General features: G+C 41.6%; 4 protein-coding genes and 1 long non-coding RNA gene across 7 annotated transcripts in view; 3 read left to right on the forward strand and 2 right to left on the reverse strand.

Annotated features, from left to right (window-relative positions):
* LOC145439802 (MAP kinase-interacting serine/threonine-protein kinase 1-like) overlaps positions 1–2,618 on the forward strand; it is a 5,687-nt gene extending 3,069 nt beyond the window's left edge. For both annotated transcript variants that reach the window (XM_080317437.1, XM_080317436.1), the window contains exons 6-8: positions 1–259; positions 322–469; positions 926–2,618. The exon at positions 1–259 is cut by the window's left edge and continues 49 nt beyond it. In XM_080317437.1, the coding sequence (XP_080173563.1) occupies positions 1–259; positions 322–469; positions 926–1,318 (800 nt within the window). In that variant the 3' untranslated portion in view covers positions 1,319–2,618. The remainder of the gene's footprint in view (positions 260–321; positions 470–925) is intronic.
* A 15,716-nt stretch (positions 2,619–18,334) lies between these two features.
* Positions 18,335–20,251, reverse strand: LOC145439261 (uncharacterized). Its single transcript, XR_013915128.1, has 3 exons — positions 20,100–20,251; positions 19,919–20,038; positions 18,335–18,959 (listed from the first exon to the last, which is right to left on the reverse strand). It is a non-coding gene; the product is annotated as an uncharacterized LOC145439261 (long non-coding RNA).
* Positions 20,252–33,479: 13,228 nt separating this feature from the next.
* On the forward strand, positions 33,480–51,786 carry LOC145439262 (solute carrier organic anion transporter family member 4A1-like). Of its 2 annotated transcripts, XM_080316757.1 has the most exons (13): positions 33,497–34,034; positions 34,091–34,222; positions 36,033–36,296; positions 40,310–40,425; positions 40,542–40,632; positions 43,395–43,607; positions 44,083–44,255; positions 44,703–44,864; positions 45,205–45,359; positions 47,097–47,249; positions 47,309–47,362; positions 50,713–50,883; positions 50,950–51,786. In XM_080316757.1, exons 1-13 carry the CDS (start codon positions 33,871–33,873, stop codon positions 51,097–51,099), a joined length of 1,998 nt encoding a protein of 665 aa, XP_080172883.1. In that variant the 5' UTR covers positions 33,497–33,870; the 3' UTR covers positions 51,100–51,786. The 2 variants fall into 2 exon arrangements, with proteins under 2 accessions (XP_080172884.1, XP_080172883.1); XM_080316758.1 differs by lacking the exons at positions 50,713–50,883; positions 50,950–51,786 and adding an exon at positions 49,700–50,706 and having other exon boundaries at positions 33,480–34,034.
* Positions 51,787–51,930: 144 nt separating this feature from the next.
* Positions 51,931–60,662, forward strand: LOC145439264 (uncharacterized). Its single transcript, XM_080316762.1, has 4 exons — positions 51,931–55,066; positions 55,900–56,058; positions 59,487–59,665; positions 60,269–60,662. Exons 1-4 carry the CDS (start codon positions 54,910–54,912, stop codon positions 60,377–60,379), a joined length of 606 nt encoding a protein of 201 aa, XP_080172888.1. The 5' UTR covers positions 51,931–54,909; the 3' UTR covers positions 60,380–60,662.
* Positions 60,663–65,737: 5,075 nt separating this feature from the next.
* LOC145439263 (uncharacterized) lies at positions 65,738–69,531 on the reverse strand. The gene has a single exon (XM_080316759.1). The coding sequence runs from the start codon at positions 69,227–69,229 to the stop codon at positions 67,808–67,810; it is 1,422 nt and encodes a 473-aa protein (XP_080172885.1). The 5' UTR covers positions 69,230–69,531; the 3' UTR covers positions 65,738–67,807.
* Between the last annotated feature and the right edge of the window lie 1,832 nt (positions 69,532–71,363).

The following is a 71,363-nucleotide window of genomic DNA, read 5'->3' on the forward strand; positions in this document are numbered from 1 at the left end:
GTAGCCTGAGGGATCCTGTGCTAACGCCAGAGCTGTCTTCTCCTGTGGGGAGCGCCGAGTATATGGCGCCTGAAGTTGTGGACGCTTTCGTGTTCGAAGATACTATATCGTACGACAAGAGATGTGATATTTGGAGCTTGGGAGTTATCACGTACATCATGCTCAGCGGCAGGCCTCCTTTTGTCGGGTCGTGTGGAGAAGATTGTGGTTGGGACGTCGGAGAAGCGTGTCGCACTTGTCAAGAAACCTTGTTTGCAAGGTTTGTTCGGAAATAGCTCTGCCGATTGTTGCACAGTATTGTGAAAAATGTATTTTCTACAGTATTAAAAGTGGGGAGTACAGTTTCCCAGAAGAACAGTGGGCCGGCGTTTCTGAGGATGCCAAAGACTTGATTACTCACCTTCTTGTCCGCGACAGAATGGCGAGGTACTCGGCCCGCGACATCATGGAGCACCCGTGGATCAAAGGGGTAGGTTTCAAATTCTTTTTATCTTGAACAGGCGTCTGTTAACGCTTTGGTTGTAATATTTGGTTGTATTGGGATTCTAGTCATAAACGGGCATCTATGTTTTCCTTATAGCAACATAAATTTCAACTTGTTACATGTTGTAGTAACGATGTATGTTTAGTATTAAACATCTGTTGGAATGGATGAGAAATCGTCAAATTAGTCATAGTGCATGAGTAAGCAATGGAACCAAATATTCTATGCCAATGTTTTGCTTGTATAACTGAAAACTGCGCCAAGTAGAAGTGTAAGTAGTCTAAAATGAGTAAGCAGTGCACAAGTAGGCAAATCCTACTTGAGTGCTCTGAAAAAGTAGAAGCACTTCGTTACCGACCACCTTCAGGATTACCAAGTGAGGATGAACTATAAGATGGTGAACTATATCCTGTGGTCTTATTCGCAACTGTTCCTTTTTAGGCTGCTCCGGAGACGCCCCTTTCCACCCCTTCACTGTTAGCGCGACGCGACTCGTCTGCCCACGATCTGACCCAGTTCGCCGCACACGCGGTCGCCTTTGAACGCAACATGCGACTAGCTCAGCCTGGAAAATCTCAGCTGGCCGCGAGACGCGACGCGTCCAAGATCAGCAGCAGCAGCGGCGACGAGAGCGAGAGTTCTTCCGCGATTTTCACCATCAGCGGAGGCTCGGAATATGACATGACAGAGTTGTCCGCGGGTTCTGAAGATTCGCCGCCTGTACTGGTGCCCACTACGATGTGTGGCGCTATGGCTCGATTAGTATCGTCGGCGGCAGACGCCGTGTCTACAAAGCTTGGTTTTGGGCTGCCTGGACCGTCTGTAGCGCAGTGAAAAAAGCAGCCTACCCCCCAGTTTGAATCGAATTTATCTTTTATCAACGCTTTCTCTCGTTAAGGGGCATGTATCATAGAGTGGCTGCTACTACTAACTTTGAGGTTAGCGGAGTACTCCGCAAAAGCACATTCCTCGTACGTCATGATATGTGAGTGCGGTGACAATATCTCTCGTGGTGAAATGCATTATATTGAAGTGTGCTGCTAGCGGGCGGCGCTATTTTTTCGTGTTATTGGGCACCATCTCACAGCTATAAAGCTTGCCAGGCTTTCTCCTCTCGGTACTTTGACGTTTTGTAATCATCCTTGTTTGTATCCCGGGGATTTTTTTCCTTGTAGTTTCTACACGCCCTCGGCGTTACGGTTACGGGCGCCGCAGCAACCCAATCCCGCCAAAATCTTGACACTTACTTTTGTTGGATATGGTATTTTTTTCCCTTGTCCGTTTTCTATACCTTTTACGATATAAATATGGCTTCAACGGTTTTGTTTTGTTATTCGCCACTGGTGCTTTGTTTCTTAACGTTTCATCACCCCCTCTCACCTACAAAGACTCGCGCTGTGTTGTAGCACTTTTCGACGGGTTCTGGCTGGGTGTGCCGAGTTACCGGTCCGTGTAATGCGCTTATCAGTTCTGACCGTCGCCCCCCCCCCTCGTTTGCGTTGTTTGTGCACTGTGCCGTCTGAGAGATGATATTCCTACTTTTCAGTATTTTGTTAACGGTGACATTATCGCTTTGGATTGCTTGCGAGCGATTGGTGGTGTTGCGAATTGTACACGGTGGTTATTGGTGTCCTGTTTTTATTGCTAGTGTAAGAGTTTCCCCTGCGATGCACCGAAGAATTTATCTAAGAATGATCATATTTGAGATGCGTAGCATCCGACGTTTTGTCACTGCGACCACCACCTAAGTGCCATTGATACCACCTCGGAAGCATGTCTATTGTTAGGTGACTGGCTTTTTTTCGGTTTGTTTTGTGTGTCGACATTGTTCCTGAATATCTTCCCTGAGAGTTTATTTGAGCGCTTGCTCGCATTAGTTAGATATTTGCAATATATTGTCTTCTCTCGTTGTACACTTGGAGAGAATTCTAACATGCATGGTCGGATAGTTTCGATGTTATATTTCGGGTTGGTTCCAACTCTTGGTAAACGCGATGCTCGGCCGCGGAGTGACGTGGTTGAAAATGCCGTCTCGGGAGGTCAAAGCATCATGATTTCACTTGACTTTGAGCCATTCTGTTTTCGAAAGATATGCCTTAGCGATTCTCGGCTGAATAAACAGACATGATCTATACTTTTGTGTTTTGTTTCTGCGTTGCTGCGCGCGTGGTCGTGAGTGGTACTCGTGAGAGGGTATCCAGATTGATACGTTATGAATTCGATGGGCGCTGTTAGGATTGGGTAAGTGGCGTAGTGATAGCAGTGATTCGTAGCTGCGGCGACTCATTCCGAGGCTTGCGATGCCCGTGAGCTATTAAAGAATGATCTGAGCCATGATTCAGCATCGCAATTATCGGCATTATACATCTGCGCGCTGCAGCTTGCGATTCGCGATGTGTCAGTGCGAACGGGACGAGCAATTGAGTATGCGTCTGTCACCACTGTGTCAGTCGGGAATATTGATTGGTTACTACTTGCAGCAATCGCTGAAGCTCGATGTATGAATAACATGTATTTGCATATGCGTACGAGACGAGAGCAAATTGTAAGGATAACATTCACTTGTTGGTGATATCTAGGGCAAGTTTTTGTTGCTATTAAATCCGTGGAAAGTTGCATTTATTTTCGAAAAAAGTTGAAAAGTTGCAGAAGTTGCATTTTGACCACATTTTGCTCGGTTGACTAAAAAAAGGTCAATTTTCCGGCTCAGCTCCCGAAATACCCGTCAAAGCGTTATTTCGGTGCTGATTTACGGTGTTTCAGTCGAATTTGGCCGTGTATTTCACCAAAATCGAAAATACTTTCATGAAAAATCGAGAAAGTTGCAAAAAGTTGCATGGAAAAAATGGACAAAAGTTGCACTATAAGATTCCTTCAAACTGCTTAAAACAGCATTCTACATATCTTACGAGTATTTAGGAAGCTGTAAAAAAAGTTGCAAAAGTTGCAAGAACTTGCCCTCCAAAATTAGGGCAATTGCATACTAGCGAATGCCTTGGTTATAGCGGATTATTGGAGACATAAGTTTGTTCCATCATTTCAAAACATCGCAAGAATGCGATAAAATGAAACGATGAAATGAGTGGAAACGACTGTGATACCTCCGTTCTCCATACATTCGCGGAGAAACAGTCGATATATCAACGTTTTTGTCTGAACATCAGATAAAATGTGTTCAAACACCCGCCAAACGTTTTGGGAGGCAGTAGCGCCCGTAATTCACGCCGATGTTCCACTGCGCGGTACCGTCGGCTTGGTAATGACGTAAGCCATTTAGGCACCTATGGACAATTAGACATATACATATCGAAGTTTTCGGTCAACAAAGCGCTGTCCTTTTCGGCTCAGGTTTTCGGAAAACTACGTTTCGAAGTCCCGTGTCAGCCCAAACTGAATTATGTGTTATGCGTCGTGGCGCAATAATGGCTGACGCCAAAATGACTATTTCTATACATCATGCGTATTTCTTGAATAAGGGAAAGGAAAGGACGTAGTTTTATTTTTGTCCTTGATGTTGTTTGCGGCATAAATACACCGACTCATGATACAATACACACGATCTGTGCATATGCATAACATGAGTGCATGATGCATATGCCGCTGGACAAGGAAGTGGAGATATAGCCTTTATTTACGGCTCTCTAAATCATGCACCACCCCTCCATACTATCCCAGTAAAGCATGAGCGCCAAGCAGGGAAGTCATGGATACTCGTGTTACTAATCAGGTCTTTGGTCTGACCCGGCCGGGAATCGAACCCACGTCCTACCGAATAAGAAGCCGGACGCTTCACCATTACGCTTTCTTGTCGGTACCCAATGAGCAAGACATTTAGTGACACTAAAGCGCGTAAAGCGCGAAAAGAAATTGAAAAAGGTTGGAAAAGGTTTCAATAAATACTCTATAATTTATGTTCATTTGCGAAATAATTTTGGGCCCCTTTCAAGCTCGATCCCTCTCTAATTGGGGGTGCCCCAGTCACGGTCCTGCACAAAATGAATGAATCGAGCACAATGATCGCACAAACTGCGCGGTTTGGCGAGTCAGCTCGTAGTTGTCGCTCGCATTCGTCAAATGACACGTCTTGAACTTGAAGTCAAATCGAACATGTTTTCAGCCTTAATGTTACCTCACGAAGCTCTGAATCAGTTTAAAATTTGATGCTTTAAATATTTTATCGATGGACAAGTCCTCAACGTATTGCATCTTGAGATTAAAATATAAGTCCTCGCGGACCGGCACCAGTCCACGGACCGGCAGTTGAGAACCACTGTATTATCAGACGATTGGAGTGCCTCGTATCTTTTCATACTATCCCATCTGTACACAACTACTTGAAATATGGGAACGACGCAACCATTTTCAATTATCCACAACATAATCGGCGGTTCCATCATTTTTATCGTCTAAAGCAGTGGTTCTCAAACTTTTCTCGACACGGCCCCTTGGTGATAGTGAAAGATTTCACGCCCCCTAATCAACATATCAAACAACATTAGAAATAGCAACCAGAATGTTTTTAATCGCAACACATTGCTTGATGGCATGGAAGCTGTTATGGCTGTTGAGACACTTCTCAAGTTTGGAATTCGGGCTATACACAGAGCAATAATTGGGAGCTCCAGGTATAATGTGCGGAGCATGAGAAAACTTCCGGTTGAATATTTTGATAAACATAATAATGTGCAAGGGTAGCACGTATAGCACATAGATATTTTAGCGACTTTGGTGCTAATCTGTTTTAATACCCACTTGAGCTTGGCTCACTCGTAGCCTACCTCATCATAAGCTAAATCAAAACATATGGGACAACTACATATATTCACCAGTTACACTTCATTCAGGGACATCTTCTGATTCGTGCAAAGTTCGGTATCAGACAAAATCTAGTATCACTGTGTGTATGGTACGACGTTAGTGACGTTTAAAATCGAAATATGATTAATATTTCTGAGTTTCAGCACAAATTTAAATCATTTCGAGTTCAAGAAACATAATTTCTCTCAGGTGGCTTCGCGCTTACCTTCAGATGCTTTCACGCCCCCAGTTCGAGAACCACTGTTCTAAAGACCGACAGTGTACAATGCGAGCAGAAAGGAGGATGCCGCAACCAGTGTTGCCAACTCCTGAGGGACAAAAATCGCTAAATTTGGTGTTGAAAGTCGCTAGATGTCGCTAAATCTTGAACCAAAATCGCTAGAAAAGTCGCTAAATCTGCATTCATTCCTAAAGTTGCTAAATTGAACCAGAATATACATACAGTCTTGTCAACTGCGCTTTAATCGTCTGTGTCAAATGATACTTATGATATCTCTAGTTCGCAATACGCAAGAGTCATGTCAGTCATCTTAAAAAATGACAAAATATGATGTGTGGTTAGAGCTGGGCATTTTCGAGTACCTGAGTGATTCGATTCTGAATCACGTATTTTACTTCGAGTCGAGTATTTGAGTATCGCTCATTATGACGTCATAACAGAATGTAATAAGTCAAAGTTCAAATTTGTACCTCTTTATGCAACCACAAAGAATATAATGCGTGCTATCCATCACATTAACCATACTTAGTATTTTTCGACCATCCCGATTCCATTGCACTTTGTGACAATGTTGTGGGATGATCATGCGGAAATGTGGTTATTTCCAGTAACGTTCGTAGCTTTGTACTTGTACTTCATACCCTGTTTTCTATGCTGCAATACGGATAATTAAGGTTTCATGGCTTCCACAGTGGAAAAGAGTATAGACGCTATAATTTTTGATGATAAATTAACTTTTAGTGGCGAGAAGCGTATAATTTCAGTACTCGAAAAATTCGTCTTTTACTACTCGACTCGAAATTAATACTCGATTCAGATTCGAGTACTCGAATCATTGTGCCCAGCCCTATGTGTGATGAGCGTCGGCGCCATCTACGCAGGGGGCCCGGGTCCGATTCCCGCTGTAGGAGGATATTCTGGGCTCCTCGTCCCCGTGTCGTTGTTCTTAAGGCGACAAAAAAGCCCAGGAAAAAAGACCCAATCAAGAAAGAAAAAGAGCAAGAAATAGCTTGTAAAAACGCCGACGAAGAAAGAATAAGATCGAAGACTGTGACATTGGGCACCAGGTCGAGGTGGATGCCAGATTAAGAGACCCCAACTGGTTGGTCATTCGGCATCCACCTATCTCTTCATTACATCGCATTGTGTGTCTTATATATCGCATTGTACCTTGTGTGTAGGCCTATGTCTTGGGCAGATGAAAATATAATCTGTCGATTATTATCATTATCATTATTATTAAGGAGATCGCCCTTCGTGACCAGATTTGCAGTCACGAATACTCACTATAGGCGTGACACGAACTTCCGCTGAAAGGGAATTTGAGGGGACATCCAGGTTATACAAGTGCGTTGCTCGGTGCGTACGTGAATAGCCCCTGCGTGATGAAATATACCGATAATTGCAGAAAAGGCACTTGCCGTCCCTTAACTGGGTGGGAATACTTGAACACGACATGACTCGCACCGGGTTTACAGGCCACTATAAGTAGCGACGGGCACTTTAGAAAATGAAGGAGGGTGCCGACACGCTGAGTAGCCTACTACATACCACTACCTAGAGCGCCTGACCATCGAATTATTGCTATTTCCCTATCCACCTATTTGATCAATCGGTATATATCAATTCTTATGTATGACATTTGGCCAAGTAGGATATTAAATCTCAATGAAGCTTAGTGCGAATAAAGTGGTTGTCAAATGTCTGCTCAAGAATATCTTATTCTTTTCTTTTTTTCAATTATCCGGCAGCACGCATAGGAACTCTTGATTTCAGAGTTGCTGTTTTTTTTGGTGGGGGGGGGGGGGGGGGTATTTAAATCCTGTTACAGTCTATTGTTCGTGTCATAATTCCTCGACGTCATCGTTCATTTTTTTCATTTATCCTACGCGAGTCCGATAAAAAACTCGTTTTTCGTGTAGTGTGGGGAAGGGAGATTTGAAGCCCATTCCTTCAGTGGATCTCGATAGAATTTAGTACGAACAGTACTACCACTGTTACGTATCGTTTAGATGTGAAAATTCCGATGCGATATAGAGCTTTTCTAAGTTATCCTGACTCCTGCTACCCCTATAGAAACTTGGGATTTCAGTTTTGGAGGGAGGGGTGGACCCTATATTCGTCCCTCGTGGTCGTTAAGAATTCATATATCGGACCTAGTATAGCTCCTTACAGTGGGCGGGCATGATTGTAATTACTCGTATTTGGTTGGGGGTCAGTAGTTCAGGATCTTGACGAGTTAGTTGAACATGACACATTATAGATTTTCATGACGAGAAAAGTTATGGCCAACTTCGCTTCCATGACCAGGAAACTTACTATAGACGCTCCTATTTATGCACGCTACCTAAACGCAGATCACCGATGCATGCTTACACTGCGGTGGGCGTAAGATATGGTCAACGTCCATGATGTTTGCTTTTCAGAATTGATTGATATCAGATATTTTGGAAAAAAATCGCTAGAAAATCGCCAATTATTTTTCAAAAGTCGCTAGATTTATCGCTAGTCACTAGATCGATATTTTTTGTCGCTAAACCGAATGGAAAATCGCTAGATCTAGCGACAAAATCGCTAAATTGGCAACACTGGCCGCAACGTCAAAGTACGGCAGCTCTATCGACCATCCACGTCGGCCCAATGCCCATGTAACAGCGTTTGATCTTGACTATTCTGCTATCCTCTTTAGACGTTTTTCATCGCTATTTCTATCAGATAAACATACGACTTGTCGAAATGTGCTACCGCGCTTCAAAATGTGTTTCCTGTGTGTTTTCGCGGCGACGGATTCATCAACTATCCCGACGCAAACGACGCTCTTCTGCGACCAAGCGGAACCTATTTTGCCAATGATCCATCACGTAGCGGTGTACAACATCCCTGACGGCATTTAATTCAATTCAATTGATTTATTGCTATAAATTTCATCATTTCAATACACCACAAGACTGCGATGCAATGAAAGGAAGGTGTCGAAATGACTTGGATTAGTCTTCGAAATCAGACACCCATCTTGCCTATAGGCGACGTAAGAAAGGAGGCATGCACACTGAATGAAAAGTGAAAGAATATAATATATAAGGACAGTTGACAAAAAAGGCGAGATCGATATGTCAGGTCGTGGTCCAGTAAACTAGACGGCTAACTAGTATTCATTCAGTAGAAATTATTTGTATTTCGACTTAAATATTGACATGCTCGATGACTGTCAGATAGCCGGCGAGATAGTTTTTTAAATCAGGTCCGGCTATAGCAGTGGTCGGAAACCTATGGCTCGCGAGCCATATATGCCTCTTTGGGGTATAAGATATGGCTCTTTTACAAATTTTTAATTTTGTACACAATTTATCAATATTATAACAACTAGATAGTTAATTTTCATAACGGCCAGAATCATTATTCTCGTGGCAACATATACCTGTTTTTGAGAGGTGAAGACAGTGGTGTATCGCGGGTTAGAGGCTCAGACATGCCTTTTCAAAATTATCAAATTCAAGTTGTTGCCGCGTTAGCGAAAAATATAGCACTCTCGAATTCCATGTACCTAACAACGTAAGCTTCGAAATGTTGATTGACACGATACGTTGATTGATCAAAGAGAATAGCAGACATGCTGACGCCTAATGACAATGCCGTTTCAAATACACATTGTGTTCGTGAACTACGGAGAGGAATTACCTGCCTTGGAAGTGACATTCACGACAACAAATTCAAATTACAACGCTATCCGTGTAGCACCATTAGAACGTAGGTATGTGGCTCAACCTTAAGTTACCCATATGATGCCAGCGGCCTCTTCTGTGCGTGGGTTAATTACATCGACGATGCGGTATAGTGGGCTTCGTTTAGTAATGTAGCAAATCGTATAGTAATTAATATATATGCCAATCGAAGTGCACCACCTATGCACGTCTGTGTACGCCCCTGGATGATCAAGAATAAGAATATCCTACGCATTTTTTTGTCCAGGGAAAGCTAGTTTTTTTAGCACTACTGAGATGCCTAAAAGAAATAAAGATGGTGAGTATCGTACATTTCAGCAAGAATGGACAGAAGAATTTGCATTTGTTGGAAAAACAGATTCTGCAGTGTGTCTTATATGCAATGATAAGATTTCGTCAATGAAACGGTCGAATATAAAACGGCATTTAGAATCGCGCCATGCATCGTTTGCATCCAAATATCCAATGGGAAACAAGAGAAAGAAAGCGTGCCAAGAACTGTTACGCGGAGTGGAAGCACGTAAGCACCAACTGCGTGTATGGGTGCAACAAGGTGACTGCAACTCGGCCAGCTTGGCTGGATCTTTAGCAATAGTGAAGAATGGAAAGCCATTCACAGATGAAGAGTATGTTAAAAGATTTATGCTTGATGTGGCTAATGAGTTATTTGAAGACTTTAGAAATTAAGATCAAATAATCAATAGAATAAAAGAGATGCCTCTTTCCGCCAGAACTGTTCACGACCGTACCATCATGATGGCAAGTCAGGTGGAGGAAATTCAGTTGAAAGATATTGATACAGCGACATACTATTCCCTCGCACTGGACGAGTCGACGGACGTAAGTCATTTATGTCAGTTCAGCGTGATTGCAAGATACGTCACAGGTAACATAGTACGCGAGGAAAGTCTTGCTGTCTTACCAATGAAAGGAAAAGCAAGAAGGGAGGATTTACTCAGGTCTTTCCTAGATTTCGCAAGAGAGAAAAAATTGCGATTGGATAATCTTATTTCTGTATGTACTGATGGTGCTCCATCTATGTTGGGCAAACACAAAGGATTTGTAGCGCTTCTTCGCGAACATGAAAATCGACCCATCCTAAGCTACCATTGTATTCTGCACCAAGAAGCACTTTTTGAGCACAAACGTGTGGCAAACAATTTGGTGAAGTGCTGAGTGTTGTTTTTCGGTGGTCAAATTCATCGTTTCCCGAGCTTCAAATCATCGTCAATTTAAAGCGTTGCTGGATGAAGTTGGCAATAATTATCCCGGACTGGTTTTGCACAGTAATGGGCGTTGGTTATCAAGAGGAAGGGTGCTCAGCCGTTTTGCAGCTTGCTTGGAAGAAATAAGGACTTTTCTCGAAATGAACAACGTTAAGCATCCTGAGCTAACTAATAATGACTGGCTCCGGAAATTTTACTATCTCGTGGACATGACAGGACACTTGAACCAGCTAAATATCAAAATGCAAGGCATTGGTAATACAATATTATCACTTCAACAAGCAGTGTTTGCATTCGAAAGAAAGCGTGAGCTATTCATTGCGGACATTGGAACGGGTCGTCTGTTACATTTTGAAACGTTGAAAGCATTTAGAGATGCTTTCATTACAAGTAACCCTTCCCAACAATTTAATATCCAGCAACTGGTTGCTTTCACAGATAATCTTCTGCAGTCGTTCAAAGAACGCTTCGAAGAATTTCGTGAGCGCTCATCTCTTTTTAAATTTATCACTCATCCGCATGCAGAGAGTATGTACTGCTGTAGTGACCATGTTCGGCTCCACCTACGCATGTAAGCGGTCTTTCTCGCATTTAAAAACATCAAGACAAACCTACGATCTCGTTTAACCGACGAAAGTCTCAACGCTTGTATGAAGCTTAACCTCACCAATTATCAACCAGACTACAAAGCCATCAATGACACCATGCAACACCAGAAGAGTCATTAACTGCAAAATGCGTGCAAATAGCAGATTCACACTTTTACTGTTGTCTACGATTGTTGATTTTGCTTGCAAATCGAAATGTTTCAAAATACCATTGCATAGCTAATTGAAATACAAATAAATGAGCATGATTAGTACGAGTTTTTACAGAGAAAATATGTCGCGCACGATGAATTACATGCAGTGAACTTCGATTTCGTGCCACGATGACGTCACGTATTTTCAATTGTGACGTCACAGTTGATTGATATATATGGCTCTTTTGGAATTGCAATGGCAAATATCGAGCAAATATGGCTCATTAGACGAAAAAGGTTCCCGGCCACTGGGCTATAGGTTGATAGTATAGAGCAGTGGTTCTCAACCTTTTTCGCCTCGCGGACCGGTAAAATTTCAAAAAATGTCTGGCGGACCGGTGAACCGTCAAAATTGAAATGAAGCCAAAATATAAAGTATGCAACCGTTTTTGGCAATTATATGATGCTAGAGAGTGACATTTGGAGGGTTTTGATCGTTTATAATAATATTCATGATGGCATCCATGTGATTTTATGGTAGTGAGTCTGCCAAGTCGAGGTAAAATTGCCTTGTCCAGATAAACGTGCTACCGTTGGAGTCGTTTACAGTCTTTCGCGCCAAAGGCCGTGGGTTTAAACGGCCTCGCCAACTCAATACCGACCGACAATATCAAGAGAAGAAGCGTATCGGAGTCGAACCAAGCACCTTGTCGTGCTACCTTGCTCATTGCCCACTGTCACCAGCAGGGCTTTGGAGCCGGAGCCGGAGCCCGGAGCCGTAGCCCCGGAGCCGTGCATTTTTACCGGAGCTGGAGCCGGAGCCGGAGCTCTATATAAAATTCAGCCGGAGCCGGAGCCGGAGCTGGAGCCAGTTATTTGAGGGGTAGCTCCGGCTCCGACGTATTTCATAAGATGCTATTATATATGCAAAAACCATATCTGCTGAGTTCACCGAATTCAACAGCAGGCCTTCGCGATATTAAGAATCTTTTCCTCTTTGGCGCTACATTTTCCGACTAACCATGTTCCTGGGGGTTTATCAGCAGAGCAGTCATATGTTCAATGTTCAATTTTCATACATGAGTGCCGAACCTCGGTATGCGACATATGCCTGTGAATATTGTGGGTATTCGGCATACCCGCAATTTCATCATCAGCGCAACCTTGTTGGCCAATTGTATACGGTTCGAAAATAATGATCACTATGTATTACGCGAAATGTGAGAGATGTTAAAAACGGGATTTCGTTGCACATGCCGATATGACGAGCACGAGCCGAGAAATTCCGTCTCATCATTGCTATGAATCGGATAAGCAAATACTCGTTTTTTCGTGATAGTTCTTTAGTCGGGCCGCGAAAGTGGACAGTGTTATTGCGAGTATGCAATTATGCATGCTAATTGCAATTCATTACTGCGCATCATTGTCATCTCCAGTAAGGATTTTCGAGCTTAATAGGGGATGGCAGAAGAGTAGGCCAAAACCCCATAGTATTCTATGTTGAAGACAAACTACTGATTTGATGAGCGATTTCCAATTTGTAATCATCTGTTTCGTAAACTTGTAAATGTGCAATGTGCATACTGCATAGTTTAATTCGTTATGGGCATGGCGCAAGTGCACGGCACAGTGTTTATTTCGATTATTCGACTCATTTCAACGGGAAAATATTATTCCGATAAACTTGATCGACAACGGATGGACTGGTAACGAGTGCACCAATATCGAACGTCAAACCATTGGCCATTTGGTACAAATCGAATTTCTATTGACCACGTCGTTATATCCGCCCATTTTGCCCTTACTACAGTTAAAGTTGAATAATAACCGCACATTTAAAGATTGAATTAAGCTGTATGGTAATGGTAATGGCCTAATGGTAATGAGTACAGTGCCAGTGTTAAAACACCGCATCAGAATTTTAATGCTGTGGCACGGAGTAAAGTGCGTTTTTAGTTTATTGTAATATACGACGATTTACTAAGATGTGACTGGACCCTGGATCTGCCAATGCGTCGAAACTGATATTTTAGTCCAGTCATTAATAACATGCCAAGTGCCGCGGCTAGACTAATCCTATTTTTGGTTGGCCTAGCGAGTTCACAATCTGAGCAATTCAATTTCGATATATAACAGAATTTCGATAATATAATGTGAGATTAGCTCGCGGGCTACTCAAAGCCTTCTCGCGGGCCACATATGGCCCGCAGGCCGCGGGTTGCTCACCCCTGATACAGACAGACACCTTCGATGGTTTTCAGAGCCGGAGCCGGAGCTGGAGCCGGAGCCGGAGCTGGAGCCGGAGCAGTGGTAATAATGCTGCTCCGGAGCTGGAGCCGGAGCTGATGTATGATAGAAGGATGCTCCGGAGCCGGAGCTGGAGCAATGCAAATTTACGGCTGCTCCGAAGCCCTGGTCACCAGACGCAGGCTACTCCGGCAACTGCGAATACAGTGCGTGCCGCAAGAAAACACATTACAGCAGCTATACCGGCCAGCATCCGCAAATCCGGCCCGAAAAAGCACTTCGTCAGCCCACCCCCAAAAACGTTGATCTTGGGGCCCCCACAGGGCGATAAGCCAAACTTTCGGGGGCTTCGCCCCAAGACCCTACCCTTGGGTGGATGTTTTCACCTGTACTTGTAATCACATCCATTCTACTCACCGTAAGCAGAGAGTTTACGTAGCTTATCGTGACAATGGCGACAATTTTCGATCATTCACGACTGAAGCGCTTTTCTCGCGGTCGAATTTTAGGCCCAAATTTCGGAGTCCCATATGTTAACCTAAACTTCATTATGTGTGGATACGTCGTGGTGCGGCAATGGCTGACGCCGAAATGCCTATAAATCATGCGTATTTCTTGGAGAAGGGCACCTAATGAGCAAGACATTTAGGGACACTAAATCGTGCAAAGCCCGAAAAGAAAGTGAAAAATGTTGGAAAAAGTTTCAGATAAAACGCTATGATTTATATTCATTTGCGAAATAATTTTGGGCCCCTTTCAAGCTCGGCCCCTCTCCAATTGGGCGGATTGGGGTGCCCCAGTTACGGTCCTGCACAAAATAAATGAATCGAAAACCAATTATGATCAAACTGCGCTGCCTAGCGATGAGTGAGCTCGTATCTGTTCTGTATTTGTCGCTCGCATGTCGGTAAATGAAACGTCTTGTACTTTAAGTCAAATCGAACATGTTTCTAGCCCTAATGTTACCTCAGGAAGTTTTAAATCAGTTTAAAATTAGATGTTATATTGATTTTATCAAAGGACAAGCCTTCAACATTGCATCTTGAAATTAAAGTATAAAATTGTAACATTCCTCGCGGACCGGCAGGAATGTCGTCGCGGACCGGCACCGGTCCGCGGATCGGCGGTTGAGAACCACTGGTATAGAGCGATGATCTAAACTATATCGTAGTTGGACGACGTGGACGCGCGTGTTTCGTACTTATGCAATTTTGATACCGCGGTGAAGACGTTATTGAAGTTTTCGGGGCAGTGGCCGCAGTGGAACTGATACATAAACTTGGCAATTTCTAGTTTCTGCATATCTTTTATTTTTAGGACACCGTTTACAGCAGTGGTTCTCAAACTGAGCGACGCGTCATGGAAGCGTCTGAAGGGGGTCGCGAAGCTGCGGTCCACTGAAAATTCTTTTCGCGATTTACCTCCAGCTCATAGTTGTTTCTCTGTGTATAGTCTGAATTTCATATTTCGGAATTCTCTCAACAGCAGTCATAACCGTCCATCATGCCACCAAACTATCCGTTGGGATTGCCAGCATTTTGGATGCATTTTGTGATATGACGATAAGGGGAGCGAGAAATTTTTCACTAAAAAAGTTTGAAGAACCACGGGTTTGCAGCATCTGCTCATGTTACGACTCCCATAAAGATCCAGCATGTTTGCGCTGATACAATACTTGATCTCTCCGTCTGCCAACCTAGCACGCTTATAATTACAAAGTTAAACTCTTAAAGTAGGGTTACCATATGCCTCTTCGTTTTTGAAGAAATGCCATCCCTACGGCCATGTGTCCTCTTTTTCGACAATCTGTCTGCCTTCCAAGCCTAAAATTCCCCAAAAGACGTAACATTTTGTTCTAACACAGTGGTTCTCAACCTTTTTGACCTCGCGGCACACTTTGGAATTGAAAAATTGTTCGCGGCACACTAGCGCAGTGGTTCTGAACTCTTTTGGCTTACGGCACAGGCAAACTACCAGAATGCGTATAGCAGCAACCATATAGTCTTACAGAGGTGGTCATGGCCACTGACGAAGTACTTCTAGCTTTTTGGAGCACCTAAGTAAGCTTTTCTCTGCTTGAGTTTTCTTTTATCTCTGTGGACATCTCTAATACGTCTACGAATGGTATCATTTGACATGGGAATCGTTTTCGATTCTTCCCAAACATTTCTTTACAATTTTATTGCAGGCCGGAAGAAGAACTTTCTCCGCTTCCGTGTGAGGTTTTGAATTATCAGCTCTTACCTCTGTTACCACCAATGCTCCCTCTAATTGTTGACGAGACTGCACAGTGCGCACACTCACCAACACACTGCGCAGACCCTTGGACAACATTGCGAAGCGACTAAATATGATGTCATCACTTCGGATTTTTTGTGCGCAACTTGCGGTTTCCGTGCACAGAGACCGTGTCAGCACTGCGCGTTTGCGCACTTACGCAGCTTGGAGCGAACATTGGTTACCATAAAACGGGCCTGCTGAGATCTCGTTTATCTTCAGGTTGAGCTTAATTTCATAAGATTGGCTTGACAATAAAGCCTGCCCACTACCGCGTTGTTGATGCAATTATCCGTCGCATCGAAGAGTCCAATCACGATCGCCACTAACAAATGTAGAGGCGTATAGAAGTGTATTATATACATGGATGCCAAACGCATTTCCACCCAGATCGTGTAATAGCACCTGTGATGATAGTATACCTCAACAGTGTTACTGGCAGCCACCCGCAGTTCAATTGTAGTTCCAACAAACCGGGATAATAAACCTCAACGGCGGAGAAATTTGAATCTGATATAATTTGATCAACTTTACTTCTCAATTCTCGAATTTGTCGCTTGCAACGTAACGTTGCGCCCTGAGCCTACATTTTACCTGCAGTGCAAGCACGCTACCTAACAATCGCAATGTGAATGGCTATGTTGGCAAATCTAATTTGTAAACGTGAACATCACTTCCAAATGAGTTCATTTCTCGATGGTGAGAATGCCTTCCCAGGTGTTGGAGGTTTATATAGGCTCCTACTCGTCCTCCGATCTGCAAAAGCGGTGTCTTACAAAAAGTGGGCCGTGCTATGAGTTGGCATCGCAGGAATCAAAATAATAAGTAATATCGGTATGGTGTAAACTGTAAATTGATCATCGATGACGAAGACATGGCAAGAATACGACTACAAATAGAAACAGAAAAAGGTCATCAACCTGCGTCATGTCCCTGTTATGCCTCCGGTTCTGATGGGGGTGACAAGTAAAAGGTGAACACATCGGCCACACCTCAATATCACGGTCCAAATGCCCGAGTTTAGTTATCACCGTCCTAAATACTACTATGTGTGGGCAAACTAGCGTATCACACTATCACACCCATTGACGGCTGAGGCCCCAGTTTGATTCATGGCAGTGCAGTAGCACGTTATGAAGCGAAGCGTCGCAGATTTATTAGATTCTCCACCCCTTTACGTTGCTGTGCTCAGAGCGTTTTTACAATACATAGCCCAGAGAAAGAGCCAATTCATGGCCTAATGCAGAATTACCATCGTCCTCCTTTTTCGGGTTTTGGAAAATGTCCTCCGAGGATGCCTAAATGTCGTCCTTTTTGAGATTTTGTCCTATTTTTTGAGAATTTTGGTTCAACATAGGGCAAAATTCGATCGAGATACCATAAAATAGCACTGAACTAACGCTCAGGCGGGTATTTCGGAAGCTGAGCGAAAGTTGAACTTTTTTTTCTTTAGTCAACCTACCACGAAGTGGAAAACATTTACCATTTTTCAGGATTTTCCACCGGTATTCTAAGTTCGAAAATTTTGAAAAAGTGTCCTACTTTCCCGATTCCAGAATATGGTAACCCTACCTAATAGGGATGCCAGATTGAGATACTAGATTGAGATGCCGTAACTACGGTCGCCTTGACATCCTCATATCTGATCACTGCATCGGATTGTGCATTGCGTGTCTTGATCGGGTAAATCTAATAGAAAAACCAACAATGAAACACTCAAAATTTGGATTTTTGTTATACTTCGACATAGTTTACCACATTTTGCTCGCGGCACACCTGAGCAGTCCAATTGGCACACTAGTGTGCCGCGGCACACCTCCACCGCGCTTTTTTCACCTCCAAATCATGGTTATTGCTCTGTATATAGTCCGAATTTTATATTTTAGAATTCTCTCAACAGTCCTAACTAACTAGGGCAAGTTTTTGCAACTTTTACATTTTTTTTTTACAGATTTCAGCAGTTGCCTTGCCTATATAGTAGTGTTTTAAGCTGTTTGGAGGAATCTTAAATTGCAACTTTCCTCCATTTTCCCAAGCAACTTTTTCGATTTTTCACGAAACTTTTTTCGATGTTCCATGCAACAAACTTTATAGAAAACATTTGGCACTATATGTGAATAGATCACTTCATTATTTCACTGTCGTTTAAATGTCATGTCCTTTCTGATTTGACGTACATTGGGTCCATTTTTTCAGGCTATTGATTTTGTTGAAGTCGCGAACACTAGAGTTTTGCTACAGCGCCTTGGAGGGATCGATTCGAGCATCTCATACTCTAATAATTTCAAGGAACTTGTCCATGAATGCCACTTTGTAGTGCAATTTATGTGAAAAATAAGTGCAACTCTCCATGGATTTGACTGCAACAAAAACTTGCCATACAACACTGCCAACGTTGGGATTGCTAGCATTATGGTTGAATTTTGACACATGACGATAACATGGGCGCGACCAATTTTACTAGTATAAGAGGGTGGAGGGTGTATAACAGTTTTCACAGTCTTAAATTCCGACAGAGACATGACATAAAACATGGCTCAAGTTTACCACCTGCATCCCGTCGAGTAGCTGTGATTGGCAATCCAGTACGCACTCGCATTCGTATCACAATATATATATTTTACAGTTCGTATCATTTCCAACACAACATTGACCTTAGCTGCAATTGATGCAAATCAAGTGTTGCCACGATGAAATTCCATTTCAGCAAAGGCCATTTTTAGAGAAAAAATTTCTCTGGGTACCTCCATTGCAGTTATCAAACTGAATTATTTGTAGGGCACGAAGCTTAGGTCAACTGAAGAGATTTTCCCCCCTTCGCGCGATTTACCCCAATTTCAGAGTTATTGCGCTATGCATAGTCAACAGTCACAACCTTCCATACCATCAAATTATCCGTTGGGATTGCTACCATTCTGGTTTCATTTTGTGATATGACGATAACGGGGACACGAAATTTTTCACCGACATAAATGGGGGCGTGTCTAAAAAAGTTTGAGAACCACACCTCTAGAGTGACAGTAATATGCTCATTGTTCAACGACCTGGAGATCAACCGTTCGCTCTTACACGAGAATTTGCATAGGTAAAAATGAAACGCATGTAGCAGACGCCAGCAATCTTCACACCATCACACGGCACTTGATCCAGAGGATTCTTTTTGCGCTGCCAATTCCGCCTTGGCCCGCCTTATTTCCTTCAGTCTCTCAGCAATTTGTTCTTTCTGGAGAGAAAAGAAAAATACCCTCAACCATCAGTTGTAGTCATACATGTAACTTGCAAATGTATATACACTTATTACTAGGGGTAGCCGATTTGAGGAGTGAGAGACAATCTTTTCGAGTACCGAAATTATAACCTACAATAATCAATGAGAGTGATTGTTTCGATATATTCATGATCTGGAATGTTTCCAAGTTGGACGGGTTGGAACCTCGGTACCTATGATAACAACAGTATTGGATTGCGCGAGGAGAGATGGCACACTGTGCAACAAATTTCGGTCAATTTAAAAACAATCCGTGTGAACCACTAGCAGCCATATAAACTAAAAACTAATCCTTCCTATCTACTACTACTACCAATGTCAATACCGCGGCGAGTGAAACGGGTGATATGAAGGCAAAAGAAATTGTAAGTCTAGGTGTTGAAGAGACCCCAGTTTTGTATCGAAGCAGATACTTGGGCTGAAAATGTTTGGAGATGTTTTAGGGATATATTTTGATCTCTAGAGAGAGAATTCAAGAGACAATGGTCAAAGACAACTCGGACAAATTCATATTCAGCTATTTCATGCAAGATGTAAGCAGGGAACCCGGCACGATCAGCATATAGTGAGAAAGAGAGATAGAGTCTTCATTTAATTCAACCGAAATACAAAAACAGACAGCCTCAATGTTACAGAAGAACAACAACACATATACCGGTACAGTAGACACTATTCACTATCAGATAAGGATGATTGATACAACTATACGATCAGAGGTCAACCAGTCCGATCACAACTCCATCAAACAAGTACACTTTCTCACTCTCTCATCTCAACAAGTGAACATGATACCAAACATGAACATCACACCACAAGTTTTCAAGTATCTGCAGACATTACGTAAATCAACTCCTCCGGCATGCAAATGTACAACAACTAGACTGATAAATATTTCCTGCTTCAATGCCTCTTACCGTAGGGGAGCGCAGAGTCTTCTCTTCCTTGTCAAACAACGCATTCACATTTTTTTCATACAATTCTGGTCGATTGGTGATGTAAAATATCGCCATCGGAAACGTGAGGTACGTACACATCTGTTGGAAACATCACATTTGCTGTCCACATCCAGTTGAATGAGATAATAGCCATACTAACCCGAAAAAGCTCCATTGCAACCCCCATTTTTCGTTCACCTATTCCGCAACAACCGATCGAAACTTGGCTTCTTCAGACTGTCGCAAAAGTCACCTAACCGTCATGGTTGACTAACTTCTACTTGTCACTCGTACCACGGGCCTATATAAATATGGATTACTAATCTATTAAACAGCACAGGGCAGTGCTTTTCAACCTGTGTGACGGTTCGCACCTGTGCGAATGAGAAAATTTGCAGTGCGAACGACGAGCATGGTGCGAACGGTGCGAATGAAAATCCCGGATGAGTGCGAACGACGAAGGTGGTGCGAACGGTGCGAATGAAAATCCCGTATGAGTGCGAATGAAAATCGTGAATAATAATTGTCAATTTTTCTGGCCTGGAATAATTTAAATATACCTTATAGGAAATTCAACGGCAGTGTAACTTTTGTTGTTGCGACGCAATTGTAAAAACTTGTTTAAGTTACGACGCACAACTAGTCGTAGCTCTCACAAGCCGTAGTTTTCGCTCTATAATTATTACGTAACCAAAAGCTTGGTTTGGGCGCTGGTGTAGTGGCAGACATACAGTATATCAGCCCGTCTGAGCCTGCGACAGGCTGGGAAAATGACGTTAAATTGACTTTCTGGTTACTTTCGCTGAATAATCATCAATCATAAATCATACTTCCGTAATACCTGTTCGATTAGTGCGAGGCACGAGAATAGTAGTAAATACTATCATCACAGACTCCCAGTGGCAGGTTACTGTAACTCAAATCTTACCCCTTCAAGGATTATTAAAGTATGGACTGCAAAAGATATAATTTTGGGTCGACACGGTGCCAGAGCTATCTGTTAATATGTATGTAATATTTGTTGAATTTATTGCAAAAACCCTGCGATCGTTTTTACAAATCTAAGGTCACGGTGTTGGGTATACTGGAGCTAATAAGCTTTATCATGAGAATTCAGGATAATATTTGCCCGACCGGTTTTTCTGGAAAACATGGTCGAAGACCGTTGGGATGAACTACTGTAGTTACTAGGGATGTGCAACGAGCGAGTCTATGAGACTCATTTATTTCGAGGCCAACCCTTTCTGCGTCGGGTCACATGAAGACGGAAAGTTTTCGTCAACAAATGGCTGATAAAATGCGGTGCCAAAACATAAGCGTCGACAAAACCTTGGCCTAAAAATGACCGATACTGGATGGCTAATTCATTCGATATGGATATGCTGCATTGTCAGCACGGAATAGTCCCGTTTTGGCAATCTGAGCAGACCAGGGGTGTCAAACTCAACTGACGTCGCGGGCCGGTTTCAACACTTCAGATCGCTCGCGGGCCGCACCTAAATTCCCCATTCCCAAAATACCTCAAAATCCATGCCTTATTTTTCATTTGAATACTCCATTAACCAGCGTATATACACAATAGTGTGACACATTATATTACGGATCATGGGGGTTCTATTCTAGCTGCACCTTTTATTCGCGAACAGTGGAATTGGCAATAGCCTAATACGATGATTGGGCGGATGAGTAAAGTTATAAGCCTATAAAGCAGTGGCTCTAACGATGGTTTAAGTTGGCATATTTCTATGCTCCCTTCGTTTTAGTAATATATTGGCATCAACCCTGCGAATGCATTGTGAGGAATGGAAACACGGTCGTTGGAATTTGCTTGATAGCATTATATCGCGAATCGAGTTTCTCTAGAGGCTGGAGACCTCTGATATATTTTCCATGTAACCTACATATCAGGGTTCTTGGCGTTTCCCTTCTGTGAATAACTAATCTTTCGTCACTGAAATGAGTTCGCACTTTCTTGCCTTCTCGGAAATGGGTGTCAATGTCAGCGACCTGGTACCAATGGTGACTAGAAACCACAACGCAGGAGTCTGGTGGTCATAATGTTGCCCATAAACATGCTCAACATGTGCTATCTTGGGGTACTATATATTGGTTATATTTCTTACCAAAAATCTCAACCTCTTTTAGAAATGTTCTGGATATGACAAGCATGTATTAATCTACTCAAAATTGCTTCGCGGGCCGAATGAAATCACCCGACGGGCCGAATGCGGTCCGCGGGCCGTATGTTTGACACCCCTGGAGTAGACAGTAGTACAACTGCGACACGCAAAGGAATTTGAATCACCCTAATTTGAAATCGCGTGCGTCAGACATATTTTGTAGAGCTGTGTTGGATAGAATTGTTTTGTGCGCGTTCTGTATGTCATGCATGTCCGTCACATCATTGCATACTACTGTAATAATAAAAATTAATTCCATTTCATGGGTGAGGCTCGGGTCGCGAGATGCCACAGAAACTCAGAACTGTCATGAATTCTCAAGTTAGATTGAGCTAAAGAGCAAAACACACAGTATCGTGAGTATATTTGCTCTTACCACGTACTCGCGAGACAGAAAATGGGAAATCGAAAAAAAAAGTTGGAGCAACGTATCATAAGGTTGCGAGGTGCCTACTCTCCTTGATCATTTGGACCTTATATTCAGGGTTGCCATCGACAAGGACCCAAAAATAAGGACAGTCTAAAAATTAGATTAGCAATATAAAAGCGTTTTTGTTCATGCTATGTGTTACTTGAAACAGCGGTATTTCCTATGGCTTCCAGGTAACGTCACAATTACAGATATTGCAATGAGCAAAACAGTTGCCCATTCAAGCTTCGTTTGATACCTTGGAATTCTCTCTCATAATCATCACGAATAACGTTTTTACACTTGCTCATTTTAATTAATCATATTAAGCCTTGTTAGTATAGCTAAAACTATATGTGCAATATAATTTGAGTAAATTTTTATCAATGATTCATAGCTTAACTACTTTTTAATCCAAGTGTCGACTGCACTGCTCTCTTTTTCAGTACACAATAAATGCTGCCTTCGCCACAGCTTATTCTGCTGTAGACCTAAAAGCAGTAATCTGGAACGACTCTTTACTGCTAAAATGACGTCCGCTGCGATAGCTTGGTACAGCCGAAACTACAATACCACTCACTGCCGACCTAGCTATCTCACCACTTAGAAGCCAAATCCTGTGGTATGTAGGCCTACACCACGGGAGCTCCTTTCATTTATGGTTTCATATAATCACGACGCAAAAGCATAATGACAACCCTGCTTATATTCCAAGACATAAGGCAAAAGCCTCAACACAGACAGGTGAGTTATTCACAGTTCCGACATACTGGAGTCTCCTAGACCTTTTTGTCAGCTCTCAAAATCGATTTTGTCCAGCAAGCATTTTTCACTCTTGAAAAATACGCTGTATGTTGGATAGGAGTGCAGAACAGACTTCAAGACCTGGTCATCCAAGCACTAGTAGAAGAATAGCTTAAGATAGATAGTAGCCAATTTGTTGTACATCTGAGCAAATAAATGTTGTCTTTTCATCTTCTTTTTGTATAACAATATTCGGTTAGTTTGTGCGAATGAAATTTATTTTACAAAAAAAGTGCGAATGAAGCTCAAAAAGGTTGAAAAGCACTGGCACAGGGCATATAGTATATGCTGGACCGGAATGATACGGTATGAAACGAAATTTCGGTATGGAATATGGAAATTTCGATGTGTGGTATGGGATTTTTCTATACTTCCATACTTATATTGCCTTGCAATTGTTGGCAAAGCCACGGAAGATATTGATTTTATGGAGTTATTATAGCATTTGATTTCTCCAGTAGATACATTTGGTGAAGGGATAGATAGATACCCCTGATTTTGTGACGTTTAAAAAGTCAGCATGTACTGCAGCATTGTGGCAAAATGTGGCCTGAGCGTCGCGCCATTCAAGCAGGCGGCCCGAAGCCCGAGCTCGATTCCCGACGTTGGATGTTAGTCTGGGCTCCTCGTAGTCCTCGTCCACCGCGCCGTTGTTCTAACGACGAGTAAAAAGAGATAAAAGCCCCGATAAAGAAAGAAGGTAGCTCTAGGTAGCCCGTGAGAACCAGATGAAATGCCAGTGTGCCTGTTCTAAAAATGGATGGAGTAACAGCCATTACCAGCGAGCTTTTACATAATGAGATTTATTTATTTAGCTGTTCACGCGTAAATCATATTAACATGTAACTTAGTTACTCCCTCCACTTACCTGCTTCAATTTTTTTTTGGCTGTAATTCGTTTGTGTTCACAATAGAGAGAACTTTCTTCTTAAGATAGACAGAAACATGATGTTTTGGCAGTGTAGCAGCCCTAGTGCTGCTGTTAATCTTGTTGTTATTGTATCTGTGGTCATGAACTGCGCACGTGGTTTCTTGCGATGGTGGTATCCCTATCCTTCTCTTTCTGGTTTGGACGTCGTGCTGGTCGGTCGTATGACCGCCGGCTTAAGGCCGTGTTATGTTGTGATGTCGATACGTTGCAGTTTGCGTGTGAAGCTCCAAAATAATGCATTACCAATCCGAAGACAGGACCGATACAGCAGCTTTTCAGCTATATATCATGACTCTACGACCAGTGGTTGTCGATATTCGCAATTTTACCCCTCGTACGCAGAATTTTTTTTTGGGGATAGGGGAGTTGCCGGCTGGAAAATGGGGGAAATCTCCTAAAATCATTTTTTCTTGAAGTTTTAGGTCATTTGTCGGGATTTAAGAACCCCCTTTTTTCGATATAAAAAAGTTATTTTCACTCCACCCTAATAGCTATCTATGGCGATTGTTAGGTAGCTTGCCGATACTGCCGATGTAGGCTCGGAGCGCAACGTTATGTTTCAGGCGACGAATTTGAGAATCAAGAAGTAAAGTTGATCAAATTCTATCAGGTAACAAGTTTCCCCGCCGCTGAGGTTATGGCCCCGGTTTGTTCGAAGTATAACAATGGACAACAAAAAAAATCATAGTAGTTGAGAACAATATTAGGGTGAATCGGAGGCGCTGAGCTCGAAAATGGCGTTGGTTTCTGCAGATTGGCTCTAGTTTTCAAGATATCGCCGAATTTGGACGTTTTTATTTTTTATTTTATTCAAACTAGGTTACATTTTATCCTAACAGCCTATAATAAATGTTTTAGTAGGTCCGTCTGTACTCAAACCACGAGAATATGGGAAATGTAAAACACAATTAGATCGGCGGAACGAAACTGCTGCATAAATCTATTCTTTTCCACATATCGAACACAAAAATACCCCGTTGATTCGTATTCTCATCGGATTCTCCTTACCGATAAATGTGCTTGAAGTAAACAACAAATAATAATAATTCGGTAACAACAAACCAAGTATGCCTGAACATATAAAAAGACGACAATCTGTAAACACAGATGAACTAAACAATTGGCCTATAAGCAATATTTTTGTTTACCAATGAGTGTTCAAATCTTCTCGTAGATATAAATAAATATCGGGATGTGCATTCCTGTTAATTAACACAATAGCTGGAAGCAATGATATATTTATCATTGGCTGGAAGTCATCTGCAGGAAAGTCCTCTTGTACGATTTTGATGGAGACGGAATGGCAGCGGGCAGTACATAACATAACATGGTTGGGTTATATTTTTATCTGAACAAGTCACACACAATGATGTACAATGCGACAAGACACAATGCGATGTCATGAACAGATAGGTGGATGTAGAACGACACGCATCAGTAGCGATCCTTTACTTTAACATCCACCTCGGCCTAGAGTGCCCGATGTCACAGTTCTTTTTCGATGTTGATCTCTTTGAAGCCGCGGCCCTTTCTACTAGTTCTTTTCCATTCTTTGCGAGTGCTTTCTTTCGTCGGGTCTTTTTCTGGGCTTTTTTGTCGCCGTAAGAACGGCAACGGCAGGGGAAGAGGAGCCCAGATGAACCTCCGACGGGAATCGAACGCGGTTCGCCTGCGTGCAGGGCGCTTATCGTAACCACTACACTATCTCCCCTGCTAATCAGTCATAATGTGAGCATCCCAACTATCTTGGTATTTCTTTTTCCTCTAATTTGATTTATAGGAAAATCTTCCACCTCGTTCCCCACTCATATTTCTCGGGTTTCCGGAGGAAGCGATGATACCGAACTGTTGTGCTCATGCTTATCGTTGATTGAAGAACGTTCGTGAACACCACTTCCACGTTATCCCCATAGTTTATTTTTTGTCGTCTAAACACAAGTCAGGACCTTCGTTGTTTAGCTGATCTTGAGTAAAAGGCGTTGGTTCTCTCTGCATTCGTAATAATGTTGAGGAGTAGGTGTTAATGCATATTATACAGCAGACACTATGGCCATATTCATCTTCAACTACTTGTATATCGCAACATCATTCGAAATTAGATCTGGCAAGGACGTAAAGCTGCAACTGGAATTTCAGGGTTGTGGGTAATTGGCTGTTGAGTCAATGTTGAGGAAGTGGTGTGAATTCATGTTTTTGTTCCAACCTTACACCTCATTTATGTAAAAATATCAATCGCCATGGTCGCTCTTCTTTAGACTTTACCTTGAGTCCATAAGCGCGAAGTTTCAGCCTAATGCTGGCGGACCGTTTGCGGTCCCCGGCCTTTATCTTGATCTCCCAACGCCAAACCAAAGTACTTGTAAGTGTACTCAGTGGTGACATTACACATATTGGGTCGTTTCATGTTCAACGTGTTCCAGTGTTGGGATCAAGTCACCACCTTCGAGTCACGAGTCATTTCGAGTCATTGCACATTTTGACTCGAATCAAGTCAAGTCAATCGATTTTTGAAGGGGACTCGAGTCAAGTCAAGCCACTAAATTTTTTGAGGTGACTCTAGTCGAGTCGAGTCAATTCAAGTCAAGTTGCCTTTTAGAAGAATAAGGTATGATTACGTCATTGCATTTCGCTATAGCTCTCTGAAATACAGATTGAGTGGTCATTGATTCTGAACCGATAAACGAATATAAAATTAAATATTCACGCAAGAAGGCGCTGTATCGCTCACATATACGCAGAACTGTTAAACTACATATGTATAATTGCGTAGCCTCAGTTTATAGTTACCAGCCAAAATAGAGAATAGAGAAACGAATTGATATAATGCCCATTTACAAATTGATGTGATACAATTCGAGCCTGCGCCAATGGTTGAGGACTATAAAAACTAAATTCGAATTCAAATTCAATAAAACAGGAGGTTTGGTTAAGGTAAGAACAGAGAACAGAAATAGCCTTTTTGCTATTAAATTACTTCACCACTAGTTTACGACAACCTAAGCTGTAAGCTTCGATCACTTCGTTTGCGGTAAATATATTTGTGGGAGAGCAATGACGGCTCAGTAAAACGCACGATCACTGAATGATTGGTCGCTCTCACGGCTTGTCACACCAGCGTTTCGCCTACAATTCGACCATACGCAAGATAATGACTTTTATCCACACCGATTACTTGATGACCTGAAATTGATCGTGAATTTGGCTCCGAGTCTTGAATCAATCCACATTTCTGATACGCCTAGTCAAGTCAAGTCAAGTCATTTTAGCACAGTGACTCGAGTCAAGTCAAGTCATACGAAGAAGGTGAATCGAGTCTGTCTCGAGTCAAGTCATGACTCAAGTCATCCCAACACTGACGTGTTCTCGTAACATATGTAGCAAAGCAAATCTAGATCATTACGACACTTTCTTTGTCTAGCTAGATCACTCGTCACGTCAAACGTTACAATCAGAGAAGGACTTTTGAGATTCGGAATGCCGTGACTTGGTACAACCACGCACGCAACAAACCATGGTGTCATATATGGTGTGGACACAAGCAAATCTCACGGCTCAGTGAAATTGGTGTACGTCACACTTTCCATTTGGTCGAAGGCAATTTGACGGTAATTTTTGTACGGCTTATCCTGTATTAGCCTAGATTTTATAAAACGGGTATCAATCGAAAGCTACCGCGGTACTGATTGTGAAAATATAAATTTATTCTGTTCGTGGTCCTGGAACTCCCCAAAATAAGCCTCGAATGTTGCACTGCATGTGAGTTTGGTATTGTGATGCAGCAATGACGTCTGGGAGCAGGCGAGGAGCACCGCAAGCTGCAAGCGTATTGGCCATTGTTACGCAGGCGATTGAGCAGTGAGCACTCTCACTCTCGTGCGCATTTGCTCCTGAGCTGCTCAGACGGCATCGTTGCGTCATAATACCAAACTCACTAACAATGCAACATTTGAGGCTAATTTTGGCGAGTTCCAGGGTCACGAACAGAATAAAATTTATATTTTCGTAATCAGTACCGTGATAGCTTTCCATTGATCAAAAATTACCGTCAAATTGCCTTTTACCAAATAGAAAGTGTTACAAAGACCAATTTCACTGAGCCGTGAGATTTGCTTGTGTACACACCATATAGGACACTATGAACAAACTATCAAACTAGTAGGAGAAATAGTAAAATATCAAAAGATCGTAGCTTGCGTTTCGTAGCTTATTTAGATATCAAAGCATGTAGGTATGGCAACCGAAATTGGCAATATGTCACCCCTTTGATGTATAGTTGGTTACATCCCGTGTCATCTTGGGTATCTTTATATATGTTATTGTCGCCAATTTAATGTGGCGAGTATTAACTAGTCGTAGCCTACGCTTCACAGCTGACACACCAACGGATTCTTCGGAGATAGCACATTTCTATTGTTATTGCACAGATCCCTTATGTTCAAAGTTGTTATTGATCTGTTCCAACATTCGAAGGTAAAATCAAACGCTGATTCTATTTGACTTCCGTGATTACATGTCAATATAGCCTAGTTATCAGGAGTAGACCTATGCTCGAAACCCCGAAATAAGGCCTACTTTGAAATACATTGAATCCCCCTATTATTGGTGGTGCGGCCCGCGACGCCATCAAAAATAGGAAATTGGCCCGCGAGCACATTTCAGTTTGAGAATTCAGCTCTATATGATAATTTTCAGGATAAAACTAACTATTGATTTATCAGTGCACGACAACGCACATGTTAGGATATTACTAGATGGAAGATGATATAAAGCAGGGGTCACTAAAACGCAGGTCGTATTTACCGACCCGCGACCAGATTTGAAATTTGGGATGAACGCTTAGGAAAGCATTTTAAAATGCTGACATTGATTTTAGTTTAAACATATTGTTGTTGTTGTTCAAAGTAAGCCATTCTCCAGCGCCCAATATCACTAGCTGATACGGCTTTGGCGATGGTAATATCCTCCTATAGAGGAAGAATTTGCTGATATGAATAGGCATGTTGCCTTGACGTGCAATGGCCCACCACTGACAAGACGGAGACGCTTAGAAAACGACGTCGGGCTCCCCAAAAGCTTTCCGACGAGACTGTTTTTCAGCAAAGCTAACCCCAATATCGATCGTTTAGTCCGGGGGTGGACAATCTGCGGCTGCATAGAAGGAAAATTATGCGGACGTCGACAGTTAATTCGATTAGAATGTATTAGGGACCGTCAATATGCAAATTGACGTTTCAATTATTCTAGAAATTGTCTTCGCGCTACGCACGGTTCAATGCGACTCCATTTTCGATTTCAATATATAGTGTCCTTTGTAATCTGAGCCCCGCAGAACAGATGCGAGCAGAGGAAACTTCCCTAAATTTCGAAGACACCCCCTTCATCAACTCTACCGGTGAATGTGGTCATATGGGCTGAGAAAGCATAAATATTTGATAGTAATATGTGAAACTCTACTAACATTGACGACGAAATTCACTCATGTTTATGAAAAAATTCACGCGCTCCGCACTGCCTGTTTCTATCCATAACATGACAACTCACGATTTCCGTGCGCATAGTAAGCCGATATGAGTACATATATTAGTCCGGAGTTCACTGGCAATGGACAACTGGGCGGACAGCTTAACAAGGGTATTTGGCCTCCGCAGTTATTTCATTACGACTATGCACTGAAATGCGGCGGTATAGGCTATACAGAAGTAATCAAAATGCGGCCGTGAATAGCGAAAAGGTTGACCAATGGCTACCCCTTAGTTGCTGAAGCGTGTTGTCGGGTATCGTGCGCACCTCATGGTTCAAAATAGAATGAAAGTGATGATCATGATATTTTCTTGTAATTGTATTTATTCAATTAAATATAATTTATTTTGTGGTAACATGCCCTTCGCCCAAGTAAGAGAGCACAGCGTTGTACTGACGTTGAGTTATCAAAACGTGGTTGGTAAACTGCGTTGCGTATTTTTATCTCGAGATTGAAGTCATGCGGCTCGCGGACTCTACGAATTGCGAAAAGTGGCCCGCGACCCGTTTTGAGTTGGCGACCCCTGATGTAAACGTAATGTAAATGTAATGGCATTTTCGGACTTAGCGCCCCTGATATAGCCCAAAATCGATCTCTCATATCATGATTTTGAAAAAACAATTTTTTTGCTGCCCTGTGTAGGTGGCTGCCAGTAGAACTATTGGTGTGATGCTATCCTCACGCATGCTACACGATCTGCGTGGAAATGCGTTTGGCTATAGGATGTTTTCTGTTCAGTGTTCATACGCCTCTTCGTCGCTGTATTCGTTAGCGGCGATCGAGCTTCGCCTTTACGATGCGATGGTTAATTACATCTAAAGTATCTAAACGCAGACCGAAATTCAACGAGGTCGCAGAAGGCCAGTCATGTGGTAGCAGAGGTAATAGCTAAAAATTCAAAACCTCACACTGAAGCGTAGAAGGTTATTCTTCCGGATTGCACTAGAATTGTAAAAAATGTTTGGGACCAAAGCTGCGGAAGAATTGAAAATGATTCCCATGTCAAATGATACCATTCGTAGATACTAAACATATTTGTGAAATGTCCGGAGATATGGAAGATGCAGTAATTTATTCTTTGAAGCCAACTAAAGCTAACTTCAGTGCTTCGAAAGGGTAGAAGTATTTCGTCAGAGACCAGCTATGTAGGCCTACGACTGTGGGTGCTGCGAAGTATTTTGGTAGTTTGCAGGTCCTGCAAGCCAAAAAAAGTTGAGAAACACTGTGCCAGTGTGCCGCGAACTATATTTTATTTTCAGAGAGCGTCGCGAGGTCAAAAAAGATGAGAACCACTGCCCTATCTGTTCATTACATCGCGTTGTGTGTCTTGTATATCACATTGTCCATTGTGTGTGTGTCTTGGGCAGATGAAAATGTTACCTGGCAATTGATTGATTGATTGATTGATTGATTGATTGATTGAGGTGTCTTGTATAATGTATATCACTTCACTGAAATGTAAGGGGTGGAACTAGCAACATGACGACACGTAATGTCATAGGTTCACGTTCACGTTCATACAGAACCTTTCCAAAATAAGGTTCGCGTTCACACGAACCTGAACCTTTCAGGGGTTGGCACCATTCCTAGCCTCTAATACGTCACTCGTGATAATGTGACTGGAGCGAAATGTACCTTCATCAGAAGTAGTCTGCAAGCTAGTGATAAGCATCAACAAAATGACTTTTCTTGAAAATAATATCATACTATTTAAGTAGAAATTGGGAAGGCCTATTTTATTTCAAAGCGAATTCTGTCGCTGCATTTATTGAAATACGAGATCGTGTGTTGGGAATTTGCGTCGTCGATGGCACATGAAGCCAGAACCTACCTCGGACTTGTGACGCGGGATGAATCGATAACAACATTTTAATCCAAATTATGCATGGACGTAGGAACGTAGGAAGAATTAGGTTATCAACCATTTTTCAAATTTGGAGGTTCCGCGGGCCCCCTGAAAATGCTTTGCGGTCCCCTCGGGTCCGGGGACACCAGGTTGAGAACCACTGCATTAGAATGACTAGATCAGTGGTTCTCAACCTTTTTGTCTTCGTGGACCCCTTTCGTTCCGTCACGGACCACCGCGGACCCCTACGAAGTTTTAGTTCAAATTTAGCTCAATTATCGTGCAATCGTCATCTGTCTTGTGCAGATGATAACTGTAGCTTAGTGATAAACATCAACAAAATGACTTTTCTTGAAAGTAAGATCATACTAATCATGTAGAAATTGGGTTGACTCCTATTATTTCAAAGCGAATTCCGCAACTGCATTTCTTGAAGTTGGTGGTCGTGTCTTGAGAATACGCGCATTCGATTTGACATGAACGAGTGCCAAAAATCCATTTCTACAAATATAGGCCTATATATAGAGAGAGATGTGGCGAATATCATGACAACGCGGAAGGCTTCCGACGACACATTTGGGTATGATCGCAACAAATATGGCACCAACATTGACAAACAAATTTCTTAAACGAATATATAACGTCAAGTCTGGCCATTTCTATCTAGCAGCATATCTTTAAGTTATTATGGAAAAATGGTTATGTATCACAGGAGAAAATGGATTTTTGTAAACATTTCGAAGTCACCGTGATCGACCTTAGTAATCCAACTTTTTCTTTCCCGCAATCCCCAACAAAACATCTCGATACAGCAAAATGTTTGTATCAGCGGCCTATGGGCAATTTAGCAATTAAAATGAGTCTGCACGGTAGGATATTTCATCTCAGACGGCCATTCTGTTGATGTGAGCTCTGGAGTTTTACTAGTAACAAAGCGAAACTGCATCATTATTTTTCGAATTAAAAAATACTAATTAGGTTATCAAATATTACGAGGCTTCGCGGACCCTCAGGGGACACCGGACCACCGGCTGAGAACCGATGGACTAGATATTTTCATCCGTTAAAGATACACAATGAATAATGTGGTGCGATGAAGGGAATGAATGGTAGCGATGAAACTGTTGATGGATTTCAGATCGTAACTAAAATAAGCACAAATAACTTTGCAAAGCGCTTAGATTTTTCAGTGAAGAGAGCGAGTGCTTAGTACTCTTATATCACTCTCAATCGCCACCTTATGAATTCTTTTGATACATTGACCGAAGAAGGTTATATGGAAATACCGAGATCTACTTTACCGAGTTAGCTGCGTACTTATAGGCATATGCTATTATTGTTACCTCAGTAGGTGAGTTCTCCTCCATAGATGGGATTGAGCTACTCATTGTATGCAAGAATAATGCACAATTGAATGGTATATTCATATTAAAATGAATCCCAATATTTTCGGCTCGTCTGAGGTAATCATGAGCAACTAGTAGAGAATTGAAATGTACATTGAATATCATCAATCCTATAACAAAATATGATGTCACCAGCATGAAAATACGAGAGCGTTTAGTGCAATGGAGAAATATTGTCAAGCGAAATATCCCAGCAAACAGTCTACTTGAAAATTGCACGTATGCATTTTATAAATTAGTCGCATAATAAAGCATCAGAATTAATAGATATTTACCGCTTATAGGCCTATCGCAACGGTTCGGTTATCCTGTAAAACAATTCTTCAGTTGCTCGCTACATCCAGTTCGTTCTATACGCTTCACTGATTCTGTATATGCGGGATCAATTACATCGCGAAAACAAAAATTCAATGTTACGAAGACGCGTGCTGTCTGCTTTACATAGTTTATGTCAGATAGTTGCTGTTCGTTACGTAATGAGCGAAGATAATCAGTCATATGAGTCAGTCATGGTATTGAGACATAGTCAATGACTGCCTATAGGTATAGCCACGCAATAGCTGCGTAGCGTCCAGGGAAAAGATGATGGTCTTCCAACAATTCATATCATATTGCATAATACAAGCTTATATTGCATATTGACTTCACAAATTTCGCTAGAAAATTACTATCCTATATCATCGGATAGCGTTATATCCAGACTTCTGCCGACTCCAGAAAATCTCATGTCTCTGTCTGTGTATTAAACGATATAGTCCGATACGCCTTCGAAAACCGTGCGCGAACATTCCAATTTGACAACGCATTGTTTGCGGATGTAGAGATTGGGGCTATATGCATTTGTTTGATGCAGGAAGTTACAAGTTATTGAATATGATGCAAGAAATTGACCAACGCGCCGAATCTGATAATGCCGACATTTACTCTGATCGGAACAAGCAGCCCGAGTACGAAAAGTGCGGATTGGAATTGAGATGTGGATGTACACGGACCCGAAGGTAAAATGATCGACGCCTCACAGTCGACATATCAGGTTACCCCATGCTATTTCTAGGTACACATTCAAACATCTTGAGATTTTCAATAATCCGAAAGGGGCTCTGTTTTTCCTCTCTCTGACTTCATTCCTTCAAGGATCTGTAATTAGCGGGTTTTACAATATCAGCGTGAGCACAATTGAAAAGAGGTGAGTTGAATGTATATATTGAGCTTGGCGCTTCGATGAAATGTTGGAAGCATCATTGAATTATATCAGAACAAAATTGTCGGTTTCATATGTGACTCAGACGTACCACCGACAGTTGTCGTCTAAACGTTATAGGCCCGATGATTTACTGAATTCCGACTTGCGTCTCGGGAAGGATAGCGATGATTTGCGTTCCAGTCAATCGCTGTAATGTATTTGCGTCCAGGATATTGAAATTGCTTCAGCCTCCTTTGTATAATTCGTTCTGCGTGGTGATTGTATAAAATATGTAGTTGTCCGCCTCGGGCGATATATCTTGGTAACGAGTGATTGCTAATGCCTAGAGATCCCTCGAAAATTCCGCGTTACTTTTGCAAATATCCATGTTTTGCACATCACATCACACATGCACATCACACAGCTGCGATTGATCGTAAAATCGTGAATAGATTGTTGAGGCTCAAATGGCAGACGTCTCGATCCACAAATAAATGTGACATAAATGAAATTCGGCAGTGAATTTGGAATGAAAAATTAGATAATTAGTGTTGATAATTAGTGTGGATCATCTGATTCCAATCTGATGAACGATAAATCGGTACTCTTACTACTAACGAGCTCTAGTACAGTATACACGAAATTGTGACATTTCAGGTTAATGCCGATTATCAAGCGATTCTAATTCGCATGAAATTGTTACCTTTATGTACCGCAGTCTTGATTTATATAATCATTGTTGATACATTAACAGTTACAATAATGCAGTAATACAAAAATGTCGTCCCATAATGAGGTGAATTGTTTGATCGCAGCGATACGCTGAATTTGAAAATCCGTGTTCGTTGATGAAATCTGGTTCATCGGAATACTCATCGTATGATGAGTTGAATCACGTCTGCACAATACGACTGATTCGGGTAAATATAGGCCTACTCTCTGTTTGCGCAGTTTGGTAATCGAAATTATGATGATTTACGTCAACTGCTATTTCACGCACGATACATGCGGTCGTTCAGTAGTAAGTTCCAACGTCTCCTTTGAGCGTATGCCGTATCACAGCATCCAAAATATTGAGCACGAGGCTGCGAATGTCCATGGACACGACATTTATGCGTTCATTCCAGACATTGTCACGAGCGCAAATACATGGTCATAATCAGGCAACAGACGTGCTACTTACTGGCACTATTTTCCCTGTGGTCGCAAATCGGTACACGGTTGATTGTTCGAAGTCGATATTCGTCTCGACTCGAAGAATAAACAGTCGATTCGAAGTGCAATCAGTCAGGTATTCGATTTTGTCCAGCTCTGATCGTAAGTTACATAATTTACAACCGTATAGTAACCTGCCTTGAGAAATTGAAAAAGAAAATAAGAAATAAAATGTCCGCCTTTGTTTACTATCGGAAATACACGAGGGCATGCTGGGCACCAATAAACCTCATGCTCGTGGATGGCATATACCGGACATAAGTCCATCATTAATCTTTCCGAGTTTTGGATCGCATAGAAACAAGCCAGCTTTAATCGCTTGGAAACATATATCATAACAGCACGGAGGCCTGTAGGCCCCGTCAATTATTCATCAGTGTTTTCAAGACAATTCAGATCACACATTGAGTTTAGCTTTAGAGACAGGTTTAGCTCATCGAGCTACTCTGATGCGAAGTATTGTTGATTACCGCAGCGGCACCCGCGGGGCGCATGCGATTGTTGTCTAATTCGTTGCAAGTTCAAGGCGCCGCGTTACTAATCTTCAAAGCGCACAGTTGCCCTCCGGTTATTCACGAATGCAGGATATTAATTGCAGATTCTCGCTGCGAAGCTCCGAGACCGGGTTCATATCGAGTGCATGCGACATTGCCGGCAGTTTCGCCATTCCCGTTTTCACCTACATCGGTGGCACAGGTCACAAACCATTATGGACTGGAAGCGGTGTGTTCATCATGGGGTTGGGATCCCTGTTTTTGAGCATACCGCATTTCGCTGCTCCGGTGTATTCGATCGTTAATCTCGCCAATTTCGATTGTGCCACTCACGAAGCATGCGGGGAGATTGATTTACGCGTGTACAGGTGAAGCTTACGATTTCGTTCAAGTGGCTTATGGTATATTCAGCGATCGAATATATGGAATCGATACCGCAGTGTTTTTGACGGTGTAAAACATGCAGATTTGAAACGATATATAATCCATTCAATTACGCATAGCACTTTTTAAATGTACTTCGGGTAGCTTTAGAAGCTGCAGAAGGCTATTTAGAACAGTCAAACTAAACTTGGGTCGCGGGCCGGATTCAAAAATTTTGATCTCTCGTGGGCTAGACCAGTCGAATGATTTAATATGTTACAAATCCATACCGTTGTTTTGCTCTGGAATGCTTTATTATCAAACGCCATGTGAAATAGTCTTATACACAGCATATCACGAATTATGTGGACTCCATTCGAGCAACAACGTTATTTGCAAACAATCGAATTGGCAAAAATTCGACGATCGGCCAATTGAATACAGTTATAAATCACTTAAACCAGGGGTGTCAAACATACGGCCCGCCGGACGATTTCATGCGGTCCGCGAAGCAATTTTGAATAAATTTAAACATGCTTATATCATCCAGTACACTTGTAACAAATGTTGAGATTTCTTGTAGGAAATACTTTCAATCCAATAACCCCTCGAAACAGAAAATGTCGAGCATGTCCAATTGTCCATAGGTCACATTATTACCATTCGACTGCGGTGATGTGGTTTCACGGTAGTTACCATTAAGAACGAGCCCGTGACATTGACACCGAATACCGAGAGGTAAAAAAGTGCACACTGATTTTAGAGTTTTATGGGAAAATGGACAGAAGCGAAAACGCCGCTGCGGTTACCTTGGATATTATATTTTAGTCATACAAAATATTCGATTCAAATATCCGTGGTCGCACTGCAGTGTCACTTCCTACTCAAAATGTCCCGGGCCTAGTTGAATCTCTTGATCAGACTAGTTGACCTCGATTATTTCTGTCTGATACCGTATACTGTGCATGCGTATTTTCTGTAACACCATTATTGCTATTTGTTTGTTATGTATTTCGGTTGGATGAAAATAAAGACTCTCTCCTCATACACAGGGCTAACGCTAGATTACGACTGAAGCAAAGGGACCAATACAAATATCCCAACTCGTATTGTCGTTTGCGCCACTGTTTTAACGGTTCATATCGGTATTCACCTACCAATATTCAAATAGGTTCCTTGTGGTACAGAATTTGAATATTGCAACTGCAACGAACAACGCATTCGTATTCGCAATGTATTCACTCTAAGCTTTTCAACTGACCCTCGTCGAGAGTGGCCGTCAGTAAATACGGAGATTGCAATTCGAAATATGAAGATGAAATAGGTAGTGTGACGTAAGAATGGTATAACAACAACAACAACGAGAGAATTCACAAAACGAGAGCGTTAAGGAAAAATGCCATTAGTGCAATACAAATTGGCTATGATATATAGCCAGAGACGCAACACTAATGAAATACACGGAGAGAATAGAGTCGGTCCTTTTGTCGACAGAGAATCGGTTGCTCGAGTTTTATTATAGTCGATTCGCGAACCTTTAAATGGAACAGACTACGTCCGCGAGCAAGAATTGAAAATCTGTCATCGTTATGCGATTTTGCACACTCTGGATGCGTAAGAAGGTGCCGACCTATTGCAGAGTTGCATGCCGTGGTCTGGTCATAGTCTCGCAAGAAAGGGTTACTTGTCTGCGATTCACTGGCCAATATATCGCTTGAAATTCATTTTGTCCGACAAAGCGCAAAACTGATCTAATACGAACGCTTGTTTACAGGGATCTAATGATTTGTAGTAAGTCGGAACTTGAATCTGAATTAGATTTCATACGGAAAATCTTCCAGTCTAATGGATATCCAGATCACATTGTGAAGTCCACCATTGACAAAAAACTAATTGACTTCAGAGCCACTAAATTCATTGGACCCAGTAAATGTCCAGTATTTTTACATTTACCATGGATTGGTAAAGTTTCTGGTAGATTTGGGAAGCAAATCATGTCGTATGTTAGTCAATGTTTCATGTGAGTACAACCTAGGATTGTTTTCACCACAAAATCTCTCTTTCCTGCAACACAGAAGGATGTACTACCTGCCAAAAAACAGAGTAGTATTATTTACAATTATACGTGCCGCTGCGACAGTCGGTATGTGGGTCTTACTTCACTTCGTTTGCAACAAAGAATTAACCAACATGTGCCCAAGCAGATTAGAAAACCTGACATCAGTGCTATTTCAGACAGTCAATCGCAGACAAGTAACCCTTTCTTGCGAGACTATGACCAGACCACGGCATGCAACTCTGCAATAGGTCAGCACCTTCTTACACATCCAGAGTGTGCAAAATCGTATAACGATAACAGATTTTCAATTCTTGCTCGCGGACGTAGTCTGTTCCATTTAAAGGTTCTCGTACCGATGCTCTGTCGGCAAAAGGACCGCTTCTATTCTCTCCGTGTATTTCATTAGTGTTGCGACTCTGGCTAATATTACAGCCAATTTGTATTGCACTAATTGCATTTTTGCTTAACGTTCTCGTTTTGTGAATTATCTCGTTGTTGTTGTTATACCATTCTTACGTCACACTACCTATTTCATCTTTATATTTCGAATTGCAATCTCCGTATTTACTGACGGCCACTCCCGACGAGGGTCAGTTGCAAAGCTTAGATAGCTTTCAATACAACATCCATTGCAGTAAAATATTTATTCAACTCGAAGACTTAGAGTGAATAAACTACCAATATTCGTACTTTTGCCAATTCAATTGTTCGCGAATAAAGGTGTTGCTATACTTGCTAGAATAAAGTCCCTATATGATCCCCAGTACTGTGTAATATACTATTATCTATATATAGGCTACTTGATAATAAAGTATTCAAGTGAAAAGATAGGGCATGATTTTGGAATCAGATAACTGAAGCGGCCCGCAAGCGATTTGAAGGTTTGAATCCGGCCCGAGACGCAATTTGAATTTGACACCCCAGTAAACAGTGGTTCTAACGACGATATAAGTTGGAGTATTTATAGGCTCCCCATGTTTTAATCGTGATGCGTCGTTTGACCTAACTATTCGTGGTGAGAAATACAAGAGATTGTCATTGCACCACAGCGGACGTTCGAATTTTGTACATTTTTTGTATCGCCAATTCATCACTCGAGTTTCTTTGGAGGTATGGAGCAGTGTCCAGAGATATTTCAATCATATTATTCGTGTAATTTACATATTTTACTTGCAACGGGTTCGGATTGTAGTGTCCTTCTCTATGAATATCTATCATTCCGTTCATTTTTCCAGAAAACTATGAGCTGAGTGTGCACTTTTTTGCCTTTCAGAATGTAGTGTCAATGTCATCGAAATTTTTCTGATGGTTGATTGAGTGAGAACTCAACGCTGCCGAAAGATGGTTATAATGTGGCCTGTGATCGTGTTCTACGTTTGCTGTCTTTAGGGATTATTTACGTCAAAGTATCTATTACTAAAAATGTCAACTACTGTCAGAAATGTACTGGATAATACAATATTTTTTGAATTTACTCAGAATGACCTCGCGGGCCGGATGAAATGGTCTGGCGGGCCGAATGCGGCACCCGGGCAGTATGATTGACACCCCTGGTTTAGAATCACTATACTTTCCAATATATATCCAATATTTCACACTGCGGTAAAACAGTGCTCTTTAATCAATCTATTAAAAGTAGATCAAAGTTTTTATTTTCGGCTTGTTAGATAATGCCCCCATGCTTCTAATACGATGAAACACCGGCAACGCCAGGATCAATGTTGAGGGACAGCAAGCAATGACGTGACGTAAAGGCTTCATTGTGACGCAGGGTTACTTATGACATAACAATGTCCTGTCAGGAAATGCGCCATTCATATAGTGCCACTTATTATAGCCTTCATGGGTAACATGTTAGAATTTGATGTACGGATATTGACTTTTCGTATAATGGCTGTTGCAGATATGAATCCATGATATAATGAAGATTGAACCTTCGACAATTTATTACACCTGTAGGTTCTCTTTCATCATCGGGCAGATGCTGCTGGGTATCGGCTCAACTCCTTTATACACTCTCGCGTTGGCGTACTTGGACGAAAACGTAGATCAGGCGATTTCATCTACATATCATGGTACTTGCGCTGTTTCTTAGGACCCTTTTCAAATATCATATAGTTATAGAGTATATATAGCCATTGATATTGTTAACGAGTATACAACGCCAAACTTCACCTTACTATGGTTCCAGGTATCTTTTACGCGGCTTCCTTGCTCGGGCCCGGGGTTGGATACCTTCTTGGCGGTTATTTTCTGACTCATTTTACTACTATGGAAGACCCGTGAGTATTCTGTGTCTTTTAATGTGTTCGAATATCCTGTACAAATTGCTCATTTTTCAAGATTCAAGTTAGCATAGTGTATCACGCTCTCGATCTTGGCATTTTAGAGACCGATTCAGACTACTGCCATTTCTACTCAAGATAAAACTACTCAGTTTGCGTGATCACGTGGATCCATCTTGTAATTTATAAAGTACAGCCCAGGTCCAATGGACCGCTAAAAGTACTCCACGCCTGGAATCAAACTACTTTTTAAAATACGTCTCCGATTACATTTCAGACCAGTCATTTTCTTCTTACATCTTTGGCATGTCTTAGAGCAGTGGTTCTGAACCTTTTTGGCTTCGCGGACCCCTTCTTGACCGTCACGGACCCCCGCGGACCCCCTGGAAATTTGATTCAAATTTAGCCCAATTATGGTGCAGCCGTCATCACTTGTGCATATATGAACTATGATTGTGATAACCAGCAACAAAATGACTTTTCCTGAAAATATCAACATACTATATATGTAGAAATTGGATAGACCTTTGATATTTCAAAGCTAATTTTGCTGCTGTATTTCTTGAAGTACTTGATGTTCATTCGTGTATTGAAAATCCGCGTTTTCAATTTGATATGAGCGAGTGCCGAAAATCCCTTTCCCAAAAGATAGATGGAGGCTAATGTAATATTAGCGCGCAACGCTTCCGACGACAATTTTGGTGTGATCACAACATTTATGGTACCGAAATGAAGATCATTTGAATGAACATATCACGTCCAGTCTAGTCATTTTTTATCTAGCATCACAATTTGAAGTTATTCTGGAATAGTGGTTATGTATATTACATGATGAAATGGATTTCGTGGTGAGGTCTCAATCCCTTAACTGGGAAAAATAGGGAAACTTCAGGAATTTTCGTTTCACTAATTTGATGAGACTGACAACTTCAAATCGAAAAGGTTTCGCAAACATTACGAAGTCACCCTGATTGACCTTACTATTTCCATATTTATATTTTTCAACAAACCCCAACAAAACGTCTCAAAACAGCGATATGTTTGTATGAGTAGAGTATAGGGATGGCCAACCTTTTTGCTATTCACGGCCGCATTTCGATTAGGCATGTAGCATACGGCCGCATTTCAGGGCACATAGCTCGTAATGAACAAACTGGCCGCCAAATACCCATTTTAAACTGTACATGTCCATTTTCGGTTAGCTCCAGACTAATCTATATATTCATAGGATTACTATACGCACCGAAATCGTAAGCGGTCATGATATGAATCGTTTCACGGAAACGTGATGGTCGCGAACATTTTTCAGATTCACGAATTAATTTCGTCATTAGTATTTGTAGTTTCACATATTCCTATCAAATATTTATCCTTTCTCATCCCATGTGATCAGATTCCCCGGTATATAGAGTTGATGGAGGGCCTGTTTTCGAAAATTCTGAGCAAGTTATAAATGATGATGTATCTTCGGGTGGGATAATTGGCATTAGTCCCTTTTTTGCATGTTGTTATTTCTTGACCTCCCATCAGGATTATCGGTATAGTGGAAATATACGAAATATATGAAATCGGCCAACACTCCAGAAACAACTTTTTTCGTGGTGACGACTGAAGACACGATTCAAAGTTGGTATCGTTTTGCTCTACTGTTCACATCTGAACTGCGGTGCTCAGATTGCAAAGGACGATACTACATCGAAAAATGAAGTCGCATTGAATCGCGTCCAGCGCGAAAAAAATCCAAGGTTGAATAAAATGTCTTCAAAAATTCTGTAGTCAATTCGTAAATTTAATTTTGATGTCGATGGCTACAAACACATACTAATTGAAATACGTGTCCACGGCCGCACAAATTTCCTTCTACGGCTGCAGGTTGGTCACCCCTGGAGTATAGGGGATTGGCAATTAGGCAATTAAAATGAATCTGCACAGTAGGATATTTCATGTCAGACGATTATTTTGAGGATATGAGTCATGAGGTTTTCGCTGTTGTGGAGCTCTCCCGAATTTAAATAAATTGCAAGTTAGGTTTTCAGTCATTTTGCAAATTAACGGTCTCGAGGACCCCCTGTAATTGCTTCTACGGTCGTGAGGTCATCTAGTCTGCGTCCATTTTCTCCTCCGTGCTATCCGTGATTGCTGAGCGCCTAGCGGGATAGCTGCGGATACCAATTTTCCAGTCTTTGGTATGACCCGACCGGGGATCGAACCCACGACCTACCGATCGAGAAGCCGGACGCATAACCATTATAGTGATTATACTATCTCGCTCGGGCATGTGCGGCGCTTGAGCATGTGGGTAAAATTTGGGATTGGGTTAGGGTTAGGTTTGGGGTTATGAAATCACATGCTAAAGTGTCGCATGCTGATCTGTCGTTTTTATTGTGTCGCATGCTCAATTGCTCATATGTCGGGCAACCGTCTTGAAGATTACTTCCACTTGCGATCGATTACAAGTTTACGGTATTACTTTTGTGCGTTTGTGCGTATCTTTACGAATGAATAATAGACATTGCGTCATTATGCCGAGAGGTTGATATGCTACGATGCAAGGTAGTTGCATTATTGCGATAGGGCGTAATTTCGCTTCGTTGGAACAGATATAGATGCCTATAGTGGTGGCATCGAACTGATTTTACGTATGATTTTTTCATAGCCTGCATCTAATCTACATGACAGATCGATATTGTAATCTCGCGACTGCATGTCTGTCTATTTCCACAAGACCTGACTAAACGAAGGACGAATTGTATTTGTAGAGAAGGTGTAGCTCCAGAAAATCCACTGTGGATCGGAAACTGGTGGCTGGGATTCCTGCTTGTGGGTATACTTCTCATTGTGATCTGTCTGCCGATATCCATGTACCCCGAACAAATGCCCGGGACTGATCGCTGCCGCCGGAATCGTGAAAATGAATTGCACTATCACGAATCCACAGCGAAAGTCAAAGGAGATGCGCGATTTGGCAGAAGGTAATAATAATGTTAACGCTATTGCCATCCTAAATAACTCTACCATTGTACACTAAACGTTTAGTGCGCGCGAGAGCTTTTACTTAGTTTAAACCAAAATTTTTAAGAAGGTAAAGCGCATATCTCCTGCTTCGCTGCAATCGTGCCAAAATAATGATACAATTTCTATATTTGTGTTATGCATCTCCATAATGTCATAATGTTCCGGGTCATGATCAAGAACTAGGTATTATGATTGAATGCTTAGCATATGAGCGTAGCCAGAATGAAGAGTTGAGGGTGCTGGTTGAATATTGGACCGATATTCTTGTAACAATGACGGGGCGTCCCAGATCTGATGTGGCGTAACAGACACAGCTCAAGTCACAAAGTCCACGTACAAAAATTATGGGAAAGCAAAGCCCCTTTTGTATCCTTTGTCTGCATCAGTTTATCATTTTTGCAGCATAAAAGATCCAGTGCATTCTTTTTGCAGCATAAAAGACGCCCCGCGCAGTCTCGCAATATTTCTCAAAAATCCCACTGTGATGATCATATCTTTCGCCAACGCTCTCGATTCCGGTATGATGATAGGTGTGGCCACCTTCGGCCCGAAATACGTGGAGTCCATGTTTACCGTTTCAGCTTCCGAAGCAGCGTTTTATTTCGGTACGCTTATTTGTTTTAGGCCTGTTCTGTTTAGTGCCTCATCAACTTACCGTACGTAAAATTCACGCCACACAAATCAATTACCACTACAAGAAAAGATGCATGATGATGGCGTAGTTTTCACTGCTTCTTTACGATCAAATCCGTCAGTAAATAAAAGTAAAATAAAAGGGATACGAACAAATCACAGCCCAGAGAGTCTGGTTGGAGGTGCTAAAGTGAAAGCTATTCAATCAAGTCACTCGATAACTGATGAATATTTGATAAATCAGCCGTTCAGCAGTAGTTAGTTAAGTGAGTTATAACACATTGTAGAGCTTGCCAAACGCCGTGATCTCCTGGAAATTGACTTACGCTCATCCTACGAGGATGGCCCCCGCCTAAGAACAGCTATATACTATACCCTTATTCAGTATTTTTGGTTCACATAAACACCAACTCATTCAGGATTGATTGCCATCGGAACCGCCAGCTCCGCGCATATCATTTGCGGCGTGTTGATCACGAGATTGAAGTTGTCCGTTCCGCAAATGCTGAAGATGAGCGTGGCATGCGCGACGATTGCCTTCTGTTTCTTGACCGCTTTCTACATTTCGTGTGACAACGCCGGTAAGCTATGTATGGTTTTACTTGGTTTTGGTCTTACTTGGTTTTTGACTAGTGGCTAAGGTAGCCACACCTACTGACCTGTGGCCTATGCAATCGAGAGAACGTGCATAGATCCATGAGTGGAGGGCATCCGCGTTTATCAGATTCCCGCCATAGCCATTGCCCTATACATTCCCAGTGGAAAGAGTGTATTTCCACCCGTGTACCACCCTGGTATACGAGTGTGAATATACACCCATGCCACACGAAAACATAACTTACCTCAGACCTATACCGCGGTATTCTAATCCAAATTATGCATGCACGTAGCATAGTTTTCGGAGATACTTGCTACTTTCAGATATCGCCGGAGTGTTCACCAATGGCAGCGAAAGAACATGCGAAATAGAAATGGAGTGCGGTTGTGCAACCAACCTCTACCGACCTGTTTGCGGATCTGATAACGTAACATATCTATCGTTCTGTAACGCCGATTGTATCATCGACGCTTTCGGGGTGAGTAAAGAGCAAGAGTTCACTCTGAAAGCGCTATATGGCGTTCGGTGGACCAAGTAGTAAGTTGTTATGTAAGAAGAAGTAGAAGTAGCAATTTCACAGAAATGTCAAAACTACTTGATGTGGACGTAAAAAATGAATGTATTCAAGTATGTAGTTTCAAAACGTAGATTCGGTGGAAGGTTCGGATACTTTTATCCCGTTAATCTGGGGAAGCGAGTGGTGCAGTTAGTTAAACCATAGTGTCCTATAAGGTGTGGACCCAAGCAAATCTCACGGCTCACTGCGATTGGTATACGTCACACTTTCCATTTGGCCAAAGTCAATTAGACGGTAATTTTTGACCGACTTATGCCGAGAGCGAAAATTGATAAAATTGGTATCAATCGAAAGCTACCGCGGTATACTGATTGCGAAAATATAGATATTTTTCTGCTCGTGGTCCTAGAACCTCCCAAAATCAGCACCCAATGTTGCATTTTAACGGAGCTCTGTGTCGTAATGGAGCTCTGCATTGTAACGTAGCTCTGTATTGTAACGGAGCTCTGCAACCCTTGCCAATTCTTCATCTACTGCAATTCTGTACTCTGACCTGTTCATGTATTGCATAGGAATGACAATTTGACTGTATTACTGAAATTTTAAAAATTTACTCCAATCTCGCCATTTTCCTTTGGGGGCAGGTTGCTTCCCGGATTATGTGTGTTTTTACCAGTTTTACTGTGAATAAATAAAATAATAATAATCCGAGTAATTGCATGGTTCATCTTTATGGCTAATGTAAAATGACTTATGATACCGAACAAAATAGGTGTAATGTTCGAAAATATATTCCGATACCGTGATGCAAGGGCGATCTCGACCAGTTTCCATTACAATTTAACAACATACCCAAACTACTTTCTGCCTAAGTAAATTCTAAGTCTGGAAAGTAGATAGTTTCGCCTAAATTTTTGTGAAGTGGAAGTACCGTAATAACATAACCACGCGAGTAAGTAGTGCATGCTGACCAAACCTAATTGTGTACTCCGAAAAAGTAAAAGTATTATGTTGCTGACCACCTCTGGCTAAACGTAACCATGGTTCTAGCAGTTTTTTTTTCAGGTGAACGAATCCATTGACATAGTACATGTACATGTCATACAAATGTTTCCCTAAATAGAATCCATCTGGGGTTGATTTGCTTTATGGATAGATTGATATACTTGACTACGTGTCGGACCTATAGGGTTACATTTAAAACAAGTCCCTTGTTTAAAGCATGTTTTTTTTAATAGTCATGAAGTCACGAATATTCAATTGTGACGTCATAATGCATTTTCATTGAAAATATAGGGTCAATATATTGATCCTTAGAAGAAAAATCTGTACTATTGCGGTTGAGCCGACTATATCGGGTGGTAATTGCCCGTAGGCTCATACAGCATGTTTTCTGGAAATTATTTACACATTTATGGCATAATTTTACAACTTAAAACAACAAATATTTTTTAAAAGGCCTTTGTTTTAAACAGAGTGTTTTGAAACACCGTTTGTTTTAAATGCAACCCTAGTTGGACCGTTTTATTGTCGCAAGAGGATTTGCCAGCATCAGAGGCATATATACACTAACTAATACTAACTATTACTATTAACTTTTATAAACTCACTTTGGTTCACTGCATAGCGAATTGCATATATTCCTATTCGTTCATTTACCTATTTCTAGTTTATTAATCTATATCCATTTGTTTATAGAATCTCGTAAATTGTTCGATGGTTGACGGGTCGCAAAGCACCGCGACGGATGGACCGTGCCAACACGAGACCTGTCCGAAATTGGGAACGTTTCTAGCCGTCGTGTCGTTAGCCGTCTTTTTTACGTTCATGAAAGGCCAGACTACACTGCAGGTTTGGAATAGTACACAACACCCTAAAAGTGCTTGTAATGACGTTTCCAATTTTCGCAGAGTTCGTTACGCGTGGTTCCTTTCACGCAAAGGTCGTTCACGATGGGCGTACAGGTAGGTGTACAGCTGCTATTATGCATAATTATGATCCAATTTTCAGGCTCAATCAAGGTTTTGAACAATTCGAATCTTGTTCAGCGTAGATAGACTATGACGGATGCTATCATATTACACATAATTGTACAGGCCTGTCATTCTCAAGCACCATACCAAGTTTATAATTTTACTTCGTGTTGGCTGACGCAAGAGATTCTGTCTCCAACATAGCGTGGAATATATTTTTTTAGATAGGCTTTTAGAAGTACCGAACTTCAATATTGTAGCAAACAATACCTTCATATTGCCAAATCTATTCAAATCGAAGCTTTTCAACTGACTCTCATCAGGAGCGAACGTCAGTAAATGCGATTAATCGAAATCGAAATACAGAAAGAATGTTTCGTTGTAACGTAATAATGACAAGTATCGCATCGTCTTTCTAGTAAATCTCATTGTACATTGTATGTGTCTTGGTTAGATGAACAATGAACATATAAACTGACGATTATGATAACGAAGTACACAGAGTCGCGAACGGCAGATAACAACGCAAGGTTACGATATAACAGGCCGGGGCCCCGAACAGACTCAAATTAGGCTGTAAAATGGCCGAATGACATCACAACACTATTGAAATATTCCAACGGTATACATATGCTCAGGGCCGAAACAGCACTTCGTCAGCCCCCCCCCAAACATTGGTCTTGAGCCCCCCATAGGGTGTTAAACTTAACCCCAGACCCTCCGTTTGAATCTATTTTTCCCTCTACTTGTAAGCAAGATTTGTTATGTTCATGGGTTAGTCATCTTCTCTCGCCGGATTGCGCGAAAGCGAAAATTTTCTATAATTCATGATTGAATTGGTCAATCAGGAACTGCATATACAATATCCATTGCTATAAATTTTTTATCCTCTCTCTGCCCACGTAATCAGATTTACAGGTAGCGCTGAGGGAGGTGTTGCCTTGGAAAATGTAAGGCCCGTAAATAATAATTAAACATATTCGGATAAACCCGTTGGTATAATGACTGCGTTACGTGATGTTCTATTGTGACCTCCTGTCTGCTATGACAAAAGATATTAAAATCACCCAAACATGCTAAACTAAAAGACCCACACGATTTCAAATTGCTATTTCTTCACTGGAAAATAATTTTTCTCTGCGGGATGGCATTTGTCTTGTAGATTGCCAGGACAGGAACATTTGGCGCCAGCCATTTAGATGCTCCTACGGGAATCGAACAAATGAACACATAAGTATTGTATATATATCGAAGTTTTCGGTCAGCATAAGGGCAGACCTTTTCTGACAAGGTTTTCGCGCCGCTGATCGTTCTGGCCCACGTCTCGGAGTCACATGTTGCATGGCCTAAAACTTCATATGTCTTGATGCGTCGTGGTGCGATAATTGCTGACGCCGAAATGCAAATTTCTATAATTCATGCGTATTTTTTCTTGAGGGATGGGTACCTAATAACGAAGGGATTTTGGGAACATTAAATCGCACCTAGCGAGAAAAAAATGAAATAAGTTTCATAAATTAAAAAAAAAACTCAATAATTAATGTTAATTCACGAAATAATTTTGGGCCCCTTCGAGCTCGCCCCTAATTAGCGGGTTTGGGGTGCGGCAGTTACGGTAATGCATATGCTCCTTCTGGCGGCAGAGGATCGGCTTTCGCAGCTTTATAATGGTTGACTCGAGGACCTTTAAATGCTCGATAAAAATGAAAACGACCACGAACAATTATGGAAAACTGATTAGTTTTGCACGCTCGGGGTGTGTCAAAAGGTGCTGTCCGATGGCAGAATTAATGCTGTTACTTGATGGTTACTGCATGGTAAATAGGGACTGTGATGATGATGAAGAACATGTTGACGAATTCTTTGTTGCAAACGTTGAGGCGTGCGACCCACATACCGACTGTCGCATTGGCACGTATATTGGTAAATTATGTTACTCTGATCAATCGCAGGTAGCACATCCTTTCGCATTGCGAGTAGTAAATATTTCGCAAACTAGTTTCGCCAAGTATCTTACCTACTTACTTTTCTAATACTATATACTTGTTACAGTTCTGGCACTTATCCTTTTTCGTGAGTGCAATGTTCCACTATTACATATGCTTGGCGATGACTTAACCACTATTAGTGACTATGGGGACAGCATAGATAAACATAAACTCTAGTTAGGTTACTTCACTTTTATAAGAGATATACATTCGTCACTACTTATATCATAAATATTCTCTATTTCTAGTTAGAATTGCGCTTCAATGATGCAGTCAATATACACACCGGATCTTTCCATTCATTTTCACTCCTTGACTATCATCCCTATCGACACTTTAGTTCGTGCTGAGAGCTAAGCATTGAAGATGTGCGGAAGGAAGTCTTTCGTGTTCTAGTTGTAGTGTCAACGAGTGATGGCCGAACGTTCTAGAAGGCAAACGAAGTTTTAAAGTGTCTACATTGATGTCAAAATACAGGCAGATTCTATTGAGCTTCTTGGAGGTACAGAACCTCAATATACAATTAAATAGTATATTCATATTAAAATGAACCCGAATATTTTCGACTGACACTCGTCAGCGGTAAACGGCAGCATCTAGTAGAGAATTGGAAAGAACATTGTATATCATATCAACAATCGTATCACTAAATATGACGTCACCAGCATGATATGAGATCTCAAATAAGAGAGCGTTCAATGTACTAATTTAAGATGGTACACAAAGTGCTCTTGTAGACAAAGCTGGGTTGATGTATTTTGATAAAGGTCGACTCCAGGGCACACAGATGAAAGTGTGAGCGGCCCGTCCCGATGATGCGAAATCTGTCGTCTCGATAATTTTTCGCACAAGCGGGATTATCCAACAGATGTTTGCCAATGGCTGAATTTATGGCCTTTGCACGCTCAGCCTCGAACTTGAGCGGATAAGTTACCCCTGACGAGTGTCAGCCGAAAATATTCGGTTTCATTTCAATATGAATATACTATTCAATTGTAGATTCTAGTCAATATATATTATATAGTCAGCGCTTGAGATTACCTGATCACGGCCTGACATATCAAGTTCGTCTAACGTGACATGTCACTTCATTGTCATCGAATGTGTTTTTTATATTATCATATCCGTTAATTTCCATTCAATGCGTATGCCTCTTATTTACATGTTCTAGCTACGCCCAGGTAGTTGCTTGATTGAAACTTTGAAAGAGGATTCCAAGTCGTTTGGACACCTTTGAATCGATTAAAAGACCACTAAAACGAACCAGAACCTATACTCGCGATGTACATTTACGATCCCTCTATTCGAGATATATATTCAGATCGGTTCCATTAGAGCATCGTTTCATTCCAGTGGCTCATAATACGGTTAGCCGGAAGCGTACCTCTTCCGATTGTATTCGGAAAAGTGATCGACATGTCTTGCGTTACCTGGGGATTGCATTGCGGAGAGTGCGGTTCCTGTCACATTTACGACAATCATTTGATGGCAACGTTAATGGGAAGCCTCGCCTTATCTTTGAAGGTAGGCTATAGCGAGACGGTATGCATGTAGCCATCCATTCGTTCGCTCACCATCGTATATTCACAGGGTGTCAACGTTTTCCTACTGATCCTGGCTAATGTATGTTACAAGCCTCCGCCCGTGGAAAGTCCCGTCTCTTTTGAAGGACGTGACGATTTGGCTTTGCTGAAACATTCGTCGATGTCCCGGAGTCTGCCTTCCATTACTACTACATGATGAAGATGATTTGTAAGATTAAACGTAAGCCTCCTGGGGGAGCATTCTCCGAACGCCGGCAGCAGTCGATCGCGTGATGCTTCATTATGAGCGCAATAGCAGTTGCAAAAATTCGAACCGACTTCAGTTTCGAATTAATGATGCCGGGTTAAGGGTGCCCGTCTTACACCAAAGCTTGTTCTTTGAGATGCAGCTAGGTTGCTTCAGACTTTTGTCTGTCCAACTGTCCATGTATTGTATATGCTGAGGTTGCTCGCGTGAATGTTAGATTTAGTTTTTAATCCTGATTACGCGATCCGAATGCTCTTCCGCTCACGGAGGAGCAATCTATTTTGACATTATCACATACCGCCGCAATTGTATGGTATTATGGACGAAACCGTTGAAATATTTACCTTAGTGCAGGGAAGGGAGGTTTATTTATTGTGGTATATGTTTAGTATATTAGTTGTCATCTAATGATGAGGTTGGTTGCCTTTTTGTGCATTTTGTACACATGTCTATCGATCGAGTTCTACTCAACGCTGCGTAATGGTGACTTTACGTTTCCGACGAATAGCTTGGTTTATGTTTATAGGAAGCAAAATAGACGTTATTTTTTAGGTTCTTCCGATACTGTTTACGCGTCTCGTATTTCATTTACTCATTACTATTTATTATACTACCCAAATAAATAATATAGCTGAAGCGATGGCGAGGTGGGGGAATGGAAGAGAGATGGAGAACTGCCTGTGGTGGCAGAAACCCTGACCAAAAGAGAGTTATTTTCAGTCTTTGGGAAGTTGATTGGACACTACCCAGTGGCTGGACGGTTAGAGTAGCATGCAGCTACGTGGAAAGATTAACCGACGAAGTTGAATGGGATGCAGTTGTTTCAGGACAAGTGAAGACTCTGGCCGGAGAGATTATGGCCAAGGTGCGGAGACAAGATCCAGTCAGTGGGAGTTGGCAAATGTCTCCAGGTGGTCGGGTGGAAGTGTGGTGTGACGCGAGCAATCTGGTGGTAGGATGCTGCGTGAGAGTAAATGGTGCCGTTGTAGAAGACGCGGCGTGGATGTCAAGATACAGCTTAAGTCTGTCGCCGAGGTGGAGAAATTGGAGTTAAGTGCTATTGCAAAAAGAGCACGTATATTATTATCCACAAGAGAAGGTGAAAGTGTGTTCTGTGGATAATAATATACGTGCCCTTTTTGCAATAGCACTTAACTCCAATTTCTCCACCTCGGCGACAGACTTAAGCTGTATCTTGACATCCACATGAAGACCAGCAACGAATGCACACTTGATTATTGGCTCTGCCGCAGCCCCGCTCAACCCTATCAACGTTCCCAGCCTCTTCAAATCAGACAAAAATACATCAACTGATTACCCCGCTTGAAGTACCCTGTTACGGAATTGTTCATATGCCACATAGCAATCCACTCCAAAAGCTGCCAACATTTCTCCTTTAAGCAGTTCGTAGTCTTTTCTGGTATCCTCGGACAATTGTTTATACACCGCAAATGCCGACCCTTCGAGCAATAACGGTAATGTAGTCACAAGAGACTTCTTCATCTTTTTCAGTTCGGCAACCAATTCCAATTTCTCTATCGATTCAGCAAAGTCGCCTGACGTCTCCCAATCCACATAATTCTTAACGATGTCCGTCAACTTTACGTTTGCCATCTTGGCCGCGATAGCTTGTAATAAAGATGTATGTATTCAAAAGTAGAAAACAACGACAACTGACACAGCACGTGCACACTCCCCCACAGCTCTCCCGCCTCTCCCCGACCACGACCAAAGGCCGCCGCCATACACTACTTTGTGCAATGGTTCACATGATGCACATCACAATACCACAATACTTTAAATGTTTCATTTTTCTGCTGTAGCGATCAGCTGATAATATGGTTTTCTATGCGATCAGCCACCCATGTATAAACAACTCATCGAATAAAACATCACGCAGACGAGACAGTGAAAAGTGCATAGTCGTGCTACGGCTTATTGAGAAGGTAATTATCCTCGCACGAAGTTTCGTGGCACGGCGACGCTGATCTGCGGAGGAAAATCCTGTAATGGTACGCAACGTAACAACGATTTCCCGTCACAAACCGGCAAAATGACATTATATATGCCACATATTAGTTATAGGATCTATAATCAAAATGTTAGTGGTCATATTATAGCTTCGAACTTCAACATTCATCTATGAATTGATTGGATACTGTTACGGTAGGAATATATCCACTGTCCATATAACTTACGAGCACGGATTTACGGTCGGAAAATCAAATCGAATTACAAATAATATGTGTCAATACGTGATTATTATGATATTCAATAATTCCACGCTATTTGGTGTAGCATATCGAATGTTCCGAGTTAATATAAATACATTCGCCGTACCAAAGTCTCGGTCATGCTTGGCGTGAACTTCAAATTTTGTACGACTATAAAGACTTTCTGTCATGTGTTCATACTATCAAGCTCGAATGATTCCTCACCCGATTCAGGCATGCGAACTGTTACGCCGCTTTCAAATATAAGTGGAGATATACTGCACATATTATTTCCTAATTTCCGGAGAACAGGGCGATACGAAGAAACGGAGTTCGAACCCATTATACAAGATATCCCCAGCACATCCTCAAATACTGTGCAGTGGCCACAGGGACAAACCAAGCGTTCGAAGTAAATAAATCAACACCAGCGAATAGGTTCAGCGAAATATTCATTCCGTCATATGTATATCAGAGAGATATGTATAGGACAGGTGCGTTTAGATTTAAGTATAGACAGCGATTATTGTAATGGTGTTAGTGAATTAAAATCAGCAATGTTATCCGGTTTTGAGTTTTTGTTTATGCTAATAACAGTCGGCTTGATAAACATATTCAAGAGGCATGGCGTGTCTTCGTTGTTTGTTTTGTCTCGTTCGTCAAGTCAATGGCAGCTCGTTATTGGCATTATGTATCATTGTGTCCGCGTGTATTTATGTTGGGATTAACGTGATATCGCGTCTTGATTTACCATTTTTGAGAGATATTATCAGGAGTACGACTACTGTATAGCTTTGTTTACGTTCGATAAGGTAATTCTCCGTTTTCAAGCATTCGAAATTTGTGGACATGGAATATTAGCTTTTGTTGAGACTGCGTTTTCGCTGTAGAGATTTATACAAGCTCCGCAGCGCAGATCTAAGCTTTCGCTCTTCATAATAGCGGTTGTGTATACTTTGCATTCAAAGTGGGCTCCAAGTCGCATCTCAAACTGTTCGCGACCTGTCATCAGCTTGAACGACGAAGATGCGGTCGAAATAGTCACTGAGATAAGGGTTTTCAAGTAGAAGTAGTACTACGGAATGATACTCAAGTACAAATCAAAGTGTAGAGAATTTGTGACTAAAAGTAGTAAGGCCATTTAGTATGTCTACAAATTATAGATTGGAAAAATGCGTTTTCAACAGTCATCCATGCGGCAACTTGCAAATTTACGAATCCGGACAATTACATGACGTAACAATAGCGTTGCAGTCTTTGTATAGTGATGATGCGAAGAAATCTGAACGAAGTATTGTTATCGTCTGGCATAGGCTATAATCTTAGGTTTGTGCGGGTGACAGAATTGTACCATTATTACCTACTTTACTTTACTTCATTTCTAGAAAGCATATTCAAAAGTACCATTACTCATCGTCATGGTGATTAGACTGGACACGTGAAATCCACACTCACGAAATATTCATAGGCTACTTATCTATATACCTGTATCCGGCGTGCGATTGCAATACCATTTTGGTCTTCTACAAACTAGCTCTGTACGGCGATGAATGTAAACTGTTTGGGTGTAATTGGATATATACTGGGAATGGCCGGGGCTGCAATGTTAGGCGGCAGCATGGGGACGCCGTATTGGCAAAGTGGCAACAGCACATGGAGTGGATTATTTCAAATTTGTGTAGAGTCAAATTGTGAAGATATTGGTAAGTAAAACAGTCTTCATATAAATTTGCATCGCAAGTATGTAGTATTACTGAGTAACTGAGTTATCGTATTTTTGCAACTACATTTGATTACCACGCCTCACACGGTTCCCCAAATTTGTAGTAGGCCTATACATAGAGTGAGCTTCACTAACCTGGTTCAAATAGCTTTTTAATGCAGTGCACAGTGGTTGTGAGCTTTAGCCTATCAACGAACATCTGTATTTTTTACACGAAAGCGTGTAACTTCCCCTTTTTAGTTTGAATTAAGTACAAGTATTCCTTATGCTCAACGAACAAACCTACTTCAGGCCAAAACAGAAAACCCCCGTCTTTTCGGCAGTTTTGTTACAGGAGTTATTATTTGCATGCATAATTTTGGCGTTTTATACGGCACGGAAAACGATCCGAATCAGCAAATAAAGTGTACTTCTGAATTCCGACATGATATCTGAGCAAGTCAAGCAACATTCAAGCAATATAAAGTTGTTTAGTGTACTAGCATTTCAATAGGCCGCCTGAAATTATGGGTATGAGATGCGATCTCTGCTTGAGTTGCAGTTGACGTAAATTAGTCTAAGAGAAGTGTCTCTATGAAATCTCGCCCAGAGCCTCACCAATCTATACGAACATCACATCGGGTGCTATAATAACTACTCAAGGTATTTATTATTTAGGCCCATGCATATACGCAGTGTAATTCCGATTAGCAAAAATACGGTACCTTATGCCAATGCGCCACCAGGGATATCTAGAAGTCCAGATATCTATGTGCGTCACAATCGTTTCTATTTTGCAAAGTCAATCCTCATAAATCTATGAACACTCGGCAGGTTGGTCCATTGACAACAAGATTGGAATTGCCATTCTCATTTGCCGCGTGATGTTATTCGCCTCGTGCGTTTTGTGCGGCATTGGATTCGTGATTGGAACGGCTTCGTTTTGCCAGCATTCGAACATCAAAACAGCCGGAGGACATCACGTGTCTTGCGGTAAGCTCGCCAGAATGGAATACATTTCGGTACTTGAAGATACGCAGATTATTCTGGGCAGTATGCGACGACGTGAAAAATGGCTTATAAATATCATGAAACAGATGGTACACTCTCAACTTTAATTTGAGACCTCATCGTATTTAGAGCGCAGTGCTAATTTACACATACTCACACCATTGTTTAAATTCAAACATTTATTTAAATTACTAGCGAACAAGTGGTTGCATGTACTCCTATACATCTGTCTCGTAAATGATGTTGTGAGATATAATTTAGGAATGCAGACGCTCCGCATTAGTGCGAAAACATCATCGCTTTACTTCTTGATACTTAATTTTAAAATGTAAACCGATGCCTAGTAAGATTATAATCCAGTTGCAATTCATAAGTACTTGTCGCATATCTCGAATTCCTGGCATTATTTCGTTATGGGTGGAGTGACTAGATTTTATGTAAATGGCAAAGTAGTATATATGATTGCCAATCTGTGTATAGCGAGTGTCTAAATAGCGACAGGCGGCGGCGTGAATCAGGATTTAATTCAGAATAATTTTCCAAACGCTCAAGTCCTATATTGCCAGTGTTACCGTATTCTCAGATCCGAAAAGAGGACACTTTAAAAACCAAAACCCGGTTTCACATATACTTAGTGGCGGGTTGAACTTTTTTTAGTCTTCGCTGTCTAATCGCCTGACACGCAAAGCAGAAAGAGAGGAGGCCATGCGAAAAGAGAGGAAATTTGCTCGTCGTCGGAGACCATTCTACTTTTATTGAAAAAAAGAGGACAAATCCTGCTAAAAGAGTATATATGGTATCCCTGTATACTGCATACGCCATACTGCACTGCATATATATCAAACTATATCCAATACCAACATTTGAAACAACTCACAGAGCACAACGGTTCTAGTTATTTATTATACACGTTATTGTTAGGGATGGTGTGAACCTCTGAAACAGGGGTGGGCAACCTTTTTGCTATTCACGGCCGCATTTCGATTACTTATGTAGCCTACGGCCGCATTACTGTGATTAAGCCGAAATCAATAAACTGGGCATCAAATACCCATGTCATAACGTCCATGTCCATTTCAGTTGAACTCCAGACTTATCTAATTTCTCATATCGGCTTACTACACACCACGAAATCGCGAGTGGCCAATTGGATACGCATCTTTTTTGAGATTTTCCAAATTTTGGACAACCCTAGTGGCCATGCTTTGAATAATCACCATGAAAGTGACGGTCGCGCGAAGCACGAAATATTTATCGGATTGACAATTAAATTTCGTCATCATTATTAGTATACTCACATATTGCAATCAAATATTTATCCTTTGTCAGCCCATGTGATCAAATCCACTAGATGGAGTTGACAGAAATAGTGTCTTCCGACATTTCGGCAGTTGTTATTGGTCAATTTGTGGCATGCTATTATTTCCTGACCTTCCATCAGTATTGTCGGTAGGTTTAGCGGAAATATATTTGAATCGCATGAACCAGTGGTTCCCAACCTTTTCGGCTGTCGGGACCGCATTTCAAACTTCAGAGTACGAATGGAGCCCCATGAAAACACCCACGCATAGGCTACTTATTAGGAAAATTTAAAGGTAGCTAGCCTACCTCTGCTATCACCATCCAGCAATTCAAAAGCATGCACATATTGCACACGGACGTCTATAGATTCTATATCGGTTATTATAGCGTTGATGCAAGCAAATTGGCGAGTATTATAATGTCGTGATGTGATAGCTCTCATACATTCCTGCACTTTATGCACAAGTTTGCGGGAATTATATACGCTGAGCAATGTTGGATTTATTACAATTTATACTTGTCTATGAGCCTTTACTTTGATGTGAGTAAAATTGTGTCGAAATTTACTCCTCACAGAGACGTTATATAAAGGTCTATGACCAGCAGAACTCAAGATACATCGTTGTCTGACGGGTATTCATCTATGCGTTTGACGCCAGTCTGCAAGAATTATCTTTCCCAATTTTCAGAAGCGGCCTTGGACGGCTTTGGACATAACTAATGTCCCCCATTTTAGTATTCATATACAGAAATTATCTATAGCTATTCATAGAAACATGCAACAACTGTCCTTTATTACATTTTTGTGGCATATTTAGAGGTTAATCAGAGCCGCAACAAGGCTTTTTCTTGGAGCCGCATGTGGCTCTGAGAGCGGCGGTTGGGAATCACTGGCCTACACGTATCAGAAACAAATTTCTTTCGTGAGAAGCACACTCTACCAATTTGGTATTTCTATATGGGGCGCATCATTTTTATCTGCTGTTCGCGTCTTTACTGTGGGACTCAGATTGCAAAGGGCACTACTATGAAGTATAGCATTGAATCGCGCGCAACCGAAGAAAATTTCAAGATTATTTAAAATTCAATTATTCAAAATTTTAATTTGCCCGTTGACGGCGGCCAACACATACTAATTAAATTACGTTTCACGGTCGCACAAATTGCCTTCCACGGCCGCAGGTTGCCCACCCCTGCTCTGAAAGGTTCAGGCTCGTGTGAATACGAACGTGAACATATGACGTCACGTGACGTCATATTGATAATCCCAACCCTACATTATATATTAATGTACTGTGCAGCTAGCGACGACTCGGGCCACATTATGCCACAATGCTTAAGTACATGCTATTAACTTGCAAGGGAATATAAGCTTATTGCCTTTTAAAACGGTCTAGGCCAGACCGGACCATGTGTTCGGCGTCTGACCATGGCTACATTGATATTGAGCACAATGTAAAACGGGTTTCCACGTTCTACACTATGTTGCCCCATTAACAAGTTATACAGTAGCCAACACTCCAATCGCAAGGATTTGATTTTCATGATGTAATAAACATATCAAATCAAGATGGAACCCGTACGCCTGCTAGATCTCTTACATTAAACAACGATTTATTCTTTACATCAATTTCATTGATTGGTTGAATTGGATTTATATTTCTAAGCGTGTTTCGCTCTTAGTGTTGTGTGATTGCGGGTGACGCTCACAGCAGAGAGTCACTAAATATTCACAAACGAATAGCTGGACATTTCTACCAAACTTTTGTAACTAAGCAAGTAAAATTTTCTGAGATTGGCAAGGTGCATGCTTGTTCGGTGTGGATTTTTTTATGCTGACAGCGACATGCATAGAGTGGCCCGCAGTTCAAATGCAATACATTTCAACAGAAGATGTCATAATGAAGTGAAAATTGTAATATATGAAAACGGTTCACATTGCAGAACCTCCAAATTTCTGAGGTTAACACACAGAACGCGAACGTGAACCTCACGTTTACACCATCCCTAGTTATTGTTTTAAAATTTTTACCGCAGTTTCACCGCTATGATGATAAGGCTATCATACAATAATCCATTTTCCTATTGTGGCTCTCTTTCTTTTCCAGGAATATTGATCTTGCTCGGGTGCGCGTCATACATATCGCTGATGGTACTGTATGTCGGCCGGGACGTGCCGACGTTCGACTCATACGGAGTGTCCTTCTATCTGTGTTGGGCTTCCGGCGCGTCACTGATTCTAGCAGGGATATTGGAGATGCGCGGTAGACGCGAGACAAGCACGCAGGTCGGTGTTTAAAAGGCTGCACGAAATATATCCATGTGACCACAATGTGATGTTGAATTGTGGTATCACGTTGAAAAAAAGATGCATTTTCGATATTCCTATTCAATAGTCCTTGTTTAGTAACCTTCCCAGCAATTTCAGTCAAATACTAACGGGAATTCATGAAGTATATGAAGTTGCACAAAGCTGTACAGTCATCCACCCAATCAGATACTCATAATTGCAATGTAAGCATACTTCGCTACTGACAACTTCCGGTTAAGTCCCGCCACCATCGCCATGGTTCTTGTTCGAATCTTCCGCCAAGCGCCGGATATTATGCAGTTGCACAACTATTCGAATTTCCAATTTGTAACTGATACAACAACTATTTAGTAGCCTACTTGTGACACGGCCCGCTCGTCGTCTCGGACCTTGCTGTTGAATTTATGTTCCGAACACGACAACCGGTTACCGGAAATGAAATCCGCAGAGTAGTCTGCAATCAATTCCATACTAACGGGAGTTGTGAAATGATAACAATTACGGAATTTCGTAGCTACAGTTTCAAGACATACCTACGAACTCCGTGAAACCCTTCAAATCCTATTTCCTATTTCACAGGTTCATCCACACCACCATCATCATCGCCGAACGCGCCAACAAATAGTCTGGTCGTCGCAACGTGAGAACGAACGCCAACCACCAACAAACCCATACTATCACGACGCTTGAAGGAAGTGTACGTACACTGTATAGTGCCAAGTCAACGCCTGTTGCAAAGCCTTGAGAAGCACGAGCTCAGAACTCACGCGGAAGGATATCAAAGAGTGCCGCTGCGAGCCTATGCAACTCACGAGTCACGAAGAGCATACCTGATCGATTCCTGTCAGTGAGCGACGAGACTGATGTAGCAAATTCGTTCTGAATCGCACTCGAAATCGCAATGAACATATGCTAATATTTCAGTTTGCTTCCTGTGTGTATATAAACCAATTAAACATATATCGGATATTAAGTTCGGATATTTAAGCAATCTTCCACTCGATTCGTGCTGTAGCGATATCCTATAGCAGCATTATCGCTCTGACTACACTCCAATCGAATAACAGACAATGATACGTATAGCTCAGGGGTTCCGAAAGGGTGGGCCACAGGAGCATTTGAGGTGGGCCACGGAGCTATTTAGAAAATTTTAGAATTACTGTAAGTTTAGTTCTATTTGTTACGTTAATCGCTAAACATATATTCATATTAATTATACGTAGGCTGCGTAAAGCTTTTCATCCGACTCTGATGAGCCGTAGTGGCACGTATGGAGCCAGCATGTACAAGTCGAAAACGGGAGGGAGAAACGGCGGCTTTTTCCACTGGCTATGACAACCTACGGCTAACAGCAACTAAAATAATTTCGACTATATAATGACTGGAAGGTAATGCTGAAGTAACCAAGTATTCCGGCGGGGTCATATGTCGTATGCCGTTGAAAGGGGTGTGCAATGAACTCGGAATGAATTGTAATTGATGTATAGATTTACTGTACTTAGGCAAGTCGTATTATTGTAAGATAAAAATAGCCATAACTGCAAATTATTAGCAACTCCTGGTGGAGGTATACTGCACCACCACAACGAATCATAATGGACTGAGGATTTAGTGGAGCGCATTAATCTTTGGAGTCGGTTTAAAATGTCCGCCCTGGAAATCATTGTACATAACGTAAGAGTCACATGACGTAAGAGTTACACAATTGACTGTATCATTGGATTGAATACTACTAGTAAGGGAAACTTATGAAAATCTGTGAACTATATTGTTACCAAACAATTTCTTCACCAATATGTTTGTTAAGGTGTGTAATAACATGTGTTAAAATGTTGAAGTTCAACTCTTGTGGGAAACCCGCCAAAAAAGCTGTTAAATTTGACGAATTAAAAAAAATTAAAAAAAAATTAAAAATTCTTTATTGCCCATAAGTAACTTTGGACGTGTTTAATAATGGTTTTCCGTGATTCTCAATTTATTTTTAACACTTATAATTCACTACAGGCTCTGCTTTGTGAATTTGACGAATTAAAAAATGAATAAATAAATAAAATTAAAAAATCTTTATCGCCCATAAGTAACTTAGGACGTGTTTAATAATGGTTTTCCATGATTCTCAATTGATTGTTAACACTTATAATTCACTACAGGCTCTGCTTTGTGAAAAACGCCACATCCACTTTTATATTCATGCACAAAATCGCCTTTATTTTGCATAGCTATGTTCACTGAAGAGGTAGCCTATTTCACATGCACAATATCAGACATTTCAACAGGCATTGCCTATGCCTTCTTCGGACTCAACATCATCGTAACTGCAATTATTGCATTATAGGGTCTTTACATACTCCACAGCCGGAAATGCACGTGACCTCATTCTTCTTGGAGCTGTATATACGGTTGTTGCAATCTTTGCAATCAGGCTCATATCTATGCATGCCTATTGTCCATCTGTAATCGCTGGGGTTCGGAGACAAGCTCTGTAAAAGAATCAAATCCTGGGTCGGCAGGTACTCGCGGAGTGAATGTTATGAAGCTGCACCCTCTGTTAGAGTTTTTTTTCTGGTTTTATCACTCCTGTCGCTGTCTTCCTTGAGAACATGTTGTATGTTTTGGTGAACTGTTGTAACCATCAAAGACCACAATGAAATTCTGAAAGCAACGGCCCAGATACTGCACGTAGCTTGGGTAATTGTTGGCAATTACCTGTCTGACGTTGACCCCACTTCACCACGTACAGAAGCCATCCACCATCAATTATGAGGGTCCAGCATGGTTGATTAGTCAAATCAAGTGGTTCAGTTAAGGCCTACAAGGTTGTATTCGAACATTTTGCCTTTGTAGCCTTGTTCATCTTCTGATTTTTGTTGCTGAACAGGGACAGCGGGAAAGGAGTAAGCTTGTCGCAACATCCATATCCCGCTGGGTGAAAATGATCAGTCGGTTGAACAACTTCAATGAGTCAATGTGAATGTTTTACTCCTAAACCTTAGGACATTTCTTTGCGATGACAGGGCTTTTACCCAGGGTTGTAACCAACTCATAAGGCTCCGAGTCACAAATCAATCTCAATTTTATAGTTTTGACTCGAGTCTAGTCGATTCATTTTCAATATACCACCGAGTCAAATCCGAGTCCAAGTCAGCGAGCAGAGGGTTGAGTCCGAGTCATGGTATTATGGCTCGAGTCCGAGTCCAAGTCATTGTGTTGATACTGCTCAGTTTCTAGTTAAAGCCATGCTAAATCCCCATTTTTATACCTCTGTTTGGTGATATCGAATGGTTCGCATTTCTAATATACTAGTTTTCCTCACTTTTAGCAGTTTCTGGTTGCATTTTCAAGTACAAGTACTGTTAGATGAAATACCAATAGTTTGGTTACTTTACTATTCTTCGAAATTACCATAAAATGTTGGTCTTTGCCGTCTGAGTCTCGAGTCACATGACTTGGTTCGAGTCATGCGCAATGAATCGAGAAGTCGAGTCAATTCACAGATCCGTATTTTTAGAAAATGACTCGAGTCAAGTCGAGTCATAAAAAATCGTGACTCGAGTCATTAAAACCCATCCTTTCACCTTTGACATGACAACCACGGTCGGCGTCACTGACTTTTCATCCAGGTTGATCTGCATGGCCAATGGCCATCCTGAATTCAGCTGCTCCCTCAGTATTTCGACTACGCCATCAACCGTATACTTGTGAATCCAGTTGAGAAATACATGAGCAACCCCTTTTATCCATCGTTGACGAATGGCTTCATTTCTTCAAACTATTTTAGGACAAGTTCAATGGCCCCTGCATCTCGCTTCATCTGTGTCTTGGTAAGCTCTCTGTGAACGGGTACAATGTACATGTCTACTGACGTCCTCCTCCATTCGCCGGTTGACATCTGACAGATGACTGGGAGCGGGCACCCAACATCTGTGGCCAGAAAAGCTGTTGCTCATTCTTCATCTGCGGGTTCACCAACCTGGTTCCCGTGGGCGGCAGACGTTCTAATGCAGTGGTTCTCAAACTGGTGGCGGGGGCCGTGGAAGCATCTGAGGGGAGGCGCGAAGCCGCTTGAGAGAAATGATTTTCTTGAACTCGGAATGATTTTAATTTGTGCTAAAACTTCCAGTTTCAACAATGGAAATAATCCTAATTAGGCCTTTCGATTTGAAATGTCATAATTCCGCCGTACCATCCACACACTGATGCTAGATTTTGATACCGAACCTTGCACTAACCAGAAGATGTCCCTGAATGAAGTGTAACTGGTAAAGGCATGTAGCTGCCATTGGTTTTTAATTTAGGTTGTGGTCAGGTCCGTTCGAGCTAAGATCAGTGGGGTAACAAAAGGGATTAGGCACCAAAATCGCTAAAATATTTATGTGCTACATGTTATCATTGCACAATGGTTATGTTTAATAAATTATTCAACTGCAACTACATATTTGAGAAGTGTCTCAACAGCCATAATACCTCCCGTGCCACCAAACAATGCATTGGGGCTGCAAACATTGGTTGCTCTTTTTAATACTTTTCGATTTGACGATAAGAGGGGGGGGGCGAAATTTTTTATCAAGGGGCGTGCCGAAAAAAGTTTGAGAACCGCTGATGATGGCCTGCAGGTGTAAAGCATCTTGGTAACAATGCAGGACAGATTTCCATTGTCCTCTGCGAGTCACTCGGTTCTGATAAAGACATTGGGCATATCTACCATGTATTGGTACTCCACCCAGAGTGCAGGTGTTCTTCCCCTTTTTGCGAATACTCGCAATACTGGGTCACAACGTCTGGATCCCATTTCCCCATCAGTCACCGTTTCCATGAAGGACTTCATGTCACCACGCTTATCCTCAGTTAAGGCAATTTCCATGGTATGTTGATAGATAGCTGCACAGAGACGCCACTGGGATATTTCGGAAAAACCCAGATGTGGACGCTAAATAAACCCAGATCCTGTATTTCACTCAAATTCCAATGCGAAAGCTGAGAAAATGGAATCTGACAGTCATATTGACATAGAACCAAGTTTTAGCCCTTGATATTGAAACTATAACAGTTCATACTATACCTTTTGGTCGGTTAACAATGCAAATATAAAAACCAATTATATGTCGTTTTCTTTTTGACGCATTGCTACGAAAATAATAAGTGCGCGTTGCCCCAAAAGCTCGTGTGAAATAAAATTATTACTTTGCAAGTCGACGTTAAATAAGCTGTGAAATCAACCAAGATCTTATTTTACTCATTGATACTAGCAGCCAAGTCCTGAATCGACATAAATTGTAAGAAAACGGTTCCAAATTCCAATGAGTTGCCCTATGAATATAACTTTCTGCAAGCTGGAAGTTGGTATGCAATAAAGCTCCATCACATCACGGCCTTTCATTTTAGTGGCAAACCGTTTCTCAAGACTCTGCGGTTACAATAGAACGAAATCCCTCTACAATGCAGCAATCCAGCAGTCAATCGACAACTGAAGCTCGTGCATTTTTAAACATAATGATATTACGAATTAATTGAACTAATATTAATCGATTTTCAAACATAAAATTAACCTGGCGAACATGATGTTGAAAAAACCCAGATTTCCATGATAAAATATATCCATATATATGCCAAGGATCAGAAATCATGGTGAAACAGCGACGATCCAATCAGTAACAATTGACAATGAACTCATACAAGGCCGTGCTGGATTCATAGCAGCTTTTTTACTTCGGTACAATTGCGTCCATCTTATAGAACGGAATGATACAGAAAATACCGTTTTAGACCCTGCTGCATGGCTTAGAACTGTATTTAAGGAATTACTGAACTGGTGTCAAGCCTATATATGTGTGTGTTACCCAGTATTACAGTATACAGAATTTGTTGAATCGTTCGGTATCGAATTTCGGAACGGTGTACTTATGACTAGATAACTATACCATCAGTGCCATTACTTTTACATATATTTCCACAAAACAGCCTGTAGTAAAATATGAATTTTACCAATCAATTGAGAAACATGAAAAACCATTAGTTAACCCATCCTTAGTTACTTATAGCCGATGAAGATTTTATTTATTTATTTATTTTTTTCAAATTTGTCAAATTCAACAGCTTTTTTTCTGGGTTTCCCACAAGAGTTGAACTTCAACATTTTAACACATGTTATAAGAGACCTTGACAGACATATTCGTGAAGAAATTGTTTGGTAACAATATAGTTCACAGATTTGTGAAATATTTCATAAGATGCCCTTACTATACCGTATCTTGCCTGTCTAGTGTCTACTAGTTGTTTGTTTTTGTTATTATTACGTCATACAGACAAAATAGTGTTCCTAAATTTCGAATTTAATCCACCCTATTACTGACGTTCGCTACTGATGAAAAGTCAGTCGAAAAGCTTCTAGCGAATAAATTAACAATATGAAGTTATTGTTTCGCGTTATTCTGAAGTTCTGTACCCCAAAAGGCTTGTTGATTATATTATTCCCCACAATAGTGGAACTAAAATCCCAATCACACAGTGGATGCGCGGATTTGATAATTGTGTTTCGTGTCGCGAATGGAGCAGCGGACGATCCTAGTATACACAGGAGTTTAAGCCGATGAACTACTAGGGCCGTAACTGCTGCACCCAAACCCCCAATTGCAGGAGCGAAGGGGTTCAAGATTATTTCGTTGGTCTTTTGTTGGAGGATATTTATTCGACTTGAAAATTTTCGTCGCGCCTGGCGTGATTTCATGGGCCGAAAGGTATACATTTAAATATCAGCAGCAAATTAAGAGAAAAATGCACATATTTTAGAGAAACAGGCATATCGGCGCCGTCGATTACCACGCATTGAACAGGATAAGAGGTGGGATAAGAGATAAGAAGTGGGCCACAACACATTTTCTAACCGGAAAATGGGCCATGGCCAAGAAAGGGCTGAGAACCCCTGGTATAGCTAGTGAAACTACATCGCAAAACTAAAACTTGCGAAAACTACATCGGCAAACGGCATATAACTCATCATCCGCCGTACATATATTGGTAACAAACTTCCTGGCAATCGCTGATTGTATAAAACATTGACAAGAATGAAGTTCAATTTTGGTTGAGTATATTCTATATTCGGAAATATTTAATGCGGCAGTTCTGTCGGAGTTGTCTCAGACGACCGATACAGAAGTCGATAGTCGTATATAAGCAGAGAAATACTCTTCAAAAATACAGTCACGACTTTGGAAGGGAGACGAACATGATAGCGAAAGCAAGTTTACTCGGGTATTGCATTATTTCTCAGACATGTAGGCTATGCGTTTTTCAGTCTATTCATCAACTTTCTGGGTGTAAAGTTGAAACTCTATACTTCTCGACTTGCGTAAATCCCACAAAGTCACTAACATTCGGTCATCTAATACCGATGGTTTTAGACAACGATCCTAGGTCGAATTGAAGACATATACTGCTGTAAACACAATGAATTAAGTCATGATAAATGCTTAACTAGATATTAAAAGGTTTGTGATGTATGAAATGAAAAAATAATAAATGTTAAGTAGCGACACGGGCTTGGCACAACTATTCGAGTCCAGTATAGAGAGAGTCAATTTTCTCGAGTACTGAAAATATGCACATTTCACATCAAGTGTGAAAAAAACGCAATATATTGTTTAAACACTTCATTTCCATCGGTAAGCCCCGAAAAACTCGGGTAGTCGTATCATCTCGGCGTCGAATATCCAATGAACGACATTTCTATCAATCAGTGATATATACCCACAAGTTACAACGGTCATGGTCGCAAAGAGCTAAAAATAGTCCTGCTCCAGAAAAACTAAATGATTTTGCATGTGTATTGTGTAGCTGTCGTCATTCTCCTTGCGGAGCAGAAAGATACATATCATTATAATTCTTATCACGTCATAACGGAGGGCATACTCGAATACTCCATTCTACACGAACTTAATACTCGAACCGGAACCGATTATACCAAGTCCTTATTTCCAACATTTTATACAGAGTGTTATATATTTTTCAACGATTCATGATTCTACTGCGAAACTGAAGCCTGGAATGAAAGTCGTGTGTCATACATGGTGAAGACATCCTTTCCAAACAATATTCAGCGGTAACGAAGAGCACGCAACACATTTAGATTTGTTTAACATCCCGCAAATACGCCCAGAGAAATAGTAACGATAAAACTAAACACACCAAAAACGGCACTGGGAATAAAACGCCAACGCTGGAGGTTAAACGGTCCATTAATAAACGGACGAAGATTGTGCTGATTGAGATGAACGTCATCCCTCCTGCGGTAAGGATACCATATGCTTTGAAGCGGACCGAACTGGATTGGTTGGCAGTTATTCCAGATCCGCGATGTTTCAGACAAACCAGCAATGTATAGCGACTGCTGTCTACCGCTAGATAGGACGCAAAAACACCGACAATGCTGTGAATGTGGAAGCTAATTGCGGAAGCAACAAATGCAACGATCAATAGCGAAGTAACTAAAACGGTTGTTAATCTCGGTTTGGAAGATTTATCGAGAATTTGACCAACTAACGGCCCAGAAAAAGCTGCGATAATGATTCCGAATATAAACATCAACCCGACGAATTGATCGTTCGATTGGGGGAATTCTTTCAAAACCAGAGACGATATGAGGGTGTCGCCGTAAGTTTTATCAGTCATGGCAAAAGCGTACAGGACAAAGAATATCGTGAACGATCGATTTCTGAACAGAATACCAACATCCCTCATTTCCGATATTATGCTATAGGACGACGGGGTTCGAAATAATGGCGTACTTTCCGAGACAGGGTCTACCAGTTGTTCTTCAGATTCAAAAATAGGTGGCTTGTCAGAGATGAATATAATCGTTAAAATCAAACAAACTAGAGACGATAATGATATAGAACCGAATATTGACGCGAAAACGATTTTAAATCTTTTATCCACATCTTCGGCAATCTCGGGGTGGATCTTCATTTGCTCCAGTTCTTGATGGCTGTATGAAATCCCCATAGCTCTGGTAGCGACTACGTTTGACAACAAGGCAGCGAATATCCTTGAAGCCAGCGACAACGCCGTGGCTTTACCTCTTTCATTTATAGGGAACCAATTCACAGTTACTAGCTGTCCTATGGATATCATAATCCCACCGGCACAGCCGGATAAAAACATCCCAGCAACCAAAAGTTCAAATATTTTTGACACAACTCCAATCGCGATCAGCGATGAACCGCTGCCGAGAAAGACGCATGCCAGCAAAGTCATTTGTTGAAGATCTAGCCATCCCCCGATCGCACAAATCACCAGCGCACCTGCCACTATTCCGACCCGGTTAGCGATTGCTTGCAGGTCGGTCACGGCGGGCTGTATTCCGAAGTAACTCGACGTGATGTCGTTCACGAAGGAAAAATTGGCGTAACCGAACACATCCAAAAGCGTAATGAGACAGACTAGCAATGATATCCCCCATCTTTTTGGGACGACGCGGTGTCTTTTCCCTTCCAGTAAAAAGGTTTCCTCTATTTCCGATTCTCTGCCGTATCGCTCCGACTTCATAACGAACGCACGTCGCTCGCTCTCTTCAGTATCCAGCGATATTTTGCGATTGATGCCGTAACTCCTGCAATTTACACCGGTCACTGATTGAACACACGTTGGTCAATCGCGGGTGATGCAGTCAGGTTGCAAAGAGAACAGGTCGCCGTGTGTATTGTTGTTGGTTGTTGTGATTGGCGATTATAACGCAAGTGGTTTTGTTCGCCATATACGTGTGTATGGATTTCCTACAAAATTGGCGTATACCATATATGGTAACCCCATGATACTATAAACTCATCTGAAAAATACAGTAGTTCTAAGCAACGAATTCACTGAAGCAGTACCTAATGCTGGGGTTAACAAACTTTGGTATGCTACAGTGTCTCAGTGGGTTCCCGAGTAAAATAATTTAGGAATCACTGACCTAACGAGAAACGAACTCTCTTATAACTTGAGAAATATTTTTTGCAATGGATGAAATATGCAATTGTGCTTCAAAAGAAGGCAATTTAACTGATTGAATTACAGCTTCCACATACACACAACAACATCAAGGTCGAGGCCTCCGCAACGAAAAATAACCTTCGTGGTGACATACGGTCTTGGGAACTTATATCACTGATCTTTCTTCTATGTCGAAGGAATTTCGCAACCATGACGTTGGTTTTGTTTATCAAACTAATCAACCTGATGCTTTACGTAAAATACATCCTGCGTGGCGATTTGATCCGAAGTACATAATATCACAGCAAACACAGCAACGTAATGATGCGTCAAGACCGTTTGGGCGTAATATGAAGTTGTATTTAGTGCAAGTAACACAGATAACCGCACGAGTATAACGGTTCAATACACATTTGCGTGAATTACGTGGCGACTTTCATCAATTTCAATGCAACGGAAAATCATACCAGTGGTATACGGCACGAAGGCATGCATCGCAAATCGGCGTCAGTAATTGATTGTTATATATGTGAGCAATAAGCATGAGCAATTATTTTATTGTCTCCACGGTCTGAATTAAGCACGACGATTTTGAAAAAAAGGAAACATTCTCTTTTGTAGGATCGATCGCGCCCATAAGAACGGGCAAGGTCATGATACGCAAATGAGGGCATTCCAAAACATGAATTTCAGACAATGTTAAAATGAAGTATGAAAGAGCTGAAATTCCGAAATAAAACGAGCGCTTTGGAGCGTGAATGACGAACCGGTAAGAGCCAAAGGGTCGCACTCAAAGTTTTGTTATCGTGTATACTAAAGAGCCGCATCACATGGAATACACGCATTACGCAACGATTACATCATATCTCCTCTTATATTCATGCTACAGATTTACGAGATATATGGAACATCTCATATTGGGAGTACGGCTGAAAAAACCTGGTATCTGACTGATTCGATTCTTAATTGAGAACTATAGGCTGCGAGTCAAGTGTTCAAGTAGCAGTCATTATGATGTCATCAGAGTATGGGTATAGAGAGCTCCATAGCGAGACGCGCCCTACCTATTGCTGAAGTAAGATCCGAGAAGGTAGTTGGCAACTCCCCTAATACCACAGGTAGATGGCGTAGCAACGAGAATGTCATGATCAACGGTCTCGGGACTTAGGAATATACTACATGCCACTTCGTTACGTCTGCTAGTATAGCCTGAGTCCCCTCCAGGTCGAGAACAGCGAGAGTAGTGTTGAATCCTTTTCGCAAACCTAATGCATATCTCGACAGCATTTGCTTTTTTTTTGAAAGAACTCCATCAACCTGGTGTCAAACAACGTACATGTCAACAGCCGATGAACATGGGTCAGTCGACCCTAAGGAACAATCGAACGCAGTTTTGGACCGAGTGGCGTTGCGCGTCTTCGCCCCACGGAGTGTGAAAGGGATTATGGGTAATATTCCTGAGCCTCGACTCGGAGACTGGCGCTCCGGCGCGCAGTGCGGCAACGCACTGAACTCGGTCACGCTGTCCTGAGTCCCGGCAAGAGGTAACTTTCCGTGGTAAGGGTAGGGACCCATGTAGTTGGTTGGCTCGCCCGCAGACTGGATGGGAGGCTCCGTAAAGTTCGGCAGTTATTGCGGTGTTCGGTGAACTAGTGTCGGCACTTGAATATGTAAGAGACGCGATTTAATTTTCGCGCGAGGTCGTACC

The sequence above is a fragment of the Botryllus schlosseri genome, chromosome 5, assembly GCF_051294905.1.
Source record: "Botryllus schlosseri isolate E-star chromosome 5, Bs_hap1, whole genome shotgun sequence".
NCBI classification, from domain to species: Eukaryota; Metazoa; Chordata; class Ascidiacea; order Stolidobranchia; family Styelidae; genus Botryllus; species Botryllus schlosseri.

What these genes read in the sequence shown, in the direction of transcription:
- LOC145439262 (XM_080316757.1), top strand. Translation starts at nt 33,871, where the DNA reads ATGCATTTGTTTGATGCAGGAAGTTACAAGTTATTGAATATGATGCAA. An exon ending in GATTTCATCTACATATCATG is followed by an intron (nt 40,426 to 40,541) that starts GTACTTGCGCTG and finishes CTATGGTTCCAG; the next exon opens with GTATCTTTTACGCGGCTTCC. An exon ending in GCCTCGCCTTATCTTTGAAG is followed by an intron (nt 50,884 to 50,949) that starts GTAGGCTATAGC and finishes GTATATTCACAG; the next exon opens with GGTGTCAACGTTTTCCTACT.
- LOC145439264 (XM_080316762.1), top strand. Translation starts at nt 54,910, where the DNA reads ATGAATGTAAACTGTTTGGGTGTAATTGGATATATACTGGGAATGGCC. An exon ending in AGGACATCACGTGTCTTGCG is followed by an intron (nt 56,059 to 59,486) that starts GTAAGCTCGCCA and finishes TTTCTTTTCCAG; the next exon opens with GAATATTGATCTTGCTCGGG. An exon ending in GACGCGAGACAAGCACGCAG is followed by an intron (nt 59,666 to 60,268) that starts GTCGGTGTTTAA and finishes CCTATTTCACAG; the next exon opens with GTTCATCCACACCACCATCA.
- LOC145439263 (XM_080316759.1), bottom strand. Translation starts at nt 69,229, where the DNA reads ATGAAGTCGGAGCGATACGGCAGAGAATCGGAAATAGAGGAAACCTTT.